The sequence below is a fragment of the Eptesicus fuscus genome, chromosome 12 (assembly GCF_027574615.1).
Source record: "Eptesicus fuscus isolate TK198812 chromosome 12, DD_ASM_mEF_20220401, whole genome shotgun sequence".
Lineage (NCBI taxonomy): Eukaryota > Metazoa > Chordata > Mammalia > Chiroptera > Vespertilionidae > Eptesicus > Eptesicus fuscus.
The window spans coordinates 23,995,496-24,067,584 of record NC_072484.1 but is presented as its reverse complement, the minus strand read 5'-3'; the positions used below and the strand labels follow the sequence as shown (position 1 = coordinate 24,067,584).

Sequence of the window (72,089 nt, the reverse complement as noted above, 5' to 3'; positions counted from 1 at the left end):
CCCTCCCCTGAAGGCCTGGTTCCCCCCAACCGCCCTCCCCTGCAGGCCTCATCACCCCCAACTGCCCTCCCCTGCAGGCCTGGTCCCTCCCAACTGCTCTCCCCTGCTGGCCTGGTCTCCCCCAACTGCCCTCCTCTGCTGGCCTGATTGCCCACAACTGCCCTCCCCCGCAGGCCATCTTGTGATGGCCATCTTGTGTCCACATGGGGGCAGCCATCTTGGGTGTTGGAGTGACGATCAATTTGCATATTACTCTTTTATTAGATAGGATGGAAATGCAGTTGTAAATTTCTGAAGTGAAATTTTTCTGTCCAAATGTATGCCACCCACTGAAAAGCTGGTAGATGTGTCCTCCAAAGAGTTCGTGTCAATTCATATCCTGACCAATGGTACATCAGGCTGGTTTCCCTTCCCAAACCCTGGAGTATGATGACAATCTTTATTCAATCTGGTGGGTAGAAAAAAAATTATTTTTAAAAAGTAGCTTAAAATTTAAAAATAGTATTGAACGTAACTGAATAATCTGAGCAAAGATGTTATTTTGCTCCCTAAGAAATGTATCCAATAAGTGACTTTTAAAGTGGTTCTAAAACTTTGCCCTGAGAACCAGTAGTACATAAGTGATCAGCACGTGGAAAAAGTACTATTTTAATTAAAGATCCTTTAAACCTATAACTGAGCTTGTTTGAGGAGGAGCAAAAAAAAAAACAAAAAAAAAAACCTTTACTAGAAATTAATATTTCAAATATATTTATACTTTCTAAAACCCAAGTACCATAGTCACAAAATATCTTGAGAGTTCCCTATGTGTCAGATATTATTGCAATTAAATCCAAAGTTAGCTCTTGAAACTTGTAGAATTATGCTTGTAGAAAACAGTAGATTGGAACTTTTCTTTTTTTTTTTAAATTTCTTTATTGATTAAGGTGTCACATATTTGTCCTCATCCACCCATTCCCATCCCACACCCCTCCCCACGGATGCCCCAACCCGCTGTTGAACTTAACCATGGATAGGCTCATATGCATGCACACAAGTCCTTTGGTTGATCTCTCCCCGCTCCCCCCACCCTCCCCTATCCTCCCTCTGAGGCCCGATAGTCTGATCGATGCCTCCTTGTTTCTGGTTCTATTCTTGTTCCTCAGTCTATGTTGTTCATCATTTCCCCTAGATGAGCGAGATCATGTGTCACTAGAGATGTACTTATAAGAACTGAATGTGAGACGAGCAATAATAGTTATGTTGACAGGCAAATGAATCAGTCTGTAGTGAGTTTCTTTCTGGACCAACAGTTCTTTTGAGACCCAATTTCAATGTCCACCAGTTCCTTATCTGTACATGTCATCACTGACCCCTCAGCTCTGGATGGTGGACAAATGGTGGTAACGGAGGTCCGACTCCCTCTGGTTTGGTCTCGGCCGGACCCAGGATCCGGCTTCACCCGGACTCAGGGGCACGTGGCCAGATTGGAACTTTTCAAACTTTAACTTCCGCATGAGTCACTGGACATCTTGGTAAAATGCAGATTCTGAGACAGTTTCTAGGTAGGGGCCCAGGATTCTGCATTTCTAAAAGCCTGTAGGTGATGTTGATGCTGATGGTTTGAAGCCCACACTCTGTGTTATGAAGGTATTAGACCTCAACTAGCTTAGCTCTTCGTTTTATAGGCACACACACACACAAAAAAAGATCATTAACATACCCTGATACCAACCTTTTTAATTTAAAGAAACACACAAAATTTGCTTAAGAGTGTCAAGCTAACAAACATCCTATTTGTGTGACATAACTAATATGTGAACAGACTATTATGAGTAATATAACATCTGTGGCTCTTAGAAAACAATGCATAGTTCATTAAGGATGGCATGAATTATGTAATCATTATTTTTAATGTTTTGTTCTTTCTAGGTCAAACTACCATCTACACATGAATAACAATGAAATTCTCATAAACAAGCAGAAATATCCAGGAGGCATGAAGAGTCGCAGTGCTTCAAAAATGCACATATTATGACATTACAACCTCAGAAAAGACAGATTTTATAACTCTAAAAGCTCAACCGTGGAGAGGATAAACACCTATTCGATGGCAGAATACTAAAACTTGTTGAAATACATTTGGAGCTTTAACTATATAGAGTCACCAAAATGTTCAAGAATTAAGTTGAAAAATGTTCCTTCAAAAATGCCTTAATCAATCAAACATGAACATTTTTGCCATTGTGGCAAAGCTGACCATTGCCTCTGCTGGTATCAGTGTGGTCCATGGGGAAGCATCATCCTTCACTACCTGACTGAGGAACATGCTATCTTGTGTGCAGGTCATGCTATCTTACAGTTTTGACTGGATATAATTTCTCTCTCCACCATAACACCTTTTCAATACTTGTCACACTTACTGCATTCTGTATTTTACTTGTTTTTGGTTATTTGTAAAGTCTCCCCGATTTCATCTTCAAATTATTCCTAAATTTTAGCAACTGCACCTCAGCTGCTCTGTATTCTCAATAGTGACTTTACAAATGTCATGAATAGTAATAAATATTTTATGAATTAATGAATCCCCACAGAATCTGAATCCATATGTATAAATACTGTACATTTTCAGGAAAGATGAAAATTAATGAAGAAGGACCATCAGCTGAGAAATGAGCTTATCAGAGTTCTCAAAATTCAACAAGAAAGTCCAGAAGTTAGGTTTCTAAACATTTGTTCATATCTTTACAAATGGTTAATTCCTTAAGAGTAGTTAATAAGCAGCAAAACTCTAGTTTTTAGGCATCCACACTTTGTTCGTGGAAGCCAAGGTGAGGCGATGACAGTGTCAGAAGAGTAATTGGGCTGGGAAGGTATGTGAAGAGCCATTGGAAAAGGAGAATCAGGGGGAGCTTGCCATTCTGGAATGTGGACCTAAGCAGTACTTGGTTCCCCAGGAAGCGGAGCCTGACACAGTATGTGTATTCAGGAAGTCTACTTTAGGCAGTTCCATCCCAAACAACTGGAATGGAAGACTGGAAGGAGCTATTAAGCTAAACAACAGTGGGGGCAGTGGGGGCTCAATCCTCCAGGGAGTGCTCTCAAAAGCTGCATAGAATATACCTCAAAATTGTCCACCCAAAGGACAAACAAGAGAATTACCCATCGGCTTTCTTCTCCCTTTGGTCAAGAGTTGCCCCAGGGAGTCTTCACAACCTTGCACTTCCCAGGATTGTACATGCTTTAGAACAGCTGAATGGTTTCCATAGGCATCTTAAGAGATGGCAAAAGAGAAGCAAGAGATGGGTGTTGCCCTGACAGAAGATGCAGTCAGAAGACACTGTCAACAAGCTGGCTGCTGTCAAAAGGCAGGCCAGAGGAGGTGATCTGGGGCACAAGAGAGTGACTGACACCAGCTCTTAGTGGTACATGAGTCTAATGAGAATTTACTGCTCTGGAAATAATGAGCACAGAATCGTATCCATCCCTTCTGGGCAGAGAAAGGGGTACTCAGACCAAGAAGTAGTCAGAAAGAGAAATGAATTGGAGGTCAGAGGACACAAGGGCACCAGGACATTGCCTTTGCCGAGAACCAACCTCCACCTCCTCTGTGCTTCAAACACAGACCAGCACCTGGGTGGGAGTTTGTCTTCCTATTCACGTTTTTTATATTTGGTTCCTTCTTATTTTAACTTGCCGTCCCCGACAAAGCAATGCTATCTGCCAGACACTTCTTACCTGCTCATAAATTATTTTATCGCTGTAGGTGCTCCGAGTTTTATGCTTGTTAGGAAAAAAGCTCAACTTTTCCTACTTATAACTTTAGTTTGAGTTGCTTCAAAAACTGACCCTGAGGCAAGGATGTGAACACAAGTATTTATTGGGAGGTGACCCCAGGAAATGCTGCAAGGGAGTGGGGCATGAGGCAAGGAAGGAAAGGCAGTGTGTGTGTGAGCAGGTCATTGGTGTCTCAATCCTTCTGATCGTGTGGCCCACTGAGTGGTAGGAGCTGGGTGTCTATGCACTGGCTCCAGTTCCTCACCAACTGAAGGTTACTCCTGGAAGCCTTAAAACAGCCCTAGCTGGTTTGGCTCAGTGGATAGAGTGTCGGCCTGTGGACTGAACAGTCCCAGGTTCGATTCCGGTCAAGGGCACATGCCTGGGTTGTGGGCTCAATCCCCAGTGGGGAACTTGCAGGAGGCAACTGATCCATGATTCTCTCTCATGATGAATGTTTCTATCTCTCTCTCCCTCTTCCTTCCTCTTTGAAATCAATAAAAATATATTTTAAAAAACAAAACGAACAACAGGAAAAAAACCTATGGCACTTATAGGGTGCCTGAGTGCAGAAGAGAAGCAAGCAGAAAGGTATAGTTGAGGTGGAGGGGATGGATGTGCACTACAGCTGTAGTGAATCCTGAAGTTGGCAGAGGGTATATACTAGTATAGATTGGGGCACCCTGATTATTTTGCATGGGACAAAATGTCTCCAACATGGAGAAAAACAATAGCAACAACCTCCTTCTGGTATCTAGGTGGAAAGAATAGTTAGAGGCAATTAAAATTAGCTTTCAAAAGAAATTATTTATTTAAATTTTCAGACAAAAACTACAAAATGGCATTAGATTTCCTTAATGAAAATTCCCTTGGCTGGGACTGAAGAACAAATTGGCAAAGAAACCAACAGGTTTATTTATCTGGCCTATAAACAAAGGACCTCACCGAAATATGTTAAATAACAATTGCTCTGCTCTGTTCTGGTAGGAACACATGGAAACCATTGGGAATTTTTTTATTCTCCTGTGCTAGTCATTGCTCTGGACCATCACCAAGGTGGGGTCAAAGAGGAGATGGGTTTTGGCCCTCTTTTTTCCCCACCAGTGTTTTCTGATGGAAAAGCCAGATGACAATGTATGAAAATTTGCCTTGAACACAGCTGACTTCACCGAGGATAGAAGACTGAACAGAGCACAGGAGAGAGGCTTCATAGATTAAAAGGTCACCACAATTCTTCATTTTCTTCTATTGGCATTATAAACACACCCTTCTCCCTTGGCCTTAGGGTGGTCTGAGTGAACAGCTTTGATTCTGGACTTGGCCACATAACTTGCTTTGAACAAGGTATGCAGACATCACAGAAACCTGAAATGCTGGGCTGGTCTTCTTGGCAATTGTGATCCTCTTTGAAAAGGACACATCCCAAGTCACTGCTCCTCCTTCTCCTTCAACTTAGGCTCAGAATGAACTGTGGAGCCAGCCTGAACCCAGCCTCCATGGATGCTCCCATCTCAGAGCAGAGCCTGACCCAGAGCTGCCAGCCAAGCCTGTTCAAGATGAGGCAAGAGCCATCAGCCTGAGACCCCAAGCATGAGGACAAAATGCTGGCCGTTGTAAACCACTGAGTTTTTGGGTAAATTTATTAGGTAGCATTGTGGTGGCATTGTACAAGTTGTCAATAAATACCAATGTATTCATTATACTATTTCTATTTACTTTTATTTGTATATACAAAGAGTTTATTACCTACAAAGTATTTATTATCTACAAAGGAGAGAGACTGAGGGAGGAGAAGGGTGGAGAATAAAGATGGATTTCTCTTTTACTTTATCCATATCTGTAATTAGTGATTTTTTTTTATTGATTTCAGAGGGGAAGGGAGAGGGAGAGAGAGATAGAAACATCAATGATGTTGAGAGAATCATCAATTGGCTGCCTCCTGCACGCCCCCCCCCCACTGGGGATCAAGCCCACAACCCAGGCATGTGCCCTTGACCAGAATTGAACCTGGGACTCTTCAATCTGCAGGCCGACGCTCTATCCACTGAGCCAAACTGGGTAGGACATGAATTTTTATAACTATGCATTACTGTGTAATTTATAAAGGGAAAATCTGACAAAAAAAATTGTTTCCACTAGTGGAAAAAAGTTCATGAAACAAAAATGTGATATTTGGTCAACATTTAGCTACCAAGTTACCATTTATTTTTCCTGGTAACTACTATTAATGAATTGAAATCTTTCCCCTCAAAGTAAGGTCCTTAGACCAGCAGCAATGGAATTACCTGGGAGTTTGTTAGAAATGCAGAATCTATAACAAGATCCCCAGGTTATCCTTGTGCATAGGAAAGTTTGAAAAACACTCTATAAAACATATACAAGCACTTTGATTTCTGCTTTAATCACTAAAATAGAAACTTTAAAATGTAAAATACTGTATTTAAATTTATTTCCTAATATGTGAAACATACTTAAAAGTATCTTCAAATATCACAGATAATTTGTAAAGGTAATCCTTTCACAATATTTTTTAAAATGTTAAAGCATTAAATAGAAAACTAGAATTTTTTAGTATCTAGGGAGGCAGGACAACTGAGTAAAAACAAAACAAAAATTGGCATTTACATATTTCAAGAAAAGCAGGGTGAATTTTGTATGTTGTGATTTTTCCTCCTACATCAAAAATCAATGTTTGCACTTCCTGAGTGGACAGCCAGCCAAGGCCCCTGCTGTCTGGGTTCTGCATGCCCCGGTGAACATGCCTGGTGCGTCAAGAGGCAACAGGAGAAACAGCCGCCAGGTTAATTCCTCATTACCAGGCATTCAACAGAGGCTTCAACTGCCGGCTTTCACATGTAAAAAAATCAACTTTCTTGCAACTTCTCACATAAATCCCACCCCAATTCCTACCTAGTCTTTCCCTAAGGAAGCTCCCTGGACCAGCTATGACTTTACCTCTAATGATTAGTGACTATATTTGCATGTTATTTGCATGTGGTTTTCCTCATTATACTCTCAGAATGAGGGAGATGCTCCTGTTTCCTGGGCAACCAGAAGCAGCACAAATAGTGTGTCTATTGAGGGGACCCCACTTCTAAGTTTTCTCTCATGCTCTGGGATCCTCTCATTTTTATGGTCAAAAGAGTGCAGTTCTGCCTCTTTTCTTGTTTTGTGGCTCTCTCTGCAATGTCTAGCTGATCTAATTTCTTTTGGTTTTATTACCTTAACTTCTCTTGTTTCCACTTCCTAACACTGATGATTTTCTTTCCCTTAGTCAGACACTTCCTTTGAATTGCCGCTCTGATTACGACGGCCAGCTCAACACTTGGCTTTTCTTTTATACATCTTTCTAAATGCTACATTCATGCCCAACCTGCGTGGCTCAGTGGCTGAGCGTCAACCTATGAACCAGGAGTCAAGGTTTGATCCCCAGTGAGAGGTGTTTGTTTGGGTCAGCTAATCAGTGAGTCTCTCTCATCATTGATGTTTCTATTTCTCCCTAACTATGAAATCAACAAAAAAATATTTTAAACATAAAAAAATAAAATGATATATTCACCATAAAAACAAACCCATTTGTGAAGTTTCCTTGTTTGTCCTGCTTGTTTCCTTCCTTTCCTCTCTTGCTCCAGCAGGCTCATAGAGAAAGGAAAGCCCTCTATTATCATAATTCCTAATGGTAAGACACATAAACTATCACCTGCCCCATCTCTTTTTCTAAAATAGTTTTTTTCTTAACATTGGCTGCATGTTGGTATCTCCTGGGAAGTTTTAAAAATATATATTCATGCTTGGGTCCCAGCCCCAGAGATTCTGATGTAATTGGTCTGGAGTGCAAGCTGGCAGGGGATTTTAAAAACCTTCTAGGGTGATTCTAATGTGCAACCCAAACTGGGAAGTATGAAGGGTAACAGCTTGTCAACCAGGTCTTCTGGTTTTGTTATTTTTGCTATTCCTTGGCATTTATAATGAGAAATATACTCTTCCGTTAAGGCCAATGCTAGTCTTTGGTCCATTTTCCTTCCACTTCTTTCCTCTTCTTTCCTTGTTCTGGGCTGTGCATTTCAGAGGGCTGATCTCCATTGGCTGTTTCCCAGACTATGTGTCAGCTGGTTTTCAATAAACTTCAGCCACGGGGAGGCCCTTCCGGGTCCTTGAGTACTAGGGTCTGAGTGTTTGTTTCCTCCCTAATCCTTAATGTGATGATATTTGGAGGTGGGGCCTTTGGGAATCGATTAAAGTCATAAGGGTGGAGCCCAATTGAATGGAATTAGTGCCCTTAAAAGAAAAGCAGGACAGAGATGAGCTTTCTCTCTGCTTTGTGAGGAAACAGCAAGAAAGAAGCTAAGTGAGCCAACTCCATGACCTTGAATTTCCCAGCCTGCGAACTGTGAGAAATAAATTCCTTTTATTTTAAGCCACCCAGCCTGTGGTATTTTTGTTATAGCAACTCACAGTGATGTGCAGGGTGGGAGTAAGGGAGAAGCCAGGGTGTTTCTCCTCTCCTTCCCACCTGTGTGTGTCTCCAGCTGTGTCCCTCTGTGTTTCCAGTTCCTGACAGACACTGAGACAGACCCACTGTTTTCAATTTCCTGGGTATGATCTGGCCCTTGGACTTTGTTAGTACAGCCTCTTTACTTAACAGCCAAAGCATGTTAATGGTTTCAAATTCTGGGGTGTCTCACTATCCCATTTGGCATCTTATTCACTCACCACCTATTGCCCAACCAATTCCCAGTAAATTTTCCTCTGTGTTTAACACTTTGAAGGGTTTCTGTTTCCCTGATGAGGACCTGCTTGATTTAGTACCTAACATACTGTCTAGTTTCCCAGATGTAACATCCCTGATGTTTATTCCACTGGAATCCACTCTGATTGATCCTCAGGTGATAAGGGGGGGGGGTGCTAAGATGTGGAATATACACACCATCTTAGGGAGGTAGGTCCATGTCCCTTGTGAGAAATGTACATCAGACATTGACCCAAGATTTGTTGTTCAGTTACCATTTTAACATAGGAGATATGAGGGATGCCCCTTTCCAGCAAAATACAACTACACTGCTAGTATTATGAGTAGAGAGGAGTGCTGTATGACCCATCCAGACCTTGGAAAGAGTTTCTATACTCTTGTTATCCAAAGTGTGATTTGTGAACCTGGTGCATAACATCACCTGAGAGCTTTAAGAAAACCAGAATTCTGGACCACACTCCATCATTGCCTTTTTATTATTCCCATACCATCAAATTCAACCATTTAAAGTGTACAATTCAGTGGGGTTTTGGTATATTCATGACATTGTGCAACCATCAACACTATCTTATTTCAGAATATCTTCATGACTCCAAGAAGAAACCTTAGGAGTACAAACTGCCAGTTATAAAACCAGTCATGGGGGATGTAAAGTATAGCAGCGGGAATCTACATATATAAACGCCCAGTGACTGAAATGGCGGAACAACCAGAATGACCAGAATGACTAGTGGCTATGATGCGCACTGCGGCAACCAAACAGCTTGATCCGGGCCCCAATTGCCCCCTGTTCTCCTCCCCCCCCACCCCCCGGCTGGCCCAGCCCCCAGTTGGCCCCAATCAGGGGCAGGGCCAGCCGATCAACCACCTGCAGTCCTTCCCCCTGGCTGGTCCCACCCCTGATCGACTCCTAACACCCCAATCGGGGATGGGGTTGGCCAGCCAACATCCTGAAGCCCCTCCCCCAGCTGGCCACAGCCTCTTTCCCCCACTGGCCCAGCTGGACCCTACCTGTGCACGAATTCATGCACCGGGCCTCTGGTAATCAATAATATTATAATCACTATGTGTGGTGTCAGATGAAAATGACTTATTGGGATGATCACTTCATAAACTAATGATCACTGTTGTACACCTGAAACTAATATAATATTGTATGTCAACTGCAATTGAAAAGTAAAAAAAAACAAAACAAAACAAACAAAACCCACACCAATAAAAAACAGAAATCCTAGACCATGAGCAGTCACTCTTCATTCTCTACTCTCTGACCCTTAGACAACCACTAACCTACTGTCTCTATGGATTTGCCTAGTTTGGACATTTTATGTAAATAAAATCATATAATGTTTGATTTTTATGTCTGGTTTCTTTCACTTAAAATAATTGTTTCAAGGTTTATCCATGATATAGCATGTATCAGTACTTTATTCCTTTGCATAACTGAACATTTTGTTTTATAGATATATCACATTTTGTTTGCCCATTCCTGAGTTGATGGACATTTGAGTTTTTTCCACCTTTCGCCTATTATGAACTGTTGTGTAAAGGTTTTAATGTTAACATATGTTTTCAATGTTTGTAGATATATAACTAGGAATAAAATTGCAGGGTCATATAATAGCTCCATGTTTAAGGGTTTGAGAAAGTGCTAAACTTTCCAAGTGGCTGCACCATTTCAAATTCCTATCAGCAATGCGTAGCAGTTCCAACTTTTCCACACACTCACCAGCACTTCTTTTTGTCCATGTTTTTGATTATAGATATCCTAGTATGAAATGATGTTTTATTGTGATTTTGATTTGCATTTCTGCAGGACTAATGATATTCCATTCATGTGCTTCTTGAACATTTATTTATCTTCTTTAGAGAAGACAATCAAAATATTTTATCTATTTTTTGTGTCACTTGTCTTTTATTGTTGAGTTTTGGAGGTCTTTATACATCTGGATACTATAACCTGACCAGATATCATATTTGCAAATATTTTCTTCAAATTCCATGGGTTGTCTTTTTACTTTCTTGATAGTGTCCTATGATGCATAAATTTTTAACTTTTTTATTAAAACAAATTAATCTATTTTTTTCCTTTGGTTGCTTTTATGTTAGGTATCATATCTAAGAAACCATTGCCCAACCAAGGTTATAAAGGGTTAATCTTATGTTGTTTACTAAGAGTTTTATTTTTTATATTTAGGTCTTTGAACTACTTTGAGTTAATTTTTTGTATAAGATGTGAAGTAAAGATCCAACTTTATTCTTTTCCATATGAATATCCAGTTACTCCACCATTATTTATAAATTAAAAAAATTTCCCCCCAATAAAAAATTGGAAACATTATTAAAAATAAATGATTATAGATATACTGGTTTATTTCTGGGCTTTTGGTTTTATCCCATTGACCAATATGTCCATAATTATGCCTTTATCACATTCTTTTGTTTACTGTAACTTTGAGGTAAGTTTTGAAATCCAGAGTGCTAGTACTCCAACTTAGTTCTTTTTCAAGATTGTTTTGGCCATTCTGAGTCCCTTGCATTTCCATATTCATTTTTGGATGAGCCTGCCAAATTTTGCAAAAAGACACCCGGGACTTTGATAAATATTTGGGGAATACTGCCATCTTAACAATATTAATCCATTATATTGATTAATGAATTCTAATTATATGGATTCTAACCCAATAATATGGGTTTTTTCCCCACCCCCATTTATTTAGGTCTTGTTTAATTTCTGTCAACAATGTTTTATAGTTTTCAGTTTCAAACCTTGCACTTTTTTTGTCAAAATTTCCCAATGTATTATTCTTTTTGTTGCTACTGTAAATAAAATTGTTTCCTTAATTTCATTTTTGTGGCCCTGCATTTTAAAATCTGCATTTTTGGTAAGAGCCCCTCCCAATGATTCTTGTACATTAACAGCTTAAGAAGTCCTACTTTATTCAACTAAGTCAACCTAAACAACATTCCACACAGCACTACCAAAATCTGTCCCGTATAGCTGCTCGCTCTACCAAAAGAAGTGACTTTAGGCAGCAGTTACAGGAAACAGCTAAAGGACCAAAGATTCTAATTAACTGGATGAATTAAATGTTTTAAGAGGAAGCAACTAGATAATATAACTAGGGTAAGGTGACCAGATGTTAACATTGGTAAAGCAGGACACCATTGACCGGGGGGGAGGGGGGGGAGTGAGGGGGGTGTTCTTTTTTTATTTTTAAATATATTTTATTGATTTTTTTACAGAGAGGAAGAGAGAGGGATAGAGAGTTAGACACATCGATGAGAGAGAAACATCGATCAGCTGCCTCTTGCACACCCCCTACTGGGGATGTGCCCGCAACCAAGGTACATGCCCTTGACCAGAATCAAACCTGGGAACCTTGAGTCCGCAGGCCGATGCTCTATCCACTGAGCCAAACCGGTTTCAGGCCGGGGGTGGGGGTGGGGGTTCTTGATTAAAAATTTGGTCTATATTGTAATTGCTTTTGGTTTTTTTAATAAAAGGAAATTCACTTCTTAGATCATCATTGAATTTGCATCCTCTTTTCTTACTCATTATGTTAAAAATCTAAAAAAAATAATTTAAAATTATATTATAAATTATTATATACATATTGCTTAAAAACACAGTAAGTAGGTACATAATTACATGAACATATTTTATTGTTAGTTTATAAATTAAATTAATTTGTTTGTTATAAAGTAACTATATTTTAAAAGTTATTTTAATCCTATATTTCTTTCTAAATAATAACAATACTAACTTGTATTATTTTTCCTCTGAATTTGCCGTAACGTAAGTCGTGTCACTTTCAAGGCTGGCGCTAGACTTTTTGCCACCACTATAAAATATAAATAATACGAGTACTGTCTGCTAAATTCAAGAAAATTTATGTATTTATGAAATAAATAAATAAATTACTTACCTAAATTATCTGAATAGCTGATTTGTAATGACATCACTTGTTTAACTAGCTTACTAGCACGCAGTACGATGTGTATCGTCTGAGAGACAGTTACAAAATGTTTTCGTAGTTGCCAATCCCAAAAAATGCCATTGTTCATTAAGTCCAAACAATGGTGGTCGAATTCTAACAACTGATCAACAATGCGAACTTTGATAAGCAGTTCTCGATAATCAGTTCTCAACAATTATTTGTTATTATTAAAGTTTAACATTATAAAATTAACAAAAATAATATAAAACTCATATCCTGGCTAAATAGCCACATGGCCGCCGAATTCCTTTCCCGTTTTCCCGCGTTCCCTAGCTTGTCGTGCATGCTTTCCAAAAATCGGGACTTTTTTAAAACACCGCGGGACGCGGGACAAATTGTTAAAAATCGGGACTGTCCCGCCAAAAGCAGGACGTCTGGTCACCTTAAACTAGGGGGTTTTCTCTTTTAATTTTTATTCAATGGAAAACTAGGACTAGTATTCATTTAACTTAGGAGAAAACTACAATGTTACTTTTACATGAATTGTGTATATAAGTTAACCATTTGAAATAATTATATTGATAATTATCAATTCTCCACTTCATTTCCATGTGTTTTTTTATTTTTAATATAAGAATAATGATTACAACAGTTATACCTTATAATGAATATGTTTATTACATCCTGTTCTACTTTTCAGTTCCAAATATGACACTAATTAACTCCATGACTTTGAATAAATCACTTCATCTTTTAACTTGCAGTTTCCTCAACTGAGTAATGTAGAAATTGGACTATATTTCTGTAGCTTCTCTAGTATCTCTTTAATTTGGATCTATATTAGATAATTTTGAATTTCTATCATATCCAAATATATAATTTAATTTTATGAACTATGTATTATAGTCATTCATAAATCTCATTAATATGATTTAGAATGAAGGCTGACAGGTGTGACATTTTTATACGTAGTTACAGCTACAGCTCAAATACAGCACAACATTTATAGTGATAACGATATATTCTCTCCACTTGCAATGTGCTTTTAACAAACAATAGTTAATGAAACAAATTAAACAAAAATGCAGTTCAAACAACTTATACTGAGAATCCCTTGAAGTTAGTTAAAATGGTATTTATACATGTCTTCCCCAAATTAACTGTTTTCTGTATATTTAATACTCATTTTATATTTTTCCCAATTTCACACTAATGATTTTATAAAAATCACTTTATTGGCGAGAAAAACTACTAACATGATACTTCCCAAAGGTGAAATATTTTGGTTAAAAAGCCACAATCAAACATACCATCAGCCATTAGCATTCCATACCAGGTATTAATTCACATTTCACTTATCTTCACATTTAAATTAAGAAATATAGCTGTTGTTATGAAACTCTGGCCTGCTTTTCAGGCCAGTAAATTCTTATTTAAGAGCTCTGGTAACTAATGCCATTTATTACTAGATTTTCGTGACAATTTTTATGATGATGTGTGAGGCAATTCAACAAAATTACTACTGTGTATCAAGCATTTTGCAGGAGGTCTGGGGTCAATGTAAGAAGTATTAAATGTAAGATCTCTTGGCACAGTTGTAGTTTAAAGATAAAATGTAATTTAATACTAGATAAAGATGAAAGCACACGTTAGATCATAGGGTGAGAATTTAGCCCATGTGTTTATCTGTCTCCTAGTTTGTGTTGGTAAGAACTGAAAAAAACATTCCTGTCACTTCTCTTTGTTTTAAGCAGTAATGGCTATAACTGCCCTTTACTCCCATTCTTCCTTTGTGTTGCCCAAGTTCTAATAACTGTACTGCCAAAGGGCTAAGGGCAAAAATAAACAAAGTTCAAGTAAAAAACTGCAGTGTTTTTGCAAGCTCGGTGAAAGAGGGGAAAGGTTGTGTCTATATACTAATCTGTAGGATTTCTATAATTTTAGCCAGGTTATGGCTGTTTCCTCCTTAGTAGGAAGTTGGTAAATTTAAGTAGCTCATCATAACTAGCCTCAATAGTCTACCAAAAGATTGAAATCAAATATAATGATCTATTGTGAAGCTATATTTCATCTACCTGCTCATAGCACCAAAGAGAGTTTTTATGAAACTGAGAGAGTCAATTTCCCTGAAACCACATTAGGTGAGTCAGACTGCTTTGTCTATCTCCAAGGTCTCAATCAACTAACAAATGTTTACCCAACTTCTCAAAATATTTGCACCAGCAGTTCTGATACATCCAAGCATAACTTACACATTGTTAATCTACTCCCTTCAGTCTTCTAGGTGTGCTTCTTCCCAGATCTACCAGATCCTCAAGTAACGTTAGGAACCTTCTCCAGAGTTAAACAATGCTACCACTGCTATCAACCTTGTCTCCAAATGAGAAAGAGCATCACGTAAATATCCACTGAAAAACCTCTAAGACAGTGTTACAACTATTCAGCTATAGAAGCATTCGCCAAGAATCAATGAGATGTGTCTGCCAGAGCCGAGATGAGATCATGCATTGCTATGCCTACTTCCTTTATGGCTTCTAAGGGCAGTTCATGTTATCCTGATTTTACAAACTGAGACCCAAGCAACCTGAGTGGCTTACTTTTCTTCATGACCAAACCCCACTAGGTCAACAAGCCAAATGCAAATGTGAGACTTTTCCTACACAAAGAGACAGTAATTCAAGAAATGGTTTTCTGATTCTGTTAAAATAATCGAAGAGTTTTGTGGTAAGTACTTGAGGGTGAATAGTGTGACTTGCCAATAAAGTTATACTCAAGTATCTCCGAGGAACCAAGGTCTCAAACTAATAATCAGTAATCAGAGCATCAAGATAAAATCACAAAATGCCAGTTTACACCTACTAGATTGGCAAAAAGTTTAAAGTGTGACACAACCAAGTTTGGGCTAAGACATACACTGTCAATGAGAGTCTAAAGTGCTAAATATACTTGGAAAGCATGTTCACATTATCTTGATATTATAAATAACTATGACCCAGAAATTTCACTCCAAGGCATTTACCCTAGAGACATTGTTGAACTTGTACTAGTACATCTAGAGACATGTACAAACATGATCATAGAAGCATTGCTTTTACTAGCAAATGTCCATCTCAAATGTCCATCAATAATAGAATTTAAAAGGGGTGTGGAATTGAGGAATGGTAACATAATGGAATAGTGTTCAGCTGTTAAGATAAACTATAGTTAAACATAAAGCTACATTTCAAAAATACAATGTTGAAAGAAAAAGAACCATCAAAATAAGACATTTTTATAAATTCTTAAAATATGCAATACAAAATACACATATTTTAGGGAAGCATTCCTATGAAGCAAAAGACTTTTAAAAGGCAAAAGAGTGATAAATATAAAATTCAGAATAGTGGTTACCTCTGAGGGCACGAAAGGGAGGACACAGTTTTGGGGAGAAGGACACGGAACCCAGCAGCAGAGGCAGCCTGAATTTTCGTTAGCCCTGGTGTGTGTGCTTTGTTCCCTCATACTTTCCCTATGTTATATACAGTGTATTCTTCTATGTTCATGAAATAGTCTTTAACATTTTTTTAAACAAAGTATCTGGGTAGAAAATAGAATAGAATGGAGTGAGGGAACTATTGCTTTTATTCAGAAGCTATTGCATACTATTTTTAAAAGCAGGCATGTTTTCCATCCATATAAAAAATAAATAAAAGCTTTAAGAACTTGCCTTCCTGATACTATGGAGCAGTAAAAAGGAAGGATCTCTTACCCCTTGAGGCAGCATGGAGGGACCTGGAGAGTATTATGCTAAGCAAAATAAGCCAGTCAGAGAAAGACAAGTATCACATGATCTCACTCATAGGTACAATCTAAAGAACAAAATAAACTGAACAAAATAGATCTAGAGACATAGAAGCATGGAACAGACTGTTGAATCTCAGAGAGAAGGGAGGGGTTTAGGGGTGGGTGGGAAGAGATTAACCAAAGAATTTATATGCACATATGCATAACCCATGGACACAAACAAAAAAGGGTGGGGGCTTGGGGGTGGGTGGGGGGCTATGGGTTAGAAGGGGTCAATGAGGAAAAAATGGGGAAATCTGCAATACTTTCAACAATAAATATAAATTTTAAAAAATAAATAAAATGAAAAGATTAAAAAAAAGAATTTGCCTCCTCAAAAGTGTGTATGTTGGGGGTTGGGGTGTTGGGGCACATTTGCAGGCCTGAAAAGAAAATTACATATTTTATATATTTGTTCCCATTTGTATATATTTTTAAGCATATATGCATCCTGGAGTATGCAAAGAAAATTTCTGGGTAGATGTAGAAGAATCTACTGCAGTCATCTCTGACAAGTAGATTCACTTTTCATTTCATTATATAATTTATTGTCCTTTCTTTTTAACTTTACTTTTTAGATTATTTTATTATTTAATTTTACTATATGACCTTTATGTTTCTAATTAAATTATTATTTTTTTACTTTTTTCATTTTTTTCTCTCTTTATTGATTATGGTATTACATATGTGTCCTTATCCCCCCCCCCCCCATTGTCTCCCCCAACCCTCCCACTCATGCCTCACCCCCCTGCTGTCTGTGTCCTTTGGTTAGGCTTATATGCATGCATACAAGTCCTTTGGTTGATCTCTCGTAATTAAATTATTTTTAATGAAGTCGGGACGTGGGAGAAGAGGGTGAAAGAAAGGAGGACTCCTGGTGACTTTAGCATTGGGCGCACCACGCCTGCGTCCACCAGGTTTGGAGTGTTGAACCCACCTCCATCCAGCATCCCGGCATCCTGGCGGGGACCCTGCCACCTGGCGGGACAGGGGCGCTCAACCGGATTAGTAGAGAGGGGTGGGCGGAGACGAACCCCGCCCCGCCCCGCCGCGTACCAGGGCGGTTGCCCTGGCAACCACGCCTGGCGTGGCCGAAGCTCACAATCGACCCTGTCGGGGTGGCTCCCGCCCCGCCCCCTGCGCTCACCTGGTCGCGCGCTCGCGCTGGGCGGACCCGGGGCCCATGGACACACACACCCCCTTGCCTGCAGCCCCGCGCGCCTGCTCGCCTGCTCTGCCCGAAGGGACACCATTCACCGCTGGCTGCCCAAGCCTGGCTCGGGGAGCCCGAGGTCGTGGCTGGGGCTGGGGCTGGTGCCAGGCGGCAGAGAACCAGAGCTGGGTCCACCGTGCGCCCCCGCAGGCCGAGGCGCAACGGGGCCGGACATCCGTGGCTCCTGATCACCCTCAGGACTGAGAGGTGAGCTTAGCATCTTGGTCCTTCCACCTGGCCTTCCCCTTGAAATTAGATTCTACCCACCCTCCCCTCTGGATTCTTCTGAGACTTAAAACTGAAAGGGACAGTAAAGACACACACCCCACCAGTGTGGGTGTGGGTGAGTTGAGACCCAGGGAAGTTTGATTATTCATAGTGAGCCTGTATTGAGAGACTTTGCTAAGTACTTTACAAAATTAGCACATTTCCTCTTCACACATCCCTGTGAAGTTATTCCCATTCCACAGATGAAAAGACTGAGGCACAAACCCCGTAGGTAACTGTCCAAGTTTGCCCAACCAGTTTGTATAAATTATAATGCAGAGAAGGACGGATCATAAAAATAGATTCCTCCACCGCCACTCCTACACTCTTTCCACGCTTCCAAGTATGTCTCCCTACATTCCTCTTTCTGACAAACACCTTTATCTCACAGACTCCTCTGAGAAGTTCATGAGCTCCATGGGTCTCTCCCCAGAGGAAAAATGCACCTGCATACCCTCCCCTCTCCTCCCCCCCCCCCCCCACACACACAGATTTTCATATTTAGAGTTTTCAGACCCAACATGGACTACAAGTGAAGAAGTCCTGCTTTGTTCCACTCCTCTGTGACTGGCCACATAAATGGTTATAGATGAAGGTATCCCTAAGTGCCCCAGGGCCATGCTGAGGTAAAGTACGCATGCTGGGGTGTGCATATATGTGGCAACTATCCTAGAATCAAAGATGCTGCACAATTTACAAGGAACCCAGCACTAAAAGGCAGGACTTCTCTTATTTCCCCCAGTGGGGTGAGGCTCTTGGTCAGTCGTGGCAGTTGGCTGTGTAGGACAGTGCATAGGGCATTGTTATCTCGCCAGCATTTTGGGACTTTAGCTGGAAAGGACACAAACCACAGAACTATTCCACAGATTGCTGAATTCACCCCTGTAGCTTGATTAGATAATGCCACATGCTGTCCCATCCCAGAGAAGCTGTCAGAGACAACAATGAAGTCACTGGTTTGGAAGTTTTTGTCCAATGAGGGGGCATTGATTTAGTACAATCAATAAGCTTGTATTGGGGAGCATCATAGTTTATTCTGTGTAGGATGTACAGTATGATGACACTGCACCTAACTAGAATCTGGCTGATAATAAAACCAGCTATAAAGAGTAGTTAAAATAAATGTCGCCAAGCATGCAGCAGAGGTCAGGTGGATGACTTCTGAGGCAGTTCAGGACTTATTGGGAGCCTATTTATACACACGGTTCTAACAGGCTTCCTTATCTGGCTTCCTTGTCCACCACACATTATGAACAGATTAGAAGGGAAGAGAGGGGTTACAGCAAACAGGACATTAAAGCTAAAAGTCACATGTGGCTGGTGTCCCAGCAGGAAAGGAAGAAGCACAAAGAATAAACAGCAGCCAGAAGAGTGAGGAAAAAGGAAGGACAAGAACAGCACACATTTGATGTTGATGGTCATAAGAAACTCCTCTTTGCTCTCACCCAGTCTCATGTTTAACTGCAACCAACTCCTAATTCCGCATAGACCAGGCTCAGATTTCTCTCCTGAATTATGTATCCTATTGCCTTGTGGATTCTAATTCAGCATGCTCAAAGCTTAACCATCGACACACTCTAACCAATCTGGACCCCATCCTGAGCTATCCATCTCAGGTACAGGTAGCCAGTTGCTCAAGCCAGAAACCTAGGAATTGTCTTTGATTCCTTCCACTGCTCAGACTTCAAACTTTTGGTCATCTATTGAGCAAACATTTATTGAATGCTTCATATGAGTCAGGTTCTGACTGGTGTAGAAGTAATCCTATATATTAAAGGGCTAATATATAAATTGACCAGACAGCAGAACTACTAGTCACAATGACGCGCACTGACCACCAAGGGGCAGACACTCAATGCACAAGCTGCCCCCTGGTGGTCAGTGTGCTGCTGGTGAGCACAGCAGCAGTGGCAGGAGTTTCTCCTGCCTCTGCGGCAGTCGGACATTCCCCAAGGGCTTCGGGACTGCTAGAGGGACCCCCACCCTGAGTGCATGAATTTCATGCACTGGGCCTCTAATGGTCATTATAAAGCTGCTGTTGCATGGAGGCTACATACTAGTGGGGAAGATACACAATATATAAATTGAATATATCTATATCTACACATTGATAGAAATGTTATATAGAGAAATGTTTCATTTCATTATGAAGAAAATAAACCCAAGGAATGAAGTAACATGGTGGCATCAGTTTTAATGGTAAGACGTGCCAGTCAAAGGAAATTCTGAGCAGAGGGCACTCCAGGCTGAGGAAACAAGATGTTCCAAAGACAGGAATGAGCTTTTATTCCATAAACAGAAAGAAGGCCAGTGTAGCTGGAGATCACTACGTCAAGGGAGACTGAAGTGAGGTCTGAGGATCTGGAGAAGGGACCTGAATAGGTCATCAGAGTGTGTGTGTGTGTGTGTGTGTGTGTTTTCTGATACTAATGGAAAGATATTGAAATGTTTTTAAAAGGTGGTCTGGAGAGAATGTTCTGGCATGAGGTAATGTTCTATATCTTGAGAGGAGATTGGTTTACATAGACATATGCATTTGTCAAAACTCACGGAATGATACACTTAATACTTATACATTTCATTGCATATTCAAAAGGTCAAAAAGAAAAAAAGAGTTATAAACAAATATTAAACTACAATTAAGGATATCTATGCTAAAACATGTCTGCAATTTACTTTGAAAAATGGATCAGAAAAATACAATGGATAGAGATGCAATAAAGCAAGTCAAGCATTAATGGTAGGATCTCAATGGTAGATACATGGGTATTCAGTTTTTCTTTATGTTTAAAAATAGTTACACTAAAATGTTGGGGTAGAAGTTTGTCTGGTCTTATCTGATCTACGTTTTAAAAAGATGTTTCTGGGGATGAATAGAGAATGAGCCTTAGAGGGCTGTTGTGGAAGCAATGAGACAAATTAGCAGCTATAGCAATGATTTCGCCTAGGAAAGTACCACTGGAAGTTGATGTCAGGGGGTAGAGTTGACAGGATAATAGGGTATCTGTGAGGGAAAGAAAAAACAAAGAGTAACTCTTAGTTTTTTACCTGAGTAGGTGGATGGATAGTGATGTCATTATTGGAAATGGGGAGAACTGTAGAAGGTCTGGGTGATAGCAAGAGTTCTGTTTGGACATGTTACATTTTTGATGCCTATTAAATGTCCAAGTGACAATGAAGAGTTGACTGGTAGATACATAATTTTGGAGCTCTGGGGAGATTCAGAGATGGCTGTATACATTTGAGAGTGAACAATTAAAAGCTGCAAATTGGAATAAAGGTCTCATCAAATCGAATGAGATCTCAGCGGGACCGGGGGGTGGGGTGGGGTGTTTGAGAATAAAGAAGGGTCCTGAGGGCTTAGCCCTGGGTACTCTAACAACTAGGCTTCTAACAGAAAGAGGGGGGACCAGCAAAGGAGACTAAGCAGTGGATGGGGATGTAAGAGTGAAACAGGCAATGGAGGTGTTATGGTTACCTAGAGAGACACAGTTAAAGAAGAAACAAGTGGTCAACAGTACCACTCTTTGCCATAGGGAATGTAGATAAGGGAGCAGGTTTGTGGTAGGAAAAAGACAGTACAGTTTCAGATTTTGTAGTAAGATTGAATCTTTCCATTACAAATAAAAGGAACCCAGCTAACTGGCTTCTACCAAAATAAGGTTGGGGAAAGGTATTTTTGCTCATGCAACCCTGAACATTTAAGCGGTAGGTGACTTCTAGCACAACCGAGTCCTGGATGCAGCTGCTTCCATCTGGCTCAGTCTCTCCTGCAGGCTCTCTGTGACACCCCCATCCCCACACCCTACTGCTTAACAACTAGCAGAAAGAGCTGCCTTTCCATACAGTTCTGGCAGAATGGTCCCATGCTTATTGGCTGATGTCTTTTCTTAGCATATTCTTGAGACATTCAAGGTTTCTGGGGAGAGTGTTCCCTCACACAGGCTAAGCCTGAGTTGCAAAACAATTCCAATCACAGGAGATGGAAGGGACAGCCCCATCCAAAGTTTGAGGTGGAAACTTGTCTGATCTTATCTGATCTACATTCTTAAAATTTTTTTTTTCTGGGAATAGAATAGAGATTGGACTAGAACTGTTGTGGAAGCAGTGAGACAAATTAGGGGCTGTGACAATGATTTGGCCTATGATAGTACCTCTGTATCATCTGAATGGTTTTCCTATACGATAACAGGTTCCCCCAGCCCCAGAAAAAATATGGAGGAAAGCATGCTGGGAGTACCTAGCCTGGCCTAGTCCTCAGTTGAAAAGATTGTTACCTCATTGTCACATAAGATGACAAAAGAATTGCCTATCTCTCTTTGATATTTCACAGAGCATAGTAATTCCTGTTTATAATGAGCATCTCAAAATGTTGCATGTTCTTTATACATTTTTTAACTACTAAAACCCATATGGTCTCTACATTGTGGGGGACATGCTAGTACAGACCTATATAGTGGGGAGCTCAAATCCTTACCTTGGCAATTTAATTAGCCTTACCCTGTTCATAGATAAATGGGAAGTTTGCATCAAGGAGGGAAAATTAAATGAGATAACAGGAAAACAGCATAGTACTGATTATGATGGAAGATTAGTTTTGAAATATTTTAACTTTATACTAGTTGAAGGTTTTTGTATTTTGTAACTTCTACTTTTATGAAATCAGTTGCAATAAATTATGGTAAAAATATTTCCATATATGATTTCCATTATAAGAAACAGCCTCTCTTCTTGGAGAAGCTTTAAAATATTATCATTTAATCAAAATAAAGGTGACATAATTAACTTTGAGTTCCATGTTTTGTTTTGTTTTCGTATGTGTGGTTTTTTCTTTTTTTTGTCTGTTTATTTCTGCTTTAGTATTTGTTTTCGTCCACAAAAGCATTTTCAAGAAGTTGGTCCAGTATGGCTTTAGCAGACAGGAGACTTGAGAACCTGCAAATCTACAAATGTCTTCAGTGTGTTCGGAACAAAGACAAGAAGCAGATAGAGAAGCTGACCAGACTCGGTTACCCTGAACTAATCAATTTCACAGATCCTATTGATGGACAGAGTGCTCTGCACTTAGCCTCAGTCTCCAATGACACTGACATGGTCAGCTTTCTCCTGAGCCTTGGTGCCCACCCTGATGTGAAAGACCGAATGGGCTGTACTCCGGCAATGAGGGCTGCAGAACTGGGCCATGAAATGTCCATGGAAATATTAGCCAAGGCAAAGGCCGATATGACTATAGTTGATAACGAAGGAAAAGGTAACAACCCCAACATTCTATCTAGCAGATGCAACCCTTTTTATAGCCAGAAATCAATGAAGTGAACTTTTTTGCTTTCCAACTTTAGAAGTGAATTACTCCTGTACCTAAGAATACCAACTCCCTATAATTTGAAAATGGTGTAGGTAAATCTTAGGGAAGCCAGATCTGATAGTTTTTTCATATAAAAAATTAGGATTAGATTAATCTGTTAGGTGGTTTTTCTAAATGGAGAATTTTCAAATGACACACATTGATATTATTGTCATCATAATCATTCATTATAAAATATTGTTTAGACCAAAAGAGGGAGAGCATTTCTTATTCTTTTTTACAATTTAGAACCTGGAGTAGTACTAGACTTAGAACTTCAGAAGGATTTTGTTTCTTCTTAATAGTCTGATGTAAAAAGGAGTTAGTTCTACTTGGGAATCTGGAGGATTAAGGTGGATTCTGGCATAAACTCCAACTTTCTAGGGTCATTTTAAACAATTTGACCTCAAACTTGACACATGGCATTTCTATGATTATTCAGGTGAAACAGTCCCACTCCTCCACGTTGTTCCCTCATTCCATCTCAATACCATGGTCCTGGAGCTTCTTGCCCAGATCACCCCAGGTTCCAGCAAGAGTTGACATAACCTCACAAAAATCACTAAGAAAATTACTACTAGACTTAATATAAATTGGTAGATTTCATCACTTGTCCCAAAGAGTTGCATCAAGTACAAAGCCATTACCATCAGCCCGCAGTAGAGAAATGAATTCAGTTTTATAATGTTAATGTTTTCTAACAGGAACAAAATCTGTTTTTGTAACTTTCTCCAAACAGTCACTTGCTTAAGAAAAAGGAGAGGACAGAGACAGGAAGAATTATTTAGTTGCTTACTGGCACCACATAATAAAATAAACTTCAGGTGCATTCTGGGGTCAACTGTATTTTAAAATGTCATATCCTAAAAAAAGCAACAGAAGCTTCTCAAATCTCTACTGAACATCATTTTCCAAAGTGTGTTTCACAGACCATTGAATCACTGGGATGTTGATTAGTGCTATATGCAACATTGGTTTCACTGTCCAATTCATTGGAGAAACATTGGATGAAACATATTTAGGCATGTTGATTTCACATTTGTCAGACAGACTAAAGATGGTGACATTTCCCATATATATTTGACCATAAAATAGTTTTTCCTTATGTCATCTTATTTACCTAGAGTTTTGTTGAATACACTTTGGGAAACACTGTAATGAAACATGTTTACCTCTTTGAGTTTGAAAAAGAGATAGAAATCACAAGGAAAACAGGTGGAGAAATTGTATAGCATAAAAATCTAAAATTATAAAATTAAAACTAATCAAGGTGAAATTAGAAGCAAGGTCAAGTGAGTATTTGTGGCAAATATTAACAGCCATTTGGTTAAAATTTGAGCTCGTTCTAATTAATATTAAACCTGTCGAGGTTCTGGAAGTGGAGCGTCTGAGAAAATGATATGGCAAATCACATAGGAAACATTAAAAGTAGAAAATGAAACTTCAAACAAATATAAAATCTTGTCTCACGCATACCCGCATTAGTACTGCCCTATATTGCTTTGATTCTAAAGAACCCATTCTGTGCTCACTGCACCAAATGTCTCATCTTCCCCACATGAATGTACCTAGCTCACCTTGCACATCCCCCAGTTTGACTGTCACTTGCCAAACTGTTTTGCTTATTCCACAGTAGTCTCTCTGCCATTAACATCCTATTTTCCAGAGACTGATGTTTGACTCACTGCACATTGTTTCTAAAGGATAAGCAAACATTTAAATGATTAAAAATACTTATTGGATCCTTAGAAGCATGTGGGACATATTCTACCCCCATATTGTATTTTCTCTTTGAACTACTTTGCAGAATATGAAGAAGGTAAGGCTCTAAGCCACACCTGCTCGTGACTGTTTTCTGACTATCACAGGTTGAGTTTCTTTTTTGGTTTCTCTATCGTGGTGTTTCAGTTTATTTCAGAGGGAAAACAAAGACAGATATGCCTTCGCTCTATCACTTTAACTAGGTAATTATGGATTTTAAAATTATCATTTTTCCTTTTTATCTGACTGAAATGTATAGAAACTATTCATAAGTATTCTTTGGGGATTCTATTTTTCTACAGGTGTTTTGTTTTACTGCATTTTACCTACTAAGAGGCATTATCGCTGTGCATTGATTGCCCTGGAACATGGAGCAGATGTCAACAATTCTAGCTATGAAGGAAAACCGGTGTTCCTTAAAGCTTGCGAAGTTGCACATGATATTAAAGAAATGTGCCTGACACTTTTGGAAAAAGGAGCCAATCCAAATGCTATCAACACAGTATGACTATTCCTGTGATTATAAATATTCATTTTTTTCAATTATAGAGTCTTATCAGTGTAACTTTGGCATTTAGATATGGAAAAATTATTCTGTTAGCTTATAGACTGTTCATTTCTATTCAAAATGCTTTAAGATTATATACTTTCATTATCTTTATATTGCCATAATCCTACAGCTTCTTTCCTAATTACGTTTGGAAAATTGGTATTTATTATGCATAAATGTTAAAAGATCATTATAGAAAATAGACAAGGTATCACTAATGCCCAATAAAAGTTTATCTTTTTGAAAAGAAAATACATAGTTATGCTGTGTTTTTTATTCATTTTGCTCCCTCTCCTCATTTGGCTAATTTTATTGAATTTTCTTATGTTTTCATTATAATTTTGAGACAAAAATCGGATTTTTTTTCTTAATAGAAAACACCTATAATTTAATTTTAGAATATTAGAACTCCTTTACCCCCCTCTTTCCCCTTTTTGCTCTACAATCTTTGCAAGAACTGCCTTTTTCTCACAAGAACATATGGTGTGATCTACTCTGACTTTAGAATTCTACATTTTGGATATTCACCCATTGTACTGGCTTCATTTTTTCTCTTTGTTTCATGAAACTAATGAAAATGTAGAGAACCAAGCATGTCTGTGACTCTAAGGCCAAATGGATTTAGATAATATTTATATAGAATATGTCATTTAACATAAACAGCATTTGATCTGCTTTATGTCCAGTCCACAGGTCGCACGGCTTTAATGGAAGCAGCAAGAGAAGGAGTGGTAGAACTAGTTCGAGGGATATTGGAAAGAGGAGGTGAAGTGAATGCATTTGACAACGAGAGACATCAGGCTGCACATTTTGCTGCCAAAGGAGGCTATTTTGATGTAATAATCTACTCTTCACTTTAAAATTTGTTGCTAAAATTTTTTCTCAAAAATTTTAAATATTATGTGGATTACATTAGGCAGAATTTTTTCTGCATTACCATCCTGATTTCCTTGAAAAATTCTAAAACTCTATTTTATACCAAATATTATTTTTAAAAACATATAGCTCTTCAATTTTATCTGCTTGCTAACTTATACATTAATAATACTAGTAGTGTTTTTTTCTGTATTCTTAACTATGACAATTTAAAAGTTTTACCTACTGGGTCTACTGTATTTTATGCACTCCATTACATATTAAAATCTTTAAAATATATTATGATCTAATTGTGGGGAAACAATGCCAACATACTCTTATCATCCTGATTATGTGTGTATCTTATGACTCACCTAAATTGTAAACTCTATTCTGATTATCTGGAAAGGTTATCTCATAGGTACAGTGACATTGCAGAAAAAAAAAAAAAAGGAATCAAAGATGGCCTTTTTAAAAATCTTTTTAATTTAATAAATCTTTATTGTTCAGATTATTACAATTGTTCCTCTTTTTCCCCCCATAGCTCCCCTCCACCCTGTTTCCACCCCACTCTCTGACCTTACCCCCCCTCACTGTCCTCATCCATAGGTTTACGATTTTTGTCCAGTCTCTTCCCGCACCCCCCACGCTCCTTTCCCCCTGAGAATTGTCAGTCCACTCCCTCTCTATGCCCCTGATTCTATTATATTCACCAGTTTATTCTGTTCATCAGATTTTTTTATTCACTTGATTTTTAGATTCACTTGTTGATAGATATATATTTGTTGTTCATAATTTTTATCTTTACCTTTTTCTTCTTATTCCTCTTAAAGAATACCTTTCAGCATTTCATATAATACTGGTTTGGTGGTGATGAACTTCTTTAGCTTTTTCTTATCTGTGAAGCTCTTTATCTGCCCTTCAATTCTAAATGATAGCTTTGCTGGGTAGAGTAATCTTGGTTGTAGGTTCTTGCTATTCATCACTTTGAATATTTCTTGCCACTCCCATCTGGCCTGCATAGTTTCTGTTGAGAAATCAGCTGACAATCATATGGGTGCTCCCTTGTAGGTAACTGTTTTTCTCTTGCTTCTTTTAATATTCTCTCTTTGTCTTTTGCTCTTGGCATTTTAATTATGATGTGTCTTGGTGTGGTCCTCTTTGGATTCCTTTTGTTTGGGGTTCTCTGTGCTTCCTGAACTTGTAAGTCTATTTCTTTCACCAGGTGGGGGAAGTTTTTGTCATTATTTCTTCAACTAGGTTTTCAGTATCTTTCTCTTTCTCTTCTTCTGGCACCCCCATAATTCTGATGTTGGTACGCTTGAAGTTGTCCCAGAGGCTCCTTACACTATCTTCATATTTTTGGATTCTTTTTTCTTTTTGCTTTTCCGGTTGAGTGTTTTTTGCTTCTTTTTATTTCAAAGCTTTGACTTGATTCTTGCGATCCTCTAGTCTGCTGTTAGATCTCTGTATAATATTTTTTATTTCAGTCAGTGTATGCTTAATTTCTAGTTGGTCCTTTTTCATATACTTGAGGGTCTCACTAAATTTATCAGCCTTTTCTAGAAAATTCTTGAAAAACCTTATAACCATGGTTTTGAACTCTATATCCAGTAGTTTGCTTTCCTCCATTTCTTTCATTTGTGATGTTTCTTTGTCTCTGCATTTTGGCTGCTTCTCTGAGTTGATAGAGTGGCATTGTGTGCTAGGTGTCCTATAGGGACCAGTGGCTCAGCCTCCCCAGTTACCTGAGGTGGACAGTCTTGGTGCACCCCTTTGTGGGCTGTGTGCACAGTCTTGTTGTAGTTAAGCCTTGATTGTTGTTGGTATCACTAGGAGGAATTGAACTCCAGGCCAGTTGGCTGTGAGGATCAGCTGTGTCTACACTGGGAGAACTTCTATGCTGGAGACACCCTTATGAGACAAGATTTTCAAAAGCCTGTGTGCTCAGCTTGGATGGGGCGGAGTCTCAGGACGGAGCAGACAGCATTGGTTTCCTGTCAGCCCTGCCCTAATAGGCCCCTGTGTCTCAGTGTCCTGTGTTAATCGCTGCAAGCACCTCTGAGAGAAAGCCGCCCTCGAGTTTTGCCCACTGTCAGACAGTCCAGTTTCTCCCCGAATGAGTCTGGGTCCCCAGAGTCTCGCCCAGAACTGGAGTTCAGCACAGTCGGGAGCTTTTGTCTCCCTCCCGTTTGAGAAAGCCAGCCGCGCACTCAGTTGCCAGTCCTCTCTGTGCGCATGTCTCAGTACCTCTGCCTCCTGCAGCTCCTCTGAGTCTCAGTGTGCTTTTTTCTTTCCTTCTAGTTGTAGAATTTCCACTCAGCCAGCTTTCCTGTGGTTCTGGATGATGTCCATTTTGTCTTTTAGTTGTAGTTTTGAAATTGTTGTGCGAGGCAGCAGTTTAGGTGTTTACCTATGCCGCCATCTTGGTTTCTCCCTTAATTCTTAATTATATCAAAAATTTCTTTACTCAATTTTCTCTGAGTTTTAACATAATTACCCTTAGTTTTTTTCATTGAGTCTCTTCTCTGCAATAAAAATATGCATCACAATAGAAGTTAAATTTGGTAAAGAATTTGCTCCTCTGATAATGTTTGCCATAGTTTGATGCTTTTTAAAATGGCCTAGATTTACCAAAATGCTAGTCTCCCAGCTGAGTATAGAGTTTTTTAAACTCTATTCAGGGGTGGGGAACATCTGGCCTGTGAAATCACTTGGTCTGGCCCTGATAAGGCATTAGGGGTGAGTTAAGTGTTTGACCAAAGATAACAGGCTAATTTTTAAGTGATAATTTTGTATGGCCCTTTGAATAATGTTATAAATATCCAAATGGCCCTTGGCAGAAAGAAGGTTCTCCACCCCTGCGTCAATGTTGTTTGAGGGCAATTTTGGCAACAATAAAAATGTTCTATGTCTGTGTTGTATAATAGAGTACAAAACAGTAGCCACCTGTGGCTTTTGAGTACTTTAAACATGGCTAGTGAAACTAAGGAACTGTATTTTTAAGATTATTTTCTATTTAATTCATTTTGATTTAATTTTAAGTAACCACATGTGGCTAACATAATGTATTGGATAGCACAGGTCTAGGACCACTCTTCATTCACTAAATGTACATTCCTATTCCCCTACATTATCCCCTGTCTGTTTTGCAGATATTGAAGCTTCTTTATGCCTACAATGGAGATTTGGGGCTGATTGGAATGACTGGGAACACACCACTTCATTATGCTGCCATGGGTGGTTTTGCAGATTGCTGTAAATATATAGCTCAGCGAGGTAAAATTTGCCTAGCAATTTTATGGTTAAAGTATTTGTGGTTTATCCATGTTGTAGATAAGTAGGGAATTTGGGCCTGTCACTTGTTAGTTGCTTATGTTTTTCAATAGCCCAATCCTACTCATGTATGTAGAAAGAAAATTGAATTTCTTTTCCTACTCTACTTTCTGTTAATTCAGGAATCTGGTCTTAAAAGTGATAAAAACCCATTCTCCCAAATATTTTTAGGTTATTGTTCAAAATCTAATCATGAGTCAACAGATTATTGTAACATGTTTATAGTTATTAAACTCCTTTTTTAAATATATGTGAACATCAATCTAAGCAAGAACAAGCACTGGAAACCATGTCTTTTAATCTTAATTCTTAATTATTTTATTAAAAATATTCTATTGTGTCAAGTGCAAAGATAACTTCTGGATGATTTGAAATTATGAGGAAAATATTTTAGGGAGAAATATGAAATAAGTTGAAAATGTTCATGGAAAATTGAAAATGTAAGTAATATTTATTATTTTAGCTTTTCCTGTAGCTTTTAAGTAACTTAGTTAATTTCGGAATATAAACTATGTTATATATAGCCTAATGATAATATTAACTAAATTTAAAGAAATGTATTAATTTGTTATTAATTGCATGCTAATTGAATATACATTTAAAATTTTTAATTCTTTGTTAGAGATAGGACAGCATTCTGCTGAACTTTATGGTAGTTTTTTTTTTCCAGTTTCTGAGAAATAGGCAAAACTTAAAATATATTAGAGCAGAAAAGTGCTTTTTTTTTTCCTTTACAAGGGCACAGAATTTCAGAAGTCACTGGGATCTAGAGATTCTATACTGTAGTTACTAATATACAAAAGCCTAAGTGACCATTTGACTGGTAGCTATGATGCATACTGACCACCAGGGGGCAGACGTTCAATGCACAGGCATGGGAACATGGAGCAGACCGATGAATCGAAGAAGGAAGAGGGAAGGGAGGAGGAGGGAGGGCAGAAAGAGATTAACCAAAGATCTTATATGCATACTAGAGGCCCGCTGCACTGATTTGTGCACTGGTGGGGTCCCTTGGCCTGGCCTGTGCCCTCTAGCAATCCGGGACCCCTTGGGGGATGTCAGACTGCCGGTTTCAGCCCGATCCCCACCAGCCAGGCCAAGGGACCTCTCTGGTGCACGAATCCGTGCACCGGGCCTCTAGTATTACATATAAGACTGATGTGCCTGCATAACTAATAGTGTAATAACTAATTACTCCTTCATCCTCCAAAATAATAAACACTTTTAACAAATAAAGAAAAACATATCAAATGCAATGTTTGCCCTCATAAACCATTTCATCAGTCTTGTTTTCAAATCTGTTACAATCAGCAGTTTATTCTGACATTTCATTTTTAATATAGTGTATTTCTAAAAACCAAACATCTGCCCAGATTGAAACAAGCTTTTTCAACTTTAACATGTCTTTGCTTTCTTATTAGGACAAACATCACCAAACATATACTCTATTGTTCACACACACATAGAAAGCAAAGGGCCAGAGCTTGGGCCATGCCACAGGCCTTCCCCAGCCATGCAGAAAAGATTTATCTTCCTGGCCGAATCATAAAACTAGACTGTAGTTTTAAAACAAACATCTGAAAAGGTTCTGAATTTTGTAACATGTTTGGAAATACAACCATGTCACCAGATCCTATGAGGGGGGCTCAATTCCATAGCAGCAGAGTTACCAGTTACATTTCCACCTTTAAAATCTTAAATCTAAGTCCACCAGAGCAGCAAGAAACCATTAGCAATAAAATGCTCATTTCTGAGTAAACTCTCTCGGTTTAGTCTCTTCTCTACTTCATTGTAAAGGCTGAATTCTTTTCCCACATTAAACTATCTTCCTCAGTATCCTCCTCGTTTGCTCCTGGTCCTGTCACTGGAGCAATTTACAAGTCCCTGTAAGCAGTGTGAGCACCATGTCCAGGGACAGAGGGGAGTTTGGAGTAGTTCTACCCCATGGAAACTTTTCCCTTTCATGGGCCTTTGGCTGCTGGTGTTCTACAGCACCAGCCCCTAAAGTTGAGTATCTTGATCACAGAGGAACATAAGTCACAAAGGAAATGAATGGATCTTTAGTTACTAATCATAAAGGAGGAGGCAGAGTCTCCCAAGTAAAAAAGGGAGGAAAAATACCTTCAGATTTTTTTTCTAAAAGGAGTGCTGAGGAGAGGAGGAAGGCACGTCTTTGGGAAGGCCAGAACAAAGGGTCAGTGAATCTTCAAGTGGAAGGGTGAGAGAGAAGGGCAGATGAATGTGTTTGTTTATTTATTTATTTATCTATCTATCTATTTTTTTTTTAAAACAGAGGAAGTGAGAGAGAAAGAGAGAAAAACATTGATGAGAAATAAACATCAACATCAATTGGCTGCCTCCTGCATGCCCTCTGCCCCCCCTCAGGCCCCTAAGCCCCCAACCCAGGCATGTGCCCTGACTGGGAATCAACTAGTGACCACTTGGTTCATGGGTTGATGCTCAACCATTGAGCTACACTGGCTGGGTTACCTTAAGATCTTTAAGCTGAGATGTCTTAGTCTTTTATCCACATAAAGGTTTCTAACTAGGAGAAAACTGAAAACAGAAAATAGTAAACTAAACAGCTTTAATAATCCTTGGATCCATTGTGCTAGGGTAAATATAGGAGTGGCTTGGGAGATGGTAGATAACCCTCAGACACCCTGACTAAGCAAAAATGTTCAGTAAGAAAAAAAAAAGTATGCTCAGAATTACTATGCAATTATTATGCTATGGAATTTTACTATTGAAACCCCTTCCTAATAAGTCACTGTTCTTAAAACTGTCCAATATAGAAATTTTAGAATCCTTATTGTCTCAATACACTTTTTCTATCACTAATAAACTTTCAACCTGAGTATAAATTTTTAATTTTTGACAATACTAAAGGAAATATTAATCTTGAAAAGCATTGGTGATTAATTTTCTTTTTTACAAAGGATAAAACTATAAAGTGTTGAAGAGGCATGTTTTATGTTACATGCAGCTGCCTATACAATTTGGTTGCTAGAGATACTAATTGGGCAGCAATTTTTTAATCATGTGATTTTGGCAAAGCAATAGAAGAGGCTTCTAGAATCAAAACACTAGGAAGAACTTCATAGTCTGACATTTATATACATAATGGATTTTTAATGCCTCAAGACACTTATTATAGACAACATAGACTTCCATTCAGAAAGTATATTTATTTATGTAATGTTGGTCTCATCATTTTAAGGAAGAAACCAAAAAAGAAAATGAATTTTAATATATAACTTGGTCAAATATAATACTGAAATCCTTTAGACTTGATGAACAAATTACTTTTTTTTTTCTGTTATGTTGTTCACATGGCCTTACTAAAAAAGAGCAGATCTATATAAATGACATTAATTTCACAGAGTATACAGATAAAATATCATTTAAGATTGCATACCAATTTATAGTCATAATCATTCAAAAGGAACAGCTGTCCTTCAGCATTCTGAGTGCCTAAGAGCCCACATAAGCTGCATGAATCCAGCTTTTCAAATTTAGTTGTCACCCTTACTCTTTTCATGAAGAGTCCTTAGCAAGTATCCTAATATGGTACTTGTTTGAAGTATCTATAGAGATTAATGTCTTAATCATTTGGGGCAGATAATCTAAATTGGAAACATATCTCCCTTAGAAGCCACCAAAGTAAAATGCAAAATAAATAAATAACAGCTTAATTTTGTAATTATAATAGCCTAAAGGTGCTCAACTCTATATATGAACTAGAGGCCTGATGCATGAAATTTGTGCAAGAGTAGGCCTTCCTTCCCCCGGCTGCTGGCACTGGCTTCCCTCCAGCACCTGGGACCTGGGCTTCCCTTGCAACCTCAACTTCATCCAGAAGGTCGTCCAGAAGAACAGCCAGTCTAATTAGCATATTATGCTTTTATTATTATAGACTAGAGGCCTGATGCACGAAATTTGTGCAAAAGTATGCCTTCCTTCCACCAGCTTCCCTTAGGTATCTGGGACCCAGGCTTCCCTCCAGCCGCCAGCTTCTTCTGGAAGAACATCCAGAATGACATCCAGTCTAATTAGCATATTATTCTTTTATTATCCTATATAATAAAAGAGTAATATGCAAATTGACCATCACTCCAAAACACAAGATGTCAAACCCCCATGTGGTCAAAGATCCTGGCCCCATGTGGACACAAGATGGCCACCACAAGATAGCCATCAGGGGAAGGCAGTTGGGAGGGACCAGGCCTGCAAGGGAGGGCAGTTGGGGGTGATCAATCCTGCAGGAGAGGGCAGCTAGGGGTGAACAGGCTGGTAGAGGAGGGAAGTTGGGGGTGACCGGGTCTGCAGGGAGGGAAGGGCAGTTGGCGGGGGGGGGGGGGGGCGGGCAGGCCTGCAGTGGAGAGCAGTTAGGGGTGGGGGACCAGGCCTGCAGGGGAGAGCAGTTAGGGGTGGGGGACCAGGCCTGCAGGGCATGGCAGTTAGGGGTGACCAGGCCTGCAGGGAATAGCAGTTAGGGGCAAATAGGCTGGTAGGGGAGCAGTTAGGCATCAATCAGGCTGGTAGGGGAGTGGTTAGGGGATGATCAGGCTGGCAGGCAGAAGTGGTTAGGGGCAATCAGGAATGCAGGCAGGTGAGCAGTTGGGAGCCAGCAATCCTGGATTGTGAGAGGGATCCCAGATTAGAGAGGGTGCAGGCTGGGCTGAGGGACATACCCCCTCTGTGCACAAATTTCATACACCGGGCCTCTAGTTATAGATAATTTAGGGACAATCTTTTGACTAAGCACTTGAAATTAGGAAAACAGTTGGATGAATGTCATTTGTTAGAGCTATGCCGGTGATTGGAACCATTCATAATAATGATACTTCACATTTTAGGATGTGACCTGAAATGGAAGAATTTAGAACATAAAACGGCCAGGGCTGTGGCTAAGGAACGCGGTTTCAAAGCAGCAAGCAAAGAAATACGGCGGGCAGAGAGAACGGCTAATAAACTGGCCAAGCCAGGAGTTAAAAATCCGAATCCACTCTGGGCCCTTAGGCTTCATGATTGGTCAATAGAAAATGAGGCTTTACTTCGGGAAGCCTTTATGTGTGTGGACAGGGGCGATGGGACAGTCAGCAAGGAAGACTTTGTGACAGTGCTGGAGGAGAGGCAGGACTTCGTGACCTCAGATCAGCTGTCTTCCATCGCTCAACTTAGTGAAAAAGTCCGGGGAGCAGGGGTCAATGTTAACGATTTCTTTAAGGGAACCCGATACTTAAACAAGTCTTATGTCTTGGGATCCTATGGGCCTAAGAAAAAGAAAAAGGGGATAGCCAAAAAGGGAAAGAAAGGCAAGTTCGTTTTACCCCTCCCGGTCTGCGTCATCCCTGACAATGCATTTCCACGCCGGAGTGATGGTGGGCCACCATATTACATGATTGAAACCTACAAGAATGTCACGGATTGCAATCGGTTTAATCGGGATCATCCACCAGAACATCCCATTCAGGACGATTCTGCTTGGTACATTGAGGATTCAGGGAAGGTATTTGCAAATATTAACTTTCTCACCAAGGCAGGAGACCTAGCTTCTCTGAAAAAGGCGTTTGAATCAGGCATACCGGTGGATATGAAGGATAATTATTACAAAACACCTCTAATGACTGCTTGTGCAAGTGGAAACATAGAAGTGGTCAAGTTTCTTCTTGAAAGAGGGTATGTTTTGGGTTGGGTGAGGTTTAAATTTTCATGAGTCTTCCTATTTCAAGAAAGTAATAGGAAAGCTAAGATACAATCAACTGCAGAATTTTAATAGCACAAGCAAGTGCTTTACCCCTGAAGCCTAGACTGCAGGTAGATCTTACTATTATATGGGAAACCAGGCTCATGGGAACATAGGCGTGTGTGTACATGAAGATAGTTTGCCAATAACAACTATGCACAAAGTGAAAGTCAAGAAGTTTTCACTCTGATGGTAGAAGAAGCGTTCTGATTGGATATCACTGGCCTCCCAAGAAAAGTTAATTTAGTGTCAGAGCTTTACCTAGTTGGTGTGGAGTTGCTTTTCATTTTATTTTAAACTTAAAAATTTTTTTTATTGCGGTAAGAACATTACATGAGGTCTAGCCTCTTAACAAATACTAACTATCCAATATAGTATTATTAACTATAATCACAATATTATACAGCAGATCTCTAGAATTTATTCATTTTATGTGGAGTCGCTTTTTAATCTGCCTCGTGTGTGTGTGTGTGTGTGTGTGTGTGTGTGTGTGTGTGTGTGTGTAGGGAAATCCCAACAAATTCCAATAAGTTGGCTATAATGACTAAGAACATTTGCATTCCCTTCTCCAGAAAAAAAGCAGTCTTTCCCTTGGTTCATTTATAAATATATTTAAAATCTCAAAGCAGGATATTTTCATTTATCTTTTTTAAAATTAAATCTTTATTATTGATATATTACATATGTACCCTTCCCCCCCGCCCATTGACCCCTTCTAGCCTGCCCTGCTCATGACCCCAGGCCTTCACCACACTATTATCTGTGTCCATGGGTTATGCATATATTCATACAAGTTCTTCAGTAGATCACTTCCCACCCACCCCTAACCCCCTATCCTCACCTTCCCTCTGAGATTCATTTAACTTTTTAATCTAAAACAATTACTTGGGTTTAATTCCTTTTTTTACCATTGCTAAATAACCTGCAGTTAGTTTTTAACCTTTTTGTGTCTCAGTTTTCTCATTTTTACAATGGGGCCCCAATGGGACTTAGATCACAGAATTCATTGAAGATAAAATTAGTTATGTAAAGCACTTACTGGCACAGTAATTACATACTTGATAAATTGTATCATTATTATTACTATAAATGCAGAAATAGACCCAAAATGGAATAATATAACTCATATTTCCTGTCAGTTTTATCTTCATTGGATTCATTTTTTAAATTTTCCTTGATTTAACCTTTGCAAAATTATAACCACTAAGATCTTAAGTGCCTTTTAAAGCTAAAAAAATGTATATGTATACACAGAGTTATGAGTGGCTGATAATGCAGAACACTTGTCAAGAAAAATTATGACATAGAGTTTAACTTGACTCAGAGCTTCCTTGGTTTACAGTTGAATAAGTTTATAAAACTATGAAGTCTTAGCGTTTTTAGCCTTCAGTGCTTGGGACAACCCATGTTTTTAGCTTGTGCATCTCTTATCTTATAGGGCTAATGTTAATGCAACAGATAATTTTCTGTGGACTCCACTTCACTTTGCGTGCCATGCAGGCCAACAAGACATTGTTGAGCTTCTTGTTCAATCTGGAGCCACGATAGATGCACTTTCAATCAACAACTCAACTCCTTTATTTAGAGCCATTGAGAGCTGTAGAATGGATACTGTCAAATACCTACTTGATATTGGTGCTAAATTCCAGCTGGAAAATAGAAAAGGTATGTGTACATATTATTAATGGTAAGGGTTAGAAAAGGAGAATTTATGTTCAACTAGAGGCCCGGTGCATGAAATTTGTGCACGGGTTGGGGGGCGGTGGAGGAGGAGGGGTGGTGTCTCTCAGCCCAGCCTGCACCCTCTCCAATCTGGGACCCCTCAAGGGATGTCCGACTGCCTGGTAGGATCAGGCCTAAACGGGCAGTCAGACATCCCTCTCACAATCCAGGACTGCTGGCACCCAACTGCTTGCCTGTCTGCCTTCCTGATTGCCCCTAACCACTTCTGCCTGCCAGCCTGATCACCCCCTAACCACTCCCCTGCCAGCTTTATTGATGCCTCACTGCTCCCCTGCTAGCCTGATTGCCCCTAACTGCCCTCCGCTGCAGGCCTGGTCCCCCTCCCCCCAACTGCTCTCCCCTGCAGGCCTGGTTGCCCCCAACTTCCCTCTTCTGCCAGCCTGGTCACCCCTAACTGCCTTCCCCTATAGGCTTGATTGCCCACAACTGCCCTCCCTTGCAGACCTGGTTCCTCCCAGCTGTCCTCCCCTGCTGGCCATCTTGTGGCAGCCATCTTGTGTCCACATGGGCAGCCATCTTTGACCACATAGGGGCAGCCATCTTGTGTGTTGGAGTGATGGTCAATTTGCATATTACCCTTTTATTAGTATAGATAGAGGCCTGGTGCACAGGTGGGGGCTGGCTGGTTTGCCCTGAAGGGTGTCCCAGATCAGGGTGGGGGTTCCCTTGGTGTGTGGGGCCTGTGGTGGTTTACAGGCTGGCCACACCCACCAGTGACCCAAGAGGAGGCCTTGGTATCTGGGATTTATTTATCTTCTATAACTGAAACTTTGTAGCCTTGGACGGAGGCCAAGGCCAGCCAGGGTGGGTGGGAAGCTTGGCTTCCTCCATCACCGGGGGCAACCCAAGTCTCCTGCTCTTTCCAGCTCTGTGGCTGCCGCCATTTTTGTTGGGATTTATTTATCTTCTATAATTGAAACTTTGTAGCCTTGAGCAGAAGCCAGGGCTGGCCAGGGCAGGCAAGAAGCTTGGCTTCCTCCATTGCTGGGGAAACCCAAGCCTCCTATTTGCTCCATGGTTGCAACTATCTTAGTTGGGTTAATTTGCATACTCGCCCCTGATTGGATGGTGGGCGTGGCTTGCTGGTGTAGCGGAGGTACGGTCAATTTGCATGTTTCTCTTTTATTAGTCTAGATTCCAAACCTCTTCTGATTCTATTCTTGTAGGATCACATTTTCCCCTGAAACAGTGGTCAGCAAACTGCCCTGAAACATAAGTGCTTTGCAAATCACTGGTGTTAAAGGGCTAATTCTTTGTGTTGCAATCTTCCATGGACTGATATTTTTGCAAAATACAATAAAAAGTGATTTACTAGAAAAATTAAATGGAAAAATAAAACATAAAATACAAGTGCAAACTTTTTTACTAGATTCAAATGACAGAAAACTCCTCTATTAATTTGCTACAAAAATTTCTAAGTACTTTACTCTTAACTCCTGTGATTATTTCATTGTGGCCCAGTAACCTTTAGTTTGTGGACTTCACCAGTGTGCAAGTCATATCTTGAAGTATCACACTGTTTAACTGTCATTTTCTAATAATTGGCATAGTTTATAGTCTCTGGATTTGGATTCCTTTTAAAGCTAGACAAAGTCATTTCTGAATTGAGGCTCTCTCTAGGAAGTAAACAGAAGGCCTGTTTTATAAATATCACAAGTGAAGACTAAAAAATCATTTTATTTAATATTTTAGATTCTTGCTTAGAGATATCATTTTCTTATAGTGGAATCTATTCTTTTTTTTTTTTAATTTCAGAGAGGAAGAGAGATAGAAATATCAATGATGAGAGAGGATCATTGATTGGCTGCCTCTTGCACACCCCCTACTGAGGATTGAGCCCACAACCTGGGCATGCACCCTTGACTGGAATGGAACCTGGGACCTTTCAGTCCACAGGCTGATGCTCTATCCACTGAGCCAAACCAGCTAGGGCCCATTACTTCTTTTTTAAAAATATATGTTTTGATTTAAGAGAGAGAGAGATTACTTTTGAACAGAGAACATTAAACCTCTGGCTGCTTCAGGCTGCCTCTGAGTCATGGGTAGTATTGTGCTAGGCCTATTCAAGGACATTACAGGTGTCACAAATTCTAGCCACATGATCACAGCACTTGTGAGCATCAATTTCCCTAGATCCTTTAGAATATACCTGCTTACATCATGGAAAGGGGAGGACAACAGAAATGTGTCACAGCTTGGAATGAGAACCAGCAATCAGATATTCAAAATGTAAACTACCAATGTTTTCTATCAACTTTTTAAGAAACATGCTTGAAAAAATTGTTTGGTCAGCAAATGGAATTGTAATGATAAGATTTTAGAGCTGGGTCCACCTTTGAGACTATTTGATCTAGCTCTGTGATCTTATACATATCATTTGCTTTAGAAACACCCTTAATAGCCCATGCTAGGGCTACTGTGCTGAGATAAGATTTTTTCTACATGATTTATTATTAACCTGTTTATTATAGCTCTGAATTCTGTTTTAAACAGGGCACACTCCCATGGATGTTGCAAAGGCATATGCTGACTATAGAATAATTGGTTTGATTAAAGAAAAGCTAGATAACTTGCCAAAACCATCAGAAAACCAAAAACTTTTGAAACCCAAGCCATCTATTAAAATGAAAACAGAAGGTTCTGAAATTAAGAAAGAAGAGGTAAGAAAGGCAATGATTACCCATTAGTAACTAGAATGCCTTAAAAACTTGTTGGGGAATGGGGCAGTGGCACTGTTCACATACTGTTACACAACATGGGCCAAATAATAGACAATCTATATTTTCAGCACCATTTTGCAATACTTTTAAAGAAATATCTAGCAAGGAAATTCCTACTACTGAAAAGGTTAAGTATTTATTGGGCAAATAGAATCCACACAAAAAACACATTGATTCAGCAAAATACAATTAGAATGTTGAAAAAAAGGACTGATATTGGATATGTGCATATTTGTATAATATATATGAATATAGATAGATATAGATATAGATATAGATATAGATATAGATATAGAGATATAGATATAGATATAGATATAGATACAGATATTGATATAGATACTGGAGACCAAGTGCATGAAACTTGTGCACAGGTAGGGTCCCTAGCAACTGCCGGCTGCCCACCAGGGCCTCCCTTCCCCGGCTGCTGACCTGGGCCTTCATTCATTCCACACTTCCCCCTAGTGGTCAGCACACATCATAGCGAGTGATCAAACTCCCAGTCAGTCGAACTCCCAAGGGGACACTTTGCATATTAGGCTTTTATATATATATAGATATTTTGTCCTGAATTATACAGATTTTATGAGATAGCCTAAAAGGGAAAGGAGGATAACCCTTATGAGGAATGAAGTAAAGCATAATTTTCCTTCATTTTGGTCTTATACTCTTTCATTACTCATTTTAAACCACCCCCACCCAAGGAATTTTAATGATTACTACTGAGCCCTGGGATATGGGGCCACTTGTAACTTGGATATCACACAGTATAACTCTAGAAGACTTAAAACACCACACTGATTGATCCTGCTCATCTGGAGTGGTATAGTTGCCTCTGAACTAGCAGGAGAAGGTTGAGGTTGTTGCCTACAGGGATTTCTGAGATATCAGGCTTTGCCATGAGCAGGGAAGCTTTCAGTGCATTTCTAGGCTAGAAGCTTCTTTTAGGGCAGCAGAAGGATCCCTGGAGATTCTTGCAAACACATGACAAATAATTAAATTTAAGAAGGAAATCTTTATTGTTATCAAATGGAAAGAGGAATGGCATTTAAGAAGGAAACACTTTATTGTTACCAAATGTAGGTGGTAGAAGTGGGTGGAGTGGAGGGATCATAGGCAGGCAGTAGAGAATAACAAACATAGATGACAAGAATAAGGATTGCCAGAGGTGAAAGAGGATCAATCAGCTAAAGCTCCTACTATGTGCACCATTATCATTTCAGTAAGAATGCATCCTTCTGACTAATGAATGGCCACAGGTAAAGGATGGATATCTTGAAGACTTATGAGATCTGCCACTGATACTACTAATTTAGTAGACTTAAGACAAATCATCTCTCTCTACCCAAAGTCAAAATAATATTCTATTTCATTTCAAGTTATCATTTATGTAGTAGTTATTATTTTTCTAGATTCAGAATGAGATGTAGAACAATAAATAATATTACAGTGTATATAGGTTTATGGAACTAATAGTTTTTTTGCCTTGTTTCCAGGAACCACTTTCATCAGTTTATACTGTACCAACCATATTGGAGGAAAAGAAAATGCGTAAGGATAATGTGGTTCATCTCAATTCATTGATTACCAGTGGTTATACCAAGAAAGTGAATATCACATTTACTCCACGGAGGGTAAGTGCTTTGGATTTTTCATAATGTGGTATAAACTAATAATGTCATTTTTCAAAGACTTTTTATACACAACACAAAAACAAATACCCAAAGGTTATTTTCATAGTTACTATTTGAAGGTGTCCTTTTGCTGATTCAGTTAGTCCAACTTGTTTAGCTCCCAGTATCTCGTTTTCTCTATTACAATTTCTGTATTGACATTTTCATTTTTCTTAGAAGATTAAAGTCTTCTTTGGTCAATATCATTGCCTATTGCAATTTAGTCACCAAGTTCTATAGATACTTTTTCTTGGTACCTTAGACCTAACCCTTCTTTGTACTCAATACTACCAACTCCTTAATTATTAGGAGTAGATTTATTAAGTAACTTCCTAAAACATCTATAATTAAACAGGTAAAGACATTTTTGGAGAATAGAAGTAGTCTTGCAAATGCCCATCAAACCATGCTGAAAAAAGACCACCAGCTCCCTCTGCCTTCTACTATGAAAATAATTGTGATTTCCCCATAAGACATAATGGTAGTCAACCCAAATGATCTTCTAATTCCATTGATTTCTGGTTTTGACATCCTAAAAATGAACAGCAGCTGGCCCAAAGGTCATCAGAGAGGTAACTAAAGAGCATTTCAGTTGTCCAAATAGCACCAAAAATAGTGATGTCCATCTAGCCACTGATGTCATTCATATAAGAGGAAAAGACAAGTTCAAAGTAGTTTTAGAAGTAAATTTGATAGTTTTAAATTAACCACGTTAAAAAGTATCTGGATATAGCATGTATGTGGCTGTCATACTCATACCTGCTCTGGCGGTGATTTCTCATTTAAGACCTGGAGTCCTGAAGCCACAACGGCAGAGCTGATCAGGAAGAGGGAGCTGCAGAGGGAGAGGTTCACTTATGAGGTGGACTTTGAAGACTTCATGATGCCCTTTCAGAAGAACATTACAGAGAAAGCTCGCGCACTGGAAGGTGTTTTCAAGAACTAAGTCACAGAGGTTGCATCTTGGATAAAACATTTCGAGACGCAGGGACCAAACTTTGGAGAAGGTAGATATTTCCATCAAAGCAATCCACAAATTAAGTATTTGTAACCAAACATTTGTTTTGGCTTTAACAACTATAAATATTCTGAGCTGTCTAGAGGTGTGTTTTATTTTGCAATGAATTACATGTCATTCTGGACAAATCCCCCAACCTTCTTTCAGACTGTAGTAGAATAAATGGCATTTTGGTTATAAACATAACATTATTGTCAAAAAATTTACCAAATGTACACCATTATGTTTGCTAAAGATATAATTCTGGAAATTGATTAAAACAGTTTAATATTGAGGAAGGGGAGTTTTTAGTGCATTAAGGAAAGTGTTTGTTTCTCACGCATCATCGTAAGTGATGTGTATGAGGTAACTAAACTTTGACACCTGTGGCAGACACTGTCAGCACTTCACCCATCTCTCCTCTGCTGTGGGATGGTCGCATTCTCAGGCCTGACTTCAGATGCTGGAAGGCTGCCTCTGACACTTAAACTTGTTCAGCAGGGGCCCAAGGATGTGGGCAGGAGAGCCTCCTGGAAGCAGCCCCAAGCAGTGACTGAACAGATTCAGTGTCTGTTACCGTTCTGGGATCATTCTAAAGTGCATATTCTCACTGATATCTGGAGCTCCCAGCGGGATTAAGATCAAGATGCCCACAGTGGAGATTTGTGTGACAGCCCCCTTCTCTTCTCTGTCTTCTCACTTTTCTTTCACCCCTCTGGTCTTTATTGAGATCACCTCCCAAATACTTACACCTCAATTCTTGTTTCAAGGTTCTTTCTGTAAGGACCCAAACTAAGACATCTATGGTATTCTGATTCTGAGGCCCTTAGCAAATATTTTAAAAGTGCATTCTCTTATCTTTTGTCTGCGACAAAATAAGCATTTCCCCAATTTAGAGGATTTGTCCCCAAGGTCTTAAGCATTTGAGAAGTAGTGCGAGTTATATTCATGTAATACTTCATACTTCATACTCATACTTGAGACAAAATTTCCAGATGTCATAAAAATATATATGATAGAGAATGACTAGATATTATATGTGAATTTTCCTTAAAGCAAGTATGTGTGGGGCAGGAGAGAAGGATGAATTTAAGAGACCCACCATAAAACCTTCAAAGTTTCTTTTGGGTCTGGGGCCTGATCATAGTTGGAAATGAGTTATGTCAGGGTTCCACGAGAGATATAGAAACAGTAGGATGGATGGATAGATAGATAGATAGATAGATAGATAGATAGATAGATAGATAGATAGATAGATAGATAGATAGACAGAGATTTATTGCAAGGAGTTAACTTACATGATTATGGGGGCTGGTAGGACAAGCCATCAGGAAGGAGAGGGTAAAAACTGTTGGACAAGAGATGTCCCTGCAGTTTACAAGTGGGATTTCTTCTTCCTCAGGGAAACTGCAGTTCTGTTCTTAAGGCCTTTTAACTGATCCCCCATCCCCCGATTATTAAGGATAATCTCCTTTACATTAAGTCAACTAATTGTAGGTGCATGTACATAATTCCTTCACAGCAATACCTACAGCTAATGTCTGGGTTCTATGGCCTAGCCCAACTGAGACATAAAACTGGCCACAGCTAGAGGTGTACTACTGAGTAAAAAGCTAGCTCACCCACACCAAGAGGTACAACGAGTGCTGGGGAGGGCCTCCAAAAATATCCACAAAAAGCCCACTGACGCTAAGAGTCCACTTTAGAATCTGCCTTACTAGAGGGCACAACTCCAGGGTACAACTCTGTCAGCCATATACATGAAACCCCTTTCCTTTAAACCTCTCCCTCACTTGTCACCCATGGAGGCCTTTAAGAAAGCTAGTGAGTCCAGGAGAAGGCTGGGTGAGTGAGTAAAGAAGCTAATCACGCCCATTTCCTCCAGAGGCAGGCTTGAACTGAGGTTGCTTACATATGTTATAATATGGAGCTTGGAAATTTGCTATTAGAACTCACTTTGTTTGTTTTATGAGGGTTTGTTTTGTCTATTTCTTTATTTTTACATTTTAACTTAATGTCAGATTTACAGAAAAATTGTGAGAATTTTACAAAGAAATCCTGTATATTCTTTACCCAGATTACCTAAATATTAACCATCCACTTTCTCTCTTTATGTCTCTGCATATACATATGTGTAATGTTTTTCTGAACTATTTGTCAGTTGAAGACCTGTATACTTTCAATATGTTTTTCCATAAAACAAGAACATTCTTTTACATAACTATATGACAATTGTCAATTAGGAAACTAATATTTGAATTAATTAAACATATTTAATCCACAGACCTTATTCAGATTTTGCTATATGTCCCAATAATATTCTATGGAGCAGAAGAAAATCCCAGATCATGGGCTGCATTCAGTTGTCACATCTCTTTGGCCTCTTGTAGCTTGAAACAGTCCGTCAATCTTTCTTTGTTTTTAATGACATTGGTATATTAGAAGAATTCAGGCCAGTTATCTTGTAAAATGTCCCTCAATTTTGATTGTCTCATATTTCCTCAAGAATAGATTCAGGTGATGCATTTTAGGTAGAAACACCACAGGGCTTCTCAGTTCATCTTATAAGAGGCTGTTGTTGATATGCAATGTAAACTTTGTAAACCTTAATCCCTTGGTTAAAGTGGTATCTACCTGATTTCTCCACTGTAAAGTTATTATTTTCCCCTTTGTACTTACATGGATCGATTCTTTGAAATCACATCAATTTCCTGTTAGTCCCATAACTCTCACCACCTGATTTTAGCATTTATGGATAATTCCTGCCTGAAATAAGTATTCTAGTGATGGTTGCTATGACATGATTTTCTAATTGGATCATTCTACATTTCTCAGTTGAATATCTACCATTGGGGAGAACTTCCTTTTCTTCCCTATTTATGTATTTAAATCAGCATAGACTCATGCATGTCATTTTTATTTAATGAGTTATAATCCTTTGCTCTCATTATTTATTTTGACCCTCAAATTGTCCCAGATTTGGCCAGGGGGAGCCCCTTCAAGCTAGTTCCTGAGAATATGATATTTTATTGCCTAAATTAACTAGAGGACTTCTGAAATTGAGGGAGAATGCCTGCCCATGGTTTCATTCAGGAACACACAAAAAATGAATCTGAAACAGTATATTTTCAGAGGCTAGAACTTTCTGCTGTCACCCTAGTGTGTACTCTTTCTAAATGCCAGTTTTCTACGTAGCAGTGTTCTGTGGTACCTTCAGCCATTTGCAAACATAAGCTGAGAGAAAGTGTTAATGTCAAGTCTTATTAATTCTCTTTTCTCCGAATTTAATACTAAACCCAACCAGAGCAAAGTCAAAGTCCTTTGGTGGCCCTATAGGGCCATCAGTGATATTCAAAAAGTGGTCTGTAGACCAGCAGCATCAACATTACCTGGGGGCTTGGCCCTACCTCCCCAAAAATTATACCCCAGAATTCTACATAAGCATAAAGAGATTCTGTAGAGGCAATTTTTCTGGCATAAAAAGATAAATGGTGATGAAAGGAGACTTGACTTGGGGTGGGGAACATACAATATACAGATGATATATCATAGACCTATAGATATAGACCTGTTATCTAAAACATATAGAATTTTATTATTCCATGTCACCCAATACATTTTTAAAAATAAAAAAGACAGTCTGTCAAAGTTTCATTTTAAAAATTATTATAAATAGTATACATATAGCCCTGACTGATTTGGCTCAGTGGATAGAGCATCGGCCTGATTCTGATCAAGGGCATGTACTCTGGTTGCAGGCACATCCCCAGTGGGGGGTGTGCAGGAGGCAGCTGATAGGTGTTTCTCTCTCATCAATGTTTCTGGCTCTCTATCCCTCTCTCTTCCTCCCTGTAAAAAAAATCAATAAAATATATTTTAAAAATTTTAAAAAGTAGTATATATATATAGTAATCTCAGATTTGTAAATATGCAACACACATAAATAGTAATTTTGGGGGCCTTAGAATTATGAATTGAGTTTTATTGTCTTGTTTGGTTTACCCATATTTTCTTTTTAACAGTGAACATGTATTACTTTGTAATAAACAACAATTTAAAAAAATATAACTTGACCCAGAAGTCTAAAATACTAAAGTGATTTCATTCGTATTTGCCTCTTTTCCCCCCTTTATATATCTTGACTTAGTTAAGAGTCTCTCAGAAGGAGAGATTGAGCCAAGAAATCAGGAGCAAGGAGTTTGTTAAGGAAATGCTCCCAGGGAGAACAGTGAGGAGTAAAGGTTGAAGCAAGACAGGGAAATGAAAGAAACCAAACAAGGGCGAGCTTTCCTATGAAGACTCCGTGGGGAGCTGCAGAGCACAGGCAAAGGCACTGGGCCTCTGGATTCCTGCATCAGTTAATAGCTACAAGCTATAGGGGGTACTGGTAAGGCTATGCCAGTGCTCAAGGGCAACCCAATGAATTGAATTGGTGGGTCATCATTGTGGGAATTATTGGCTGGAAAGCATACAGAAGCTGGGGGTAAGTGCATAGTATGGGAAAAGGGGCACCAACAAGGTATTACAGAAATGTATATACAGAGATAAACTTGAAAAGGAAATACTCTCCTCTAAACATGTCCTTATCTTTAAATGAACACTTTGGTGAATTGGTTAAGATTGTGGTTTTTGCATTCAGCAGACCTGGATTTGAATCCTCACCCTGCCATTTATTAGCAGTATGTCCATGGATCAGCTACAAATTGTGTCTGAGTCTCAATTTCATCATCTATAGAAATAATAATATGCTCCTTAATAAGCTACTGTGAGACTGAAATGGAGTAATATCGGTAAGGCTTCTAGTTTGGTGCCTCCATATAGTTGGTGCTCAATAAGTGATTTGTTTTTAACCTTCTATCAGCCACATGTTGCAAGGTAAGGAAAAAAAAAGCACAGGGATGATGACCCAGAACCAGACAATTAGAAGAATGAAAGTCCCTTGAAGCAGATTCACTTTCAGACTATCAGGTGAAGTGATTTAAACATGTAGACATGTTCTTTATCTAGTTTCTATAATCAGAAAAAAGAGTAGTACTCATTTGATATGGAAAAAGTTACTAACTCCAGTCACAGTGATTCTAGTGGATAGAAGACCAAATGTTTATTTTTCTTTTCTCCAAAACCTAACAATTTATCCTAGAGTCTAAATAGTTAGGAATTAAAACAGTGCCTGAGGTAGAGCTCCCAAAAAACAGAGCTCTGGATAGGGGTCTCTTATGTAAGTGCTTTATTGAGGGAGTGCTCCCAGGAGACGTTTCGAAGGGCACAAGGGAAGCAGAAGAAAAAAGGGAGAGGACCGCCCTAACTGGTTTGGCTCAGTGGATAGAGCCTCGGCCTGTGGACTGAAGGGTCCCAGGTTCGATTCCAGTCAAGGGCATGTACCTTGGTTGCGGGCACATCCCCAGTGGGGGGTGTGCAGGAGGCAGCTGATCGATGTTTCTCTCCCATCAATGTTTCTGACTATCTTTCTCCCTTCCTCTCTGTAAAAAATCAATAAAATATATATTTTTTTAAAAAAGGGAGAGGACCTGAAGAAGAGAAAGTTAGCCTCAGCCTGATTCCATGGGAAGCTATAGAGAATGAAATGTGCCACAGAGATCGCCTGCCCAGAGGGCAGGGGCTGGCTTGTTATACCCTACATCAGTAAGTCATTGGTCAGCCCCTTCACAAAGGCAAGGAGGCTCCAATCAGCCAAAGGCTGTCCTCCTGAAAAGTAGGTAGCTCTGAGCCAAAAGTAGCCACCAACCATAGCAGCTGAGCAATGGAGGAACCAGATGGTAAAGGGGATCTGGGAAGGGCCATGGTCGGCAAACTGTGGCTCGAGAGCCACATGCGGCTCTTTGGCCCCTTGAGTGTGGCTCTTCCACAAAATACCACGGCCTGGGTGAGTCTATTTTGAAGAAGTGGCGTTAGAAGAAGTTTAAGTTTAAAAAATTTGGCTCTCAAAAGAAATTTCAATCGTTGTACTGTTGATATTTGGCTCTATTGACTAATGAGTTTGCCGACCACTGGGGTAGGGCACCGAGAACATCTGCTACAAATGATATGCATTTGGGTGCAAGGTTTAGGTGCAAAGTTTTAGACAGTGACTTCTTGAAGATTATTCTGTATAACAAGCTTTCTCTTTTAAAAATAACTTTTACAGACTTTCAAACTTGTCTAAAACACTCTTAAAGAATAAAGAATGAGCAACAACAGCAATGAGGACTGATTCAGCAGCTACTTAAAAGGAGAAAGCAATTCACAAATCCCACTGGCAGTTTCTGTTTCTTCAAACTTGAGTGTGATATCAACCACTGAAAATTATAAACACGACAGAACGATGCATTCAACCCCATACTCAGGATAAGGTCATGTCTAATTGGTACAAATGAATCAACCCCAGTGCAATTAGTTTAGCAATTTTTATTGAATTTGCAATTTAACAAATTCACTGTGTGACCATGAAGTCTGCCTAAGGGAACCACTCAGCCTATAGTTTGTTTTTAAGGAGTGTGGCATGAAAAAAAGAAGAGAATTCAGAAGCCTCTACACACGAACATAAATTTGAAGTAAATAGTCCATTTAACTGTGTTATTTTCTAAATATTTATAAAAGGCATATTTTTTTTAACCTGGAGTTGTGTTTAGCAGTGGATCCTGGGGGGAATTTACAAATGAAGGTAGATGGGGAGTTTGTTCAGGTCAAATAAGCTCATGCTAACATTTTTAGATCCTTAGGTGATTGTTACTACATGATAAATTTTATTTGGGCAATAAGGAAGAACTGAATATTCTATCAACATTCTGAAACTCACTAGAGATTTTTTATCCCAGATCAATAGTTGAGCATTGTGTGATGTGTGTGTGTATTTTTATTTGGAATTAACTAGTGATGATCTTTCCCTTTTATCTTCAGTAAGTAAGTCTTTGGAGAGGAACTAACACACAAAAGATGACTTGAGTTCCATAGATTTAATGACTTTTTAACAAGATGATATGAAATATCCATCTATGTCTCTAAACTTGGGAGATTGTTATGTTTTTGTCATCATGACATGCAGGGCCCAGTATGATGTTTCCCTCATAAAGAAGATGGAAGATAAATAAGTATTCCCTCATAAAAATTAAATGATGAAATAAACACAGACAACAAATGCAATGGCATGGCTGACATCAGGACAAGATGAACTGATCAAGGACTCCCTACCCTAGTGCCAATCAATCAGTAGAGACTACGACCCTGACCATGACCCTGACTCCATGTCACCATGATTAATAATTTTTCTCATATATAGCCCATCCCCTGAAAGCCATCAGGGAGCCAGTTTTTTAGCATTAACTCACCTGTGTCTCTGAGTATGGACCACTTCCTAAAAATAACCCCTTTCTTTGCTGCAAACTCCTGTTCATGTCTTACTGGGCTTTGATGAGCCCAAGCGAATGGACCTCTTTTGTTGGGTACCACTGGAGTTTATTCGCTTTCCCTTTTGCCACTCATAGCATACCTATTTGTATGAGGCAAGTCTTCTCAATGGCTGCTTCTCATCAGTGTCCACCGGTTGAGAGGCTCCCTCACCCCACTGCTCTCCTATTTAAGCCTCAACTCCACCTCAGCAACCCCTGAGCAAAAAAATTGTCAATCATGCTGAAGAAGTGAAGGAATTGGAAATAAACAAGGCACAAGTAGTCTCAAATACTCTTTGCGAAGGACTTTGCAAGAGTTTTTCTTTTTTTGGAGGGTGTGGTGGGAGGCAGAACTGACAGAATAAAAGCAGTGTTCCTAGACAGCACATCAGCAGATAAATGTGTTCTGCAGCATTAAAATTACCCGTGTGGCGCTCATTCCTAAATGTGCCACATGTTTTGTAATGCAAATGAGAGCACAGCCCCTTACATTTTCCTGTGGGTCCTGGACTCATAGAATCGCAGCAGCAGAAACTGGCTGACAACAAAATTCTTTCCATTGCTTAATAAAGCCTTTGGCTTTTCTTCATTCAATATGTGAGCAGGAACACACACACACACACACAAAAAAAAAAAAAAACAAGAACAGATGATATTGTCTAAGTCATTTGGTAAGAATGTCTGAAAAATGATGTAAAATGATGTAAAAAAATTGATTCAAGTGCAGCCATTGGTTTGGTGGTTTTCTATACCGTTTCTACCTACAGAAATCATCTGAAAGAGAGCAAATTCATCTTAAATGTTTTAGATGTCATTCTAAAAATCAATAGTCCAAAAAGGTCAATCTTTTTCAAGCTTTGGCAAAAAAAATATTTTAATACATAAATCAAAAAATTACCAGAATAAAGAGGACAATTTTTTTTTTTATTTTTATCTAACTTTTCTGATAGTTTCTGGTTTTTCCATCTCTGTTTTCTCACATATAGCATTGGGGTTGTTGGCAAAGCTTCAAAGAAGAGAAACATAAATTGACTGACTAGCCAGTTTGGCTCAGTGGAGAGAGCATCAGCCTGTGGACCAAAGGGTACCAGGTTCAAAACTGGCCAAGGACAAGTACCTTGGTTCCAGGCTCCTCCCTGGCCCAGGGCCTGGTTGGCTCAGGGCTCATACAGGAGGCAACCAATCGATGTCTCTCTCTCACATTGATATTTCCCTCTGTCTTTTCCTCTCTCTTCAACTCTCTAAAAATCAGTGGAAAAATATCTTGCAGTGAGTATTAAAAATAAAAATAAATTAATAAATTGACTAAAAGTCATTTATTCAGTCATTTCATTCAATCAATATTAAGAATTTACTAATTTTGCTGAACAAAACATAGTCACTGCATACAGTAATTAAACAATATCATTATACATTGTGACGACTGTTATAATAGAAAAGTACTGGGTGAAGTTTTAGGCTGGGAGGCAGGGGTGACCTCTCGGAAGAAGCAGCCAATGTAAAGAGTGAGTAGAAGCAGTAGGATTGGGGGAAGGATGGAGAAGCAATCTAGACACAAAGAAGAAGCACCTGCAAAGGCTCTGAAGTGGGAAAGAGCCTGGGTGGGTGAATAGCAGGAAAAAGCCAGAGTGGCTTTAACAAAGATGGCGGTGAGGAGGTAAGAGCTGGGCATGCGGTTGAAAGGGAGGCTGGAGCTAGAGTTTGAGAACCTTGCAGGGAAGAATAAAGAGTGGGAATCTTCAGGTTCCATCTTAGCTCTTTAATAGCATCTTACACTTACTAGCTATGTGGCTTGGCTAGCTGACCTCTCTCTGATTCTGTTTCCTTGTGTGTAACATAGGGACACACGATAGCAGTGACTAGTACTGTTCATCAAGTATTTCCTGTTCCCACCACTCCTGGACACAGGGACGGATTATACTCCTTACCCTTTCACCTTATGGTTGGGTGGTGCCAGCTGACCAGTTTCCAACGATGAGTTGTGAGCAGCAGTGATGTTCTCCATTTCCAGGCTGGAGCTTTGCACTGGAGGTGGGAGAATCTCTGAGCTCCCCTTCCCCTTTGCTGCTAGCTACTCTGTCAGCCTGGGGGAATGGAATAGGGTCCAGAGCGGCCCATCGGTGAACAGGTGGGTTATAAACAACTGAGATTATAGGTTGTTGCCTATCCTGATTAATAGATTTACTTCATAGGTTTGTGGTGAGGAGACAATGGAATAATTTATACTAGGCAATTGCTCTATTATCTATAACACTATAAAGTGCTAAATATATTTATCTTTCAGGTTAGTGTTATTGGACTTCTGTGTTCAAGTATTAGCATTTATATAGCTTTCAGGATTTCGTTTTCATGCTTAAGATTAAATGATACAAGTTACCTTTAGAAGTATCTACTATGACATTTACTAATACATGAAAATTACTGATCATCAAGTTTATAAATCATATTTTCAGATTGTGATAATTGACAATAAGCAAGACCCTCTAAAAACTTAACATCACTTTGTTCACAAAAGTAAACTCTTAATGGCGAAAAATATACCTAATCTCCTTTTCAATAAATACTCATAAACAACAGATTTACTCAGCTCTTGCTACATGCAATTCAGAGAAATCTTTAGTGTTTGATATTTAAATAGTGTTTAGTTTTAACCTGTAATAAATTCAAAGCATGTGGATTTAAAGAAGAAAATCAAATAATATTCTAAAATAATGTTAGCTCCTTCCTTTTTCTTGGTGCCATTTTTTCAAACATTCATACCTATAAATGTGCACCTGTATAAATTATGGCTAAGCCTATTTTTACTTCTTCATGGTAGATCTTTTGTTTAGTATGTGGATTCTTAATCTCCAGTGTATTATGTACTAAAGAATAATAGACTTGGCAACAGAAATAGTTACATTCCACTAAAAACCAGGTCTATAATTCACAATTGGACTTAGGTTCTTCTCCCGCCGCAAGGACACACTTCCAAAAGTTCTAAACGAAGTTTCCAGTTTTATAATTTCCAGAGTCATATTTTCTCCACTAAAGATTCTATACTTATGCCCTAACCAGTTTGGCTCAGTGGATGGAGCATCTGCCTGCGGACTCAAGGGTCCCAGGTTCGATTCCGGTCAAGGGCATGTACCTTGGTTGCGGGCACATCCCCAATAGCGGGTGTGTAGGAGGCAGCTGATCGATGTTTCTCTCTCATCGATCTTTCTAACTCTCTATCCCTCTCCCTTCCTCTCTGTAAAAAATCAATAAAATAAAAAAAAAAAAAAGATTCTATACTTAGATTGTTTTCCATGAGTTCTCAAAATAATACTAAAATAACTTAACAGTATAATTTGAATAAATTCAGTAATCTCTTAATAGGGGTGGTTTGATTATTTGACTAATGAAATTAATAACCATGTAATTTACTTAACTTTGATATTGAAATAAAATTATTTCTTATAAAAAGAATACATAGTCATACAAGAAAAAGGTGACAAATTGAAAGAAAGAAGAAAAAAATTTATTTTTCCAACCCAAGAGAAAACCATTGTTAGTCTCTTTACCCCTGTCCTTTTGCTCTGCACATTTGCCATAAAGGTAAATGTAACACAAAATATAATATACTGGGGTCTTTTCAAATATATTTTTATTGATTTCAGAGAGGTAGGGAGAGGGAGAAGAGATAGAAACATAAATGATGAGAGAGAATCATTGACTGCTCTTGCATACCCCACACTGGGAATCAAGCCTGCAACCTGGGCATGTGCTCAGACCGGGAATTGAACCCCTGGTTCACAGGTTGACACTCAACCAGTGAGCCATGCTGGCTGGGCAATATACTGTGGGTTGTTTTTTTTTGTTTTTTGTTTTTCTGATTATAACTACCACCTATATGACTTCTTATAGAGAATTTTGAAAATATAAAAAGACCAAAATATAACCCAGGGAAAAACCATCAGAGATCACCATATTCTTATTTTAGCACTTCCACTAAAAGCAACCATTACTTAGCTTCTTCAGAGTTCACTCAAAAGGAGTCTTCTGTAGAACAATCCACAGCAGCATGCTTGTATTTTCTAAAGTGCCCAATATTTATTCCTGCCTGAGTTGGAGCACCTGCACTCATCATGTATTTGCAACATGGGGCAGCTACAATGTTTTACTTCCCATTGTTATAGATATAAGAGATCCAGCTGTTCTTACCAAGTGCTGCAGATATGGGGAGGATGTAGACTAGAAAATCATAATAAGGAGTGATGAGTGCTAGCATTTGAGATAAGCTCAGGATGCAATGGAACTGGTAGGGTGGAACACAAACATATTCTGCTTGGGGATAAAAGAGTCCTGGAGAACAAGCTTCCTGGAGATGCTGTAGTAGGGCCTCACTCTGAGGGATGGTACAGCTAGAGACAGGGAAGTGGAGAATCAGCAGGGAACACACACTGTCCGGGATCAAAGGTAATCCCACCTGGCTGGAGGACAGAAAGATCAGGACAAGAGAGGAGGTGGGAGAAGTTGGCATGGGCTTTGCATTCCACAATAAGTCTGCATTTTATGCAAAAGGCAATGAGGTGAGTAAGCAACAGAGTGACCGAATCAGGTGTGTGTTTAAGAAAAAGCACTACTCCGGCTGCAGGAGAGAAGAGATGGGAGACATGGCAAGGCTGATACTGAGGGGAATAATAAACCATGGAAGTTATGCAGATTGGACATAAGGAGGACCTGAGTGAAGGCAGTGGTGATAATGAATGCTAAAGATATCGAGGAGGTTTAGAATATTCCTTACCCACCACATACTACTTAGAGATTGACCTTAAAGCCTACCAAATTACTAAGAAAGTATCTCAAGACTTGCATTGATAATCTCCTTTGATGTGAGGTTATACAAGGCAAATAAGATTATATCTTGTATCCTACATTAAAGGGATCATCATATAAGACCTGAGTAAGAATTTGACACTATACTCCAAGTCAGAAAGACAGGTACCTGTGCTACATCACATATGGGGAGCAGATGGCTCAGGTTGATCAACTCAAAGATCCTTCTAAGGCAATGGGACCACTGCAGCAGAATCAGAAAAACACTCCTTATGTCATGGTGATTTATCAGGGCCATAGGTTGAAAGGAGAATAAATCTCTTCTGAACAATATTAGTATGAAACCATTGTCATTCATAGTAAGTCAATGAGACAGTTGCTCAACTAAATGCACATTTGCTGGATAAACATGTTAGGTAGAGGATGTTATAGGTACCAGGGGGCATGGAGATTCAATATTACTTGTTTTCTTTTCCCATTTGGCTTGCTAACATGGTTTATTTGTAGAGTTCCCTTAATCAAGATGAGTGACACAAAAAGCTATCCAATTTTTTTTAGCACAGCACTTAAACAGTCCATAATTTGGCTCCTGAGTACTTTTTTGTCTCTAACCATTGAAACTTTATGAAACTGGCCTGAATAACCTTGTGAGGGGACCAGAAGTTTGATGTCACTGTAAGCATTTTTTTAAAGGTTGCAAACCATTGGTGGAGAGGTTTTACAGCTTTAAGTTTTTTCCCCCCTGCAGTAGGTACATAAAGATATGCTTATGTATTACTACTTTTTTCTTTCTTGCTATATAATACCACATAAACAAATTCAACTTAGTTGATATAAAGTTTCAGATACAGGGTAAGAAAACCAGAAAACCTAGAATTCCTTTAACACATATTTTAAGTTTGCATATGGCTTGATTAAGTTGGATCATCTTATAAAGCAATGATTTAAGATTTTAATTCATTCAACCTCATTTAAGAGCTAATTTTGTGTTGCTAGATATGAAAAATAGGTCATAAATAAAGGGCAATTGAAATTTATATCAAATTGCAAACTGATTACAGGTGCCTACTTCTATTGTACAGCCTTTGCAAGGAAAGAAAAGTTGATGAAAATAATCCATACTAGTACAGAAAAACAGTAAATGGCACACACATTATGAAGTATCTCTGGAAGGAAGAAAACAATCATGTGCAGAGAAGATAACTCAAAATACATGTAGGAGAAAATGATTCTTCAATAGTCAGAAATATCAGAGAGGCCACTGATAGGAGAGTATAATGGATGGGGACATGTCATTGTGTGATGGCAAGTGTCGCTGTTGCCATCTGGAGGATTTTGAGAAATTGTCTAAAATATGATACTTGAGCTTCATAATTCTTTAAAGTTTATAGAATCCTTTCGATACTGCTTCCTGAACATGCTCAGGATTAAGCCACATGTCCCATAGGAGTGTGTGACACTGAAAAGGAAAAAAAAAAAAAAATGTGACTCAGGCCATTTTGACAGTGACTCCATAGCAAAAAAAAAAAAAAAAAAAAAATCTGACTCAGGCCTTTGGAGAAGACCTTCTTCATAGATGCATCTAAATCCTCTCAGTACCACACAGTTACTCCCAGAATATTAAGATCCTAGACACACTTCAGGATTAGCATTGAGGGACATGGAATTACCTTTTAGCGGAAAGGCAAGACAAAATGGGAATGCTTATAACCAGAACAATTTGAATAAATCCAGTCCCAGGTGTCTGAATGGGCCTCACCATCTTTAAAGGAGATTGAGGTTTTCATCTCAAGTAATATGTTCTTTCTTTTTTTTTTTTCATAAGAAACTATAATTTCCCTGTAACTCTAAAAGGATTAGAGAAACCTAGGATGATAGATGGAAATTGTCCAAACAGTGATTGGTGAGAATGGGATCGGGTGAGCAGAGAGAAACTGAGCAGAGGAAAAGAGTGTGCATTTTAAAATGTTAGCAAATGGAAAGTTTGAAAGTTTATCCTGTAGGAGATAGCTAAAAAATTTTATTCTGAGTGAGAATGTGATTGCTAAAAAAAATCACTCTTCAAGCAATCCAAGATTTACATTTCCTGTTCTACACTCGGAATTTAAATGGGGAAACTGATGCAGAAGATTTCAGGACCACTCTCCTCTTCATGATTGGCTTCTTCCCATTCTCTGCGTTTCCCCTTAAAGAGTACATCCTTGCACAAGGCTCTCCGTGACTACTTAGCAATATGGGCTTCAATAGCTGGTTGGAATGCAACAAGTATTTCAGTCAAGTGATTAGAAAACCATGGGCCCCAAATACAGGTCAGAGAAATGTGCTTCCACACCAGACACTATCAGAGCCCCAGTGCCCTGCCCAAACTGGCAGCCTTGTTTCAACACCTGAAACTCTCCCAGAGAACTCAACCTTGGCTGCGGGGCAGGCTGGAGATGTATGAGTTAATGCCGCCAGAAGCAACCCTCAAGAACTGTCTCGTGGGAAATGTAGGATAAATATCCCAGTCCTCACCTTTCAGGTGGGGCAACACCGAGGCATGTTACACAAAGTTTCTGCAGAATCCCCAAGGACCTGAGCCCCAGCTGCCCACAGCAGCAATTCTGCTCATTAGGACACCCTGAATTGATTTTCCTCCCTTCTCTTTCTTATATCCCCACTCACCTTCCTTCCAGTGGTTCCTGAAATCACCCCCCAGATAAACTACTTGTACTCAGTGTTTACTTCTGCAGAGATCCAGCTAAAACAGCATTCTTCCATATAAGAAAATGAACCAAATATAAAAGAAAGTAGCTTAAGATAAGTTTGAACAAACAATGACATAATTAAGAAGCAAGAAGAGCAGCAATTAAAAACTATAGATGCACCACTAGGGATGCGCTGCTCAGTGCTCTCCTCAAGCCCAGTGGGAATTCATACCAGCTGTCTGTGTGCACATTTCAGAGTGCCCTGAAATATTTACTGGAAGCCAAGTTTCACTGGAATCCTGAATTACCATTCTCAACAAACTCCCAAATTGTGCTATTTAAAATGTACGAATGCCAAATTTTAGTGATAATGAACTCCTCGTATCAAAACTTACTTGTTTATATGTAAAAAATAAAATATCATAGGGCATATTATTTGCTCGTTACAAAGAGAAAGCTCAGTGTTTTATCAGCATTAAGCCCTTAAGACTCCTGAAAGCCTTGTGGATGCTGGTCCAGCCTTCACAATCCCTGCACTAAATAGAGGTCACATCGGGTAAAACCCTAATACCTCAAGCAAATGCCCACTGCTTTCTTGGCAGCCTGATCCTGGACCAAAAAATACTTTAAACAGTATGTTCCTACTCCTTGAAAGAGCAAACATGCCTTTAGGGGGAAAAGAAAAAGAAAAACACACAAAGTTTTATCGACGTTGGGTTTGATATTTACTCTTCTCTTTCTTGAGTCAAGGCAGAGTATTAACTGGGCTCCCGCCAGGTTCTTACTACATTCCTTTCTTCAACAGCCATTCTTCAGGAAGTTCAGTTTTCTGGAAGATTTTTTTTTTTAAGTTCCTGGGAGAAAATCAGCCATGCTTATGTTGTTGAGATTCTAATATTCTTTTTCTTTTAGGAGGTTGGTGAGGAGAGGGTGGAATACATGGCACATAGATGTTAAATTACTCCCTTTTCAAACAGTACTTCCTTTGGGTGAAGCTTTTCTTATTCTCCACCACCCAGAAGCCATTTTTCTAGGTGCCTATACACTGAGTGACCAGATTATTATTTTATTATTATCTCTGAATGCATAATAATCTGGCCACTCAGTGTGTGTGTGTGTGTGTGTGTGTGTGTGTGTGTGTGTATATATATTTATATTTTAGAGGCCCGGTGCATGAATTCGTGCATGGGTGGGGTCCGGCCAGCCTGGCCAGGGGGAGGGGACGTGGGCTGTTGGCCGGCCTGCCTACTGGTTGAACTCCTGGTAGAGGGGACAATTTGCATATTAACCTTTTATTATATAGGATATACAATGAGTGGCCAGATTATTATGCGTTCAGAGATCATAATTATCTGGTCACTCAGTGTTATGTATTTGCAAGCTTATCTCCCTCACCTAGACCGTAAACAAGTTGAGGGCAAAGATGCTGCCCAGTTTAGCTCCATTTGCCAGGAACATGCACCTAGGCGGAGGGTGAAAGCCCAGCTCCCTTGCCTGGGGGTAAGGAAAGAGGATGGCAGGACCTCCACTACAGCGCCCTCTACAAGCTCTGCTGATTCAGTCTACTAGTAAATTCACCAAGGCTTCCTTCTCTCTTTGTACTTTAAGGTCTCCCTGAAGCCCTTACTCTGCAATGTAATTCTGGTCTCAAGGCTTTCTTCTGGGGATCATCAGCTATGACATCAACCAATAGCACTTAAAAACTGACCACTGGCAATATGCAAGTTAATGGGTACCATTTGCCTTAGTTGGGGGTCCTTGATTTCCAGGGAGGAGAAACCCACTCAAATTAGCTTGAATGGAAAGTTTACAGAAGACACTAAATTCCAAAGGTGCACCATAGCCTTGGGGGAATTAGAAAGTCACCTTAACTTGCTGGGACACTTGATCTATCTTCTCTGACTCTCTCAGTACTTTTTCTCTCTTTTTTGCTATAGCTCAATATTCCCTGTGATGCTTTACTCTAGTGTAATATGTTTGCACATGGCTATGGCTTACTAAAAGAACAAAACTCTTACCCTGGCTCTATAGAGAACCAACTCAGTCTCTTAGTGCCCTAGGTCCAAATGCCAGAGAAAAAAAACCAAAACACCATCTGGGGTCAGGTGTCTGTCCCTCTCAATCAGATGTGGCCTCAGAAGCAGGGTCATCTACCATGACATGGCCACTTCTTCAGCATAGGTGGACTTTTTCAAAAGGGATTATGGGCTTAAGGTAACATCTAATATCTCTAGGTCAATAACAATGCCAGAGTTTTTTTGTTTTGATTTCAAACATCTGTGTTGGCCCTTCCCTACCCAATCAAGCTTGAAGATTCTCACTTCTCTTGAACATGTTTCATCAACTCTAATCTAATGGGCTTGTTCATTGTCTATCAACATGCTAGGTTAACTTTGTCTCAATGCTGTCTCTCTCACTGTTTCTCCAACTATCTGAGCTTTGTCTCTGTTTCTGCCCTTATTTCCTACCTTCTCCAAGAATTCCAATCCTCCCCTAATGCCCATAGTGATGCAGGCATTCCAGGAGTTCAGGGACCTGAGGGTTTTCAACCCACTGTGGGTTCTTGGCTTTGCACAGGAAAGAATTCAAAAAACAAGCCAGCAGAGTTTAAAGTGAAAGTGAGTTTATTAGTGAAGCAGTGAGACAGAAAATGGGCTACTCCACAGTCAGAGAAGCCCCCTTTAGTGAAATTGGCTTCCTTTATTAAGGTTCCTTTAATTGGGGAGTAGAATATTCAACGAGGAGGAGGAATATTCAGGATCTTCCTGGGAAAGGAATGGAGATTTCTCAGAGTGGGTCCTTGGGCCATTTTGTGTCCTCATATGGGCTTTATGTTTCAGATTATTGTGTCATTTAGTATGCTAATGTATTACAATGAGCAGATAATGAAGCTAGGGATTACCATCAGGTGAAATTAGTTGCCATGTTGGGTGCAGCTGGTCTCTGCCTGTTCTAAGCCATAAATCTGGTGGGAGGTGGGGGAAACTTGCTTCTTCTTTATGGTTTCTGTAGCTTTTATCAATTGCAGCTGTTCTGACACAAACCCTATTTCAGTAGTACCATCATATTTTGTCCATTTGCCCATGTTGCATGGTAAAGTCAGAGTTGTTTTCCTACATAAGGAATAAAATCTGGGAGAGACCAGGCTTCCCTCCTACTTCTGCTACTTCCCCTGCAGCACTTGGCATCATTCTGAGCACACGGGCAACAAAACATAGCTGCTTCTGCTTTATGTGCCAATGGAAGAAATTTGGCTTTTCTACAGCTCTATGTCAATGCCTAACTCATAGGCTAGAACTTCGTATTACTGGCCCTAAGGCCTTACCACTGCAGCATGAGTTTGCTCTACTTCCAACTGCCAATATCTGCATCTCTTTGCCAGAGGGCTTCCTTCCAAACAGCAGAAAGCCACTCTGGCCTCAGCATAGTAGACTGGACAGAATGGGAACGAATCCCTGACAGCCCTCATCCACTGATCCTTAGAAACTGGTGGATATATAACCCAGTTCCTCCGCCCTCTATAAGTCAACTCTGGGTCTTCTACACTGGCTCCCAGAATTCCCCAGGGGAATTGAGCTCCAGTTGCCAATACTGGTAACTGACTTACGGCTGCCTTTCCTTCCTGTCTCACTTCTGTGCGTCCCTACTAATGTTTCCTGGGGTCACCTCCCAAATAAACTGCTTACGCTTATATTCGTTCTTAGCTCAGGGTCTGCTTTAAAGGGAACCCAGACTAAGACAACATTCAATAAATTCTTGTGGAATGAATGAGATTTTCACCTTTAACTTCACAGGCAGAGAAGCCAAACCAGGGATGGAGCTGGCTTTCTCAGAATGGTGGGATAGAAGACTCAACTCATGCTGTACCTCAACAGTGCAAGCACCCAGAAAGGGGAGACTACATGGGAATTAGTTTAAAACAAAAGGAATGCTTTCTTGTGGGTAGTTGTGAAGTTCCCAGTATCCAGCTAGACCTAGAGAAGGCAGGTGCTGACAACACAGTGGCCCACAATTGACTGGCCCAATTTGGGATGGGTAATATGTATCTTGGCAGCCCAGAAGCCACACCCCATTTGTCCTGGTTTCCACTATTCAAAAAAAAAAAGAGGAAAAGTCTGAAAACAATAATAACTATAGTATATTAGACTTCTTGCTATCTTCATGAGCCATGAGCAACATTTGACTTGAGCTCTGAAATCAGAGAAATGTCTCCTTTCTTGCACCTTAAATTTTGGAACAATTTCTACCTGATAAAGAAACAAAACATTACAAATGCTTGAAGGATGATGGGGAAAAGCTGTTACCCTTTGATCAACTGAAAGAGCAGCTTAAGTATTTCTGATGGTTGATTACATAATTCAAATTCTTGAACTTTTAATGCATTGTTCCTTTGTTTGCTTGAGGAGTACAATTGCTCAATGAAATGTGGAAAGACCTGGCAAGGACTGTTTTCATGATTACCTCCCCAGTTCTTGTTTTTACTTGTTTGCTCATGTCTACTTGTGGTCTCTGGGAGGTTTTTAATTTCATTAGCTCTTTTCTTAAAGAAAAGTTAATCTACTAGGAAGGAAGGCTTATTTATTCTAGGTCAGTGAACATTAACACTTTCTAATAATTAGTTCCAAGCCCCAGTTTCTAGACAACTACCCGGTTCAGCAAAACCGTGGTTCACAAGAAATTGACCTGTTTTCAGCAGAACCGCTGCAATCCAATGAAAAATGTAATATCCCACAGAATCACATTAATTTGTCATTACAGCCAAAACAATTTGCAATATAGCAAAGCAATGATTAGAGCAAATGATGCTTATCTTTTCATTGGGGAAATTCTACAAGACAGTTCTGTCATAATTTTAATTTGAGATCTGCCTAGCTATCCTGGTAAAAACCATTTTAATGGGCTTGTAGATTTCTCATTGTCTTCCATTATAAAAATGTATAACAAATTTCCTGATCAGCTACGCATAATCAAGAGATGAACACCCTCATTGCTGTGGACTTGAACTTGAATAAAAAGTTCTCAGAAATATAGCATACTAGATGAAGATGGGGCTTACAAAGCCTTTGCTTTACAGGGGAAGGATGTTTTCCTACTGTAAACTATCATGGTTGCCAGAATAGTAGGACTTTGTCCCCAAATGCCCACATTTCCATTCCTGGAACCTGTGAATATGACCTTCATGGCAAAAGGGGTTTTGCAGGTGTGATTAAGTTAATGATCTTGAGATGAGGAGTTACCCTGGGTTATCTGGGTGGGCCCAACCAAATCATGAGTCCTTAAAGACATAGAACCTTTCCCAGCTGCAATCAGAGATAACTGTGACTATGGAAGAATGGTCAAAGACAGTTCATTGTGCTGGCTCTGAAAACTAAGAAACATATTTTGAGCTTCTAAAAGCTGGAAAAGCCAAAGACCCATTTTTTCTTCTGGAGCCTCCAGAAAGGATCGCTGTCTTGCTGACACCTTCATTTTTACCCAGTGAGACACTTGTCAGACTTCTGCCCATCAGACTGTAAGATAATAAATATGTGTTGTTTTAATCCAATAAGTTCATGTTTTAAACCAATGATTTGTTGCAGTAGCAACTGAAAACTAATAGTTATGATATTTAAATAATTCTTGGAAAAACTTATGTAAGAATGTGTGTGTGTGTGTGTGTGTGTGTGTGTGTGTGTGTGTGTAGAAGTGTGGTTTTTCTTTTTCTTTTCTTTCCTTTTCCACCATCTGGAATTAACAGCTATTAACACTTTGAATTATGACCTTTTATTCTGTTTTATAAAAAAATTCATTACAGTTGAACATCAGGTCCCCTTTAGCCAGAAGCCCCAGTAGCATTCCTGACCCATTCCATCAATCATAGCTATATTTTAATATGTATTCTTATAATCTACTTAAAATATTATCTATATATTATGCTAAGCAAAATAAGTCAGAGGAAGATAAATATCACATGATTTCACTCATTTGTGGCATATAATGGACAAAAATAGATACAGAGACAAAGAATTATTGAACAGACTGTCAAACTTCAGTGGGAAGGCAGGGGAGGGGTGGTATTGGGGTAAGAGATCAATCAAAGGACATGTATGCATGCATATAAGCATAACCAATGGACTCAAACACTAGTGGGGTGAGGGCATGGACTGGACGGGGGGTGGGGAGGTTGGGTGAGGGGCGGTCAATGGGGGAAAAAGGAGACATATGTAATACTATATGTAATATTTTAAACAATAAAACATAAAAATAAAATTAACCATAGGGGGAAAATGAATAGCAATAGAAGTTATGAAAAAATAGAATAAAATATTATCTATAAGTGCATAATTAATACATAGCATGTGTGCACTTTCTAAATTTTTACATGTAATGTCATAGAATGAAGGACCATTTGATAAGAGCTGAAAAAAGAGGACACGAAGCTACTACCAAAGATGATGCATCTTAAGAAAGAAAGAGAGGCCCTGGCTTCTCCCTGGCTTCCCTTTGCTGTCCTATCTCCAGTCTCCGTGCTTCCCATGGCCTGAATCCAGCCAGAAGGCAATTGGCTGAGAAGTCTGAGAAATGCAGCTTTCAGGATGAGCTCCCTGCAATGCGGAAGAGAGCAGGGGAGTGTACAGAATGGACCTGAGAGCAAGCAGGCTAATGTCTGGCACATGCTTTACAGGGTATATTTACATTCCTGATTTACAAAGAAAGTGTTGTTTTTGTTTTTTTAAACCTGCAAATTTTCAGCTTCTAGGATGAAGATCATTTAGGTTTGTTTTGCTGTTTATTTGGGTCCAAGGACCTTTGAGTACTTAAAAAAAGGGGGCAGGGGAGGGGGGGAATCTTGTGCTTCAGAGTTTCAATCTGTAAATTGGAAACAATAGCACCCACCTCAGACGTTTATAGTAAAGATTAAATAATTTTATATTTGTGAAATACTTGCAATAGAATCTGGCAGAAGACAAGTGCTAAAAAAATAAATTCATTAAATAAGTATGCAAAAATGTGGTCTTATATATATTTTCTTAGAACAGATGATTCATTGATTTCTCAAATGAGTTCATATATGCTTCTTCCTGTCCAGGCGGCCTTTCAGAGAGAGAGATGAATAATCTACTGATAATATTTATTGAATGAATGAGTAAATTCCACTTTCAAAATAAAGGGTGTATACACATTTTTCAGGGATACAACTATGTTCTTAAATAGAGTTTGCCTGCATTGCAGTTTCCCTCTGTGAATGTGTTAGAATCTAATGAAATGGGTTGTCCAGGATGCTCTGGTTAATATGATGGCACAACAAACAATCTAGGCATTATGACCATTATGAGGAATTGTCTCATAATTCTATTCTTACTATCAGCTGGGGAAAGACTCCTTAAGAAACGAAAGGAGACTATTCAGTCATTACTGCTGGTAATAAGAATTCAGTCCATTCCTGGGGTATGAAAACTCCAAGACACATAAGGAGACTGAGGCTAGGAATTGCCTGCTCCTGATAATGGCACATGACTACCATTAGTCATGGAAACCGAGCCTCAGCAGCCTTTTCATTGGATATATTCGATCAATAAAAGCTACCTATGACAAATGACTCAAGGTACAACATGCTCTGCCTTCCCTAAAGGACTACTCTGCTGCATCCCTCCCTTCTCTCACACCTGGTCTAAAATCATAACCCTGTGGTCACTTCACTGATTGGGCATGCCTTAAGTAGGCTATTGCCTGTTACAGACGCATTTGTCATCTGCAGGGATACACAATAACCTTGTAGCACCAGCACCACTTCCCACAGATAATGTATCGGATTCCCCAGCTGGGGTAGGGAGATGTGTCCCATACCTCACACCGCCCCATCCCCACACCCTTCCCTGAGTAACTCTACCAGTTTTCCCGCTAAAAAGTTTGCTTTGGGCCCATGTGGCTTGCTCTGGCCAGTGAAATGTGGAAAAAAGTGGAGGCTATACCTGAGGAGACAGCACACCTTCCTGCTACTTCTCTGATGCACTGCCACACCATTCTGGTTCCAGAGAATGAAAGGCACTTGGAACAGAGTCACCCTGCCAATCAGCAAAGCTGTGAGCATGATAATACATGCTTATTATTATGTATCACTGAAATTTGGGGTCATTCGTTATACAACGTGTCTGTGGTGATAGTTGACTACTACTGTATACCAGCTATCAGCTAAGCGGGAACAAGGCACTGAGAGTCTTGGCCACAGCAGGGGAAGTTTCCTGCAAGAGAAGCAGGATTTGTAGGAATTTTATTGCAGCCATTCCCTGTCCCTCTTTCTTGCTTTCTGTAATTACAGCATAAAAAAAAAAATGAAATGTCCAAGTTTCTAGAATTTTCTACATCTAGGGGCAGCTGTATGACACAGACAATGATATGTAAGTATAGTTTTGCATGCTCTGGCTGGTGGTGGCTCAGTTGGTTGAGTGTGGAGGTTGCCAGTTCGATTCCCAGTCAGGACACACATGTGCAAGTTTCGGGTTCAATCCCTGTTGGGGGGCATGCTGGATGCAGCCAATTAATCTCTCTCTCTCTCTCTCTCTCTCTCTCTCTCTCTCTCTCTCTCTCTCTCTCATTCTCCCTCCCCTTTTCCCTTTAAATCCCTTTAAAAAACTATCAATGAAAATGTATTTTTTTAAAGTATAGTTATGTGGGAGACCCTTAAGTAAACTCTTGTCTTGGTAAGAAGAAAAGGGACTCTGTTATTGCCCTTCTCCCTTCTTCCTCTCTCAAAGACAGCCGTGATGCCTGGATCCATAGCAGCCACTTGCAACCAGGAGGTGAGCAGCATGAGGAAGGCAGAGTAGGAAGATGCAAGACAGCCAGATCCTTGATGATGTTGCTGAGTAACTAAATCTGCAGCAACAAATGCCTATCTCCAGTGTTTTTTTTAAACATGAGGTACAATCAGTGTCTATTTTGTTTAAATCCTTGTTAGATGGGGTTCTGATATCTAAAATGAAATATATTGCTAACTGATATGCTTATTTTAAAGTTCGACTTAGGTCTGGCCCAGTCTGTTTACATCAGAAAGATGATATAGTTTCCGCGGGGAGTACTGGAGAAGCTGAGATAGAAGGAAACTGAAGTTTTCATAATCTACTGTGGGGAGGTGGAAGGGAGCAGCAGTTTCACTTTTTAACATCAAAAAGAAGTCTTCTAGGAATTGAGATGGGAAAGCTTGGGTTACTTCTCTCTGTGTCTTGATCTATTTGACCTACTAAATTCCAATCCACCCACCATTCTTAGCCTATTCCATGAAATGCTCTCAAAATCCAGCCACAATGAATCAGTACTTTTCTTAAAGTCCTAGAGTTGTTTGTTTTTACTCTATGTGCACCCTCAATTGACACATCACACTTGGCCCTGCACAAGTCCAGCTGTTTGTGTGTGTTATCTTCCCTCCCAGGATAGTGTCTTATTCGAGCCTGCAGAATCTCTTGCAGAACCTAGTAGAGTGCTCAGCACACATCAGGCCTTTCCTAACTAGTAGTAAATATTAAATAAAATTAATATGAACTTGCTTTGTATCATATGCTAGCACTACTCCCAGGCTTGAGGGTGTGTCTGGAAATCTAATTAGGGATTGGCAGCAAAAATTGTTCATCCTAGGATACCTTCTACTGCAGAGGAAGCAGGTTAAGAGAGAAATGAGGGGACAAAAGCGAGGAGGAAAATACAACAATCCAGAGTCACCTCCAAAGAGACCAGAGTCTCTGTATAATGCATTCCCTGTTGGGAGCATTCCTATCACATGTTCCGATGACAAAGAGTCAGCAACTGGCATGCTGTGGCATTTTTACCCTGTTCCTGAAAATATAATTTGGATCATTTAGACTTTTTAGCTTGCACTAGTCAAAAAGAAGATGGAAACTCTAAGCTGAAAAGTGCTAGAACTTATCATTAAGAAGTGGTGTGGTTGCGTGTCTTAGACTGGGTTCCCCAGAAGCAGGCTCAGATACAAGGATGTGAGCCCAAATGGTTTATTTTTTATATGACCCCAGGAAGCACAACAGAAGATGTGGAAACGAGGCAGTGAAGGAAAGGAAGTTAATATAAGTGCATTAATGAGTAAGTTGTACCTATGGTAACTGGAACTCAGTCCTGGTGGGAAGCTGTGAGTAGAACACATCTCCAGGTTGTACCCCATGGGCAATGAGGAGCTGAGATATTTGTCCACTAATTCCCATTTCTCATTGGTTGAGAGCTGTGTCTGGGGGCATGCTCTTGCAGCCAAAGAAAGTCCTTAGCAGAGAATCCAAGGTGCTGGCAGTAGAGAACCATTGGCATGGACAGGAATGCTGATGTTGGGAATATATGGGCAGGACATCAATAGTGTCTGCTACCTGGGGAGAAATAGAAGATGGAGGAGCAGAGGGCTGAGGATGAGGGAGTGAGGAATGATGACCACTCACTTGGGTAGGCTGAGATCTGGATGGCCAGGGTGGTATGCCAATAAATGGAGGTGGTTGTTTCACGGAAACAACTGGAAGAGTCTGTAATACAGCTCCCATTTATCTTTGTTGCCTTTAGGTTTTAAAATGTCTTCAAAATCATAAGGGTCAAAACTCATATTTATCAGCCTTCATGTCCTATAAGGGGGGAATGATAGAGTACAACCACACGTGGAACATTCTGGGGCTATTTTTTTTTATAATAAAAAGTATTTATAATTTAATGTTAAAAGATTTTAAATGGAAAAAAAAAATCAGCCTTGGCCAGTATGGCTCAGTGATGGAGCGTGAGCCACCATGCACCAAACGGTCACAGGTTCAATTCCTGTTTAAGGGCACGTACCTGGGTTGCAGGTTCATTCCCTGGCCCCAGTTGGGGTACATGCAGGAGACAAACAATGATATGTCTCTCTCACATCAATGTTTCTCTCTCTCTCTCCCCTTCACCCTTCCTTCCTCCCACTCACTCTAAATATCAATAGAAAAAAATATCCTCACATGAGGATTAACAACAACAAAAGCAAGATCCAACATCGTGTATCTAGTAGGGTTTCTATGTAAAAAATAATAATAGCCTACCAAACCAATGTTAGAAGAACATATTATTTTTTAAAAGCCTTTGTTAGAGCAGTGGGCTTGTAGTTACTGTTCTCTGCATCCTTATAATTTTCTAATCCTATCTAATAAAAGAGTAATAGGCAAATTGACCATCACTCTAAGACACAAGATGGCCACCCCATGTGGTCAAAAATGGCTGCCCCCATGTAGACACAAGATGACCACCACAAAATGGCCTGCAGGGGAGGGCAGTTGTGGGCAGTTAGGGGTGACCAGGCCAGCAAAGGAGGGCAGTTGGGGGAGACCAGGCCTGCAAGGGAGGGCAGTTGTGGGGGACCCAGGCCTGCAGGGGAGGGCTGTTGGGGGGGACCAGGCCTGCAGGGGAGGGCAGTTAGAGGTGACCGGGCAAGCAGGGGAAGGCAGTTAGGGGCAATTGGGCCAGCCAGGGAGCAGTTAGGTGTTGATCAGGCTGGCAGGTGAGTGGTTAGGGGGTGATCAGGCTGGCAGGCAGAAATGGTTAGGGGCAATCAGGCAGAGGCAGGCAAGCAGTTGGGAGCCAGCAGTCCTGGATTTCAAGGGGTCCCAGATTGGAGAGGGTGAAGGCTGGGCTGAGGGACATCCCCCCCCTCCGTGCACGAATTTCGTGCACCAGGCCTCTAGTTTTTATATATTTCCACAATGAAAATATACTACTTTATAACTTACTCACAAATTCCTTGAGAAAATATGTCACTCATTGCTAATAATGACCCTAAAATGATTTTGTTGATTTGGCTCATCTGAGCCTCTGCTGTTAGATTCTATTTAGGACTTTGCTTAAAGGTACCATCTCTTAGGAGATTAACATCCTCAACTGTGTTCTCCTAATTCCCCAAGAATTCCACATCACATTCCAGTTCAACCATCCCACCAACATGTACTCATTCATTTAGATAAATACTTACAGAGCTCCTACTATCTTCCAAGCACTGCCCTAGGCACCAGATAAAATCAGACATAATCCAGGCCCACACTGAGGGAAGTGAGTAATAAAATAAAACAAATTAAATAAAAATATATATCTTTGAAGAGTACTATGTAGGAGAGATGGGAGTTAACCTGGCAAATGTTAATTTGGTTTCTAATGTATGCATGGGGTTGCCAGCTGGGGACTAGCCATCTAACTATCAAGCCACAATCAAGTTCCCTATAATAACAGAGTGAGAGAAAAACAAACAAACAGTATTAGATTATGTCCCTCAGTGTCTATAGGGAGATGTGAGAGTTCAAAGGAAGGGATAATCAATAAGGGCTAAGTAATCAGAAGAGATGCTTTGGAAGGAATGTAGCTTTGGTTCAGCTTCTTTGCCAGAAAGAAGGAAAGGTGTTCCAAGCAAGAACAGTGTGTACAAACACCCAGAGGGATCAATATCAGGGATCTGTTTACTGGATAGTGAGATGACCAGCAGGATGAGACAGGAGAGGATGGGTATTAGGTAGAGGGATGGGCTGTCCCTGGAAACCAAGGAAGGATGCTTGGACTTGATGTGATGGGAACTAGGGAGCAAAGAGTGACAAGATGAAGGTGGTACCTGAAGAAGGATTGATGTAGCTGATTATACTACCTGGAATAAGAGGAGCGAGAGGGGCTGGCGACAGTGATCCAGACAGCAATAGAGAGTCTCACAGGAAAGATGTTCCTCCTTTTATTTGTGGGAGGCTGGGATATAAGAGGTTCACTGGGAAATTTCTATTAGAAAGGGAAATATTATATTGCTTAATATAATCAATTTCATCTCATTTATTTTATCCATCTGTCTCCTACAACCAAAGAAATATGCTAAAACCCAACCTATTTCTTTGCTTTTCCAGAAACTCTCTGCATAGAGAAGACCACATTTGCAAGTTATCTGGGACTCAGCTCTCCTAGAGTAACCCCATGGACTGGGAGACCCTTCTCCTGCTATAGGGAACCTCTCTCTCCTACCCCAATCTTCCTTCCAGCTGTGGTGGTGTAGAAATGAGGGTAGGAGGTAAAGGGCCTCCTTAGCCAAAATGCCTTGCTGGAAAGGCTGCAGAGGCATGAGAGTGGAGAGAGGAATGCCTTCCCTGGCAGGTGCCCGCAGATGAAACAGTCACATTCTGACCTCACAGTTCCCATGACCCACAATTCCTCTGGCTAGAACATACCTTGGTAGGTCATGTTCTAACATGTCCTCCTACTTAGCTGCTCCTGTTTTCTAGACCTCTCCAGGACAGGTGCATTTCTAAACTTCTATGATATGCAGTCCCTGAGAAAGAAAATATCTACTAAGAAGGGATCCTGGTGGCTAACTGGGTTCAAATTTTTAAAAACAGAGCCTCGCAGCTCTCACACAAACTGCACTTCAGGGAGAAGCCTCGCTGACCTCCTTCCCTGCACTGTGTTCCTGCCATCTGAAACAGCCCTTAGAGAGTTCTTGAAATAGTATTTCAATCAATAGAACTGAGGCTTTCCCTATCCAATTGGAGCATCTTCACTGACCAATCAGAGCAGCTCCATTCTGACCAATCAGGGCAGTGCCTTTTGGACCAATCAAACTTTGAGAATTTGGAGTTTTCATCTGCATGAGGATGGGCCAATCAGGGGTGAGGACTTCTGTCTTCATAAGGCAGGTCCCCTCTGGCTGGGAAAGTTCACTTTTTTTTTTCCATTGATGACTATGTTTCCCTGGCTGGAGCTGAAACAGTAAAGAATAAACACAAAGATGTCTCCCCAGAGCAGAGCAGAACAGACCAGCATAGGAGCAGAAGTGTCTAGCCAGACAGGGACCTGGCCCAGGGGCTGCCTGGCTGTAGGACTACCTGGCAGCCATGCTGTTCCACATTTGAACTGCTTCAAAATTGAGCTGTCACACCTATTGAGCTGTTCCATAGCCATGCTGTTCTCACAGCTCTGCTATATCACAACTGAGCTGTTTGCACTGAATAAAGTTTCATTCATCATCACACCCAAAATTAGGGATTCCTTTTGGTGTTGAATTGATGCCAATGACCATCAGTTGGCAGGTATCATGTCTTACTATATACTTTAAGGGTTTTTTCAGCCATAATAGAGAAGTCACCTTTGTTTCTGCTTCAATGCACATTGCAAAGCCTCAGTCAATATAGCACTAGAATTTCCATATAGGATGGATTAATATGTGGCAATCGACTTACCCAGTGGGACTTTGTTCAAAGCTGTATTTGCATAGCAAAATGCTATTTTTATTTTTGTTTTCTTTTTAATAGGGCAGAAATGGAAGTGATGGGGTCCTAAAGTCCACAGCTGCCAAGCCTGTTCTTCATACCACCACTGAGCCCTAAGACTAGGTTTTTTTCAGTTACAGACTCTTTTATAAAAGTCCTACACCCTCACCTTTACTGTCACACCTAGGACAGAACAGGGTCATGGATGCAGAAATCATTTACCAGTGAATAAATTTGTAAATTAGTTATCTAACTGCCCTAACCGAGCTGACTACTTCTTTCTCCTGGGAAGGTGAACACCTTCTGAGAAAGTTCTCAGGAATCAGGTTCATTCTAAACACCAATGCAGAGCAGACCTGACAGCTCTCTGGGCTCAGGGCTGGAAACACCTTGCAGTTTTCCTGGTTCTCCGAGGCCCTCTAGTGGCTGTCTTAGGCTGAACTCCCGCCTGGAATCAGTGGCCTTTCCACCTCCTCCTAGCAATTCCACCAGCTCTGAATTTAAAAAGAAAGAAAAGAACC

The 72,089-nt window shown here is 39.7% G+C and overlaps 1 protein-coding gene across 3 annotated transcripts; it reads left to right on the top strand.

The window, feature by feature from the left end:
* Window positions 1–17,423: 17,423 nt before the first annotated feature.
* On the top strand, window positions 17,424–42,578 carry ANKEF1 (ankyrin repeat and EF-hand domain containing 1). Of its 3 annotated transcripts, XM_008141088.3 has the most exons (10): window positions 17,424–17,689; window positions 22,610–23,000; window positions 25,157–25,356; window positions 26,091–26,240; window positions 29,415–29,538; window positions 34,455–35,277; window positions 36,783–37,009; window positions 39,581–39,747; window positions 41,304–41,441; window positions 42,268–42,578. In XM_008141088.3, exons 2-10 carry the CDS (start codon window positions 22,655–22,657, stop codon window positions 42,424–42,426), a joined length of 2,334 nt encoding a protein of 777 aa, XP_008139310.1. In that variant the 5' UTR covers window positions 17,424–17,689; window positions 22,610–22,654; the 3' UTR covers window positions 42,427–42,578. The 3 variants fall into 3 exon arrangements, with proteins under 3 accessions (XP_008139310.1, XP_028000577.1, XP_028000578.1); XM_028144776.2 differs by lacking the exons at window positions 17,424–17,689; window positions 22,610–23,000 and having other exon boundaries at window positions 25,261–25,370; window positions 26,098–26,240; XM_028144777.2 differs by lacking the exons at window positions 17,424–17,689; window positions 22,610–23,000 and having other exon boundaries at window positions 25,285–25,370.
* The last annotated feature ends 29,511 nt before the right edge of the window (window positions 42,579–72,089 follow it).

Coding starts and splice junctions, on each gene's coding strand:
- ANKEF1 (XM_008141088.3), top strand. CDS start 22,655: ATGGCTTTAGCAGACAGGAGACTTGAGAACCTGCAAATCTACAAATGT. Junction 29,539..34,454: donor TAAATATATAGCTCAGCGAG/GTAAAATTTGCC, acceptor TTCACATTTTAG/GATGTGACCTGAAATGGAAG. Junction 37,010..39,580: donor CCAGCTGGAAAATAGAAAAG/GTATGTGTACAT, acceptor TGTTTTAAACAG/GGCACACTCCCATGGATGTT.